Here is a 71,854-nt window from a genome sequence, read left to right as displayed (position 1 = left end):
GCTAAGGCTTCATACCAATCTGTATCGTATCTTGCGGATCGAATCTGGTTTTTGAACCCAGATTTGCTAGGGCTTTCTTCCACGTGATGCTCCAAATTGAAGCCCTAGCGCCTAGGTGGCACGCCCCTCAGCGGTAACCAGCGAATAGTGGCAGAGTTTGGGCCAGAGACGGCGATGACTTCGGTGACGACAGAAAGGGATGACGAAGAAGGGCCCGAGCCGAGGACGGCCTGGACTTCTGCTACTGGTGTTGATTGTGGAGGAGTCGTCAGGGCTTCGAATCTTGCGCGGCACCTCTCGGTGGAGAGAGGGGGACGACGGCAGTGCAGTGCTTTTCATTGGGGTCGTCGAGGAGAGCAACAACCTTCATCTGGATGGTGTTGTAGATGTGTTGTAAGAGGTAGGGAGGTGGGTTCGGGTATCCAATCGAGCGGCGAAGGGGCGGAGTTCGATGAGCGAGCCGACGACGAGAACTCTACCATCGAAGGGCAGAGCTAAGCCCAAGGAACAGGAGCGATCGAAGGGCGTAGATATTGGAGATCAGCACTTCAGATGGGCACGACGGTTGCAGATGGATGAACCGGGATTTGAGTAATTCTTTTTCTGATTTTTTTTTGCTTTTTTTGTTTTTGTCTCTCTCTTTGTTTTTGCCTTTTTTTTCGACCTTAGGAGCGATTCTTCCGAAGGTGAGCCTTGAGACCTGTGGTCAGTCGAGATTGGAGAGTACGAATCTCAAGCTGAAGTTGTGGATGGACTGGACTGTAGTGGAGAGTCAAGGTTTGTTCTGTTCCCAACTGAGGTGGGGTAGAGGAAGTAGAAGGAGAGGGAAGAAGATGAGAGAAGAAAAATATATTAAAAAAAAGAAAAAAAATGTTGCATTTTCATAAATTTTAGGAATAAGCTTATGTTAGCAAATGTTGCATGATTTGGCTAAATGGCATCTTTCATGAATACTATATTGTGTATACATGAATTATGATGATGTAGAAAAATTGAATAAAATGAAGTTTGTAGCGTGATTATGGATTTTGCACAAAATGATGTCATTATTCATCTTTCAATCTAATGCGAAGTATGGTTTACGAAAATTATGAAATGATTTATAAACTCTCAGATTGCTAGGTACGACTCTCGCTAGCGAGTAATAATAGCTCGGCATATGATCCTGCCAACAGGTAATAGTAGTTGGCATATGATCCTGCCAGCAGGTAATAGTAGTTGGCATATGACCCTGCCAGCAGGTAATAATAGCTGGCATATGATCTTGCCAACGGATAATAGTAGTTGGTAAAGATTATAGCTTTGTCACGGGATAATAATGGCCATAGCTACACTTTATTTGAGAGCATGATTTTCATAGCATGAAATAATGACAGAATTTTATAATGCATATCCATATTTATAAACTTACTTAATTAGGCATGCATTGCTTTATGCCTGATTTGGATATATAGGTATATGAAATGCTTTACTTTGTATAATTGTAATCTTCTTTAAATAATGCATTGGCATGAAGAATTGTATGCTTGATCCAGTAAGATAGTGCATGGTAACTTACTGAAGCCGCATAGCTTACATAACTTTTTTTATTTTCTTTCAGGTAAATAAGAATGCTAGGAGTAGAAAGCTTGATGTTCTTTAGGGTTTGGGGAAAAAAAAAATTTGAAATGTTCAAATGTTTAGAGCTCTGTATCGTTCCTTGTTGATAAACATTTTATGATTAAAAAGTCATTTTTGATATGAAATGTAAATGTAGCTTCGTGTTATTATGGCAATGGCTTGTAGCAGCCACGGCCATGTCACGGGCCGGATTTGGGGTGCGATAGTTATTGTAAATTATAATGATGCTATGGTGAAAAAGTTAGGACAAAGCAATCATATTAAGCAAAATAGTGAAAATCTGATGCAACATTTCGTTGATAAATGAAATGAAGTACATTCCAAAATCATGAGAGGAAGTAATGTTGTTATTGATTTGAATCATATTATATGACGAAATATCGTATTAAACTAATATATGGATCCGCTCTATATTAAGAAAAAAAAAATTGGTTGGATACTGGTAATTTTATATAATAACTATGATAACAGATGATATCTAATAGTGGCTGTAAATTTAAATATACATTGCATCAATGCATGTATAATTAAAGGAGCGGAGCGCCTCTGATGTCACTACAACAGCCATCGTTGCAAATAGTATTCAAGGTGGCATGGGTACGTAGAACCTCAGGGCACGTAGAATATGAATGCCGGGTGGCATGGGGGCATCAAGACTCATATTAATCGACTGTTCTAGGTCTTTTTTTTTCCTCCATGTTTCTTTACTCTTGAGATTCCAGACTAGCTCCTGACACCGGGGTGCTTTTCATCGAACCCAAAGCGGATCCCCGGCGTCCTGTCGAGGATGCGCTCTTCGATTTCTATCCTCACATCTGCAGCTGTTACAGATGCTTCCTTTGTTTTCTTCCCTGTTTCTTATAAAGCTGGTATTCTCATGCTAGATATGCGGACGATATTAAATAAAAAAACTGTGATTCGCTGTAAAAGAACTAAAGAAGTTTCTTTTTTCTTTTTCAGAAATACAGTATGAAGTAGTTAAAATCAAAATATTGGAATAGATCCTTTGCATATCTGGATATTAAAGATTTGTCCCTTGTAGAAATCTCTTTTCTTTTCTTTTTTGTTGAAAAATTCTTTTGTGAAAACTCGGTGTCTAAGGATGTGCATTCGATTTAAGGCACCAAAGATGTCAGTAAGCCAAACCATGGCCCTATTTATTATTACAATGGCCTTTCAAAGATCTTAAGTCATCGAACATTTGTTCTCATCATAGAACAAGAATGTCATGATGTAAATCCTGGATCGAATTATCTCAAGATGCTAGTGTTCCATGCGCCATACCCTAGTGCTCGAAGCACATTAATTCCAAGGAACTGGGAGCTGTGTGACGTACAAGTGCAGGTCGTACATCAATACTATTTTATTATGAAGGATTTGTAACTGGGCCACGCTAAGCTAGCTCGGTCTTTAAGCTGCCGGCCGTTGCCTAAGCATGCCTTGGGATAAGAATAAAAAGGGATATAATCTCTTCTAATCTCTTTTATGCGATGGGCAATATGGGGCACGGCTCCTATTTATGAAGCTTACATATGCTTATTTCTATCTTCATGTTTGTTGATTTGCGGAGTATGCTATTTATTCCCTATACGGTTCTCAATCATGGATTTGGATGAAGATTCCTGAACCTCCTACAAGGAAAAGCTCTTAATATAAGAGTGCCAACCAGCTTAGTTAAAAAGTTATTGTCAACATATATATGCAAATAGATTACGAATTAAGTCTGTATGTGTATGGTGGTCAATCGCCGTCATTGATAGATGCTGGGCTCTAAAATTAGACTCTCCAATGCTAAGGAGAAATTATAGAAAGTATAACAGTAAGTAATATTTGAGTAATTTCACTGAATTTGTTAATCTATGCCAGGTTGAGGAGCAGATCAGAACTAAAGACTGTTTTCTCTAGACCTACATGATTTGGTGTATTTTTAAGGTTTGGTGACTGCGCCGTACATAGCGATAGTGGCACCTTAAGCCAAGCATGAGTCGCACCATGCAAAACAATACACAACGTAGACAAAATAGTTGCAAAGATTTGTGCAACGAGAAGTCCCTAAGGTGCAAGAGGATCACATAACAATGTGCTTTTATAGCTTAATAATTTCTGCGGTAAAGATACAACATATCAAGCTGGTAAAACCCTTAACGACCAGATAATCTAGGAATAAATATTTAGGATAAGGCTACCTATTCCGTAGCTAATTACCTATAGAGCCTTTTAGAAGAAAAAAATAATTCATCATTAGTCTTTCCAAACTAATAAATTATTTCAAATTAATAGACCGTCACGCTTTTCCTACCTTTGGGTCGAGAAATGTTGACATGGTGCACATGATCTAACTCCATTTAACTCTCACTAACTCTTCTATATTGCTAGTGGCAATGCCCAATTCTCGCATCGAGCAGATACGTAAATAAGAAAATTGGTTAGTGCAAACTCACTATAATCTTAGTTGTAAATAATTCTTATCTATATATATATATATATATATATATATATTTATATATATATATATATATATATATATATATATATATATATAAAGGTTGGGGGAGACCAGTTGGCGTGAATAAGGAAAAGACTGATAGGACACGACATAACAATTTCCAACGTCTCCAGCATAAAGTTGATCCTGGGCTGGGCTTAGACACTAAAAATATTCAATTTTACACCCCGGCCCATGATCGGCTCAACTCTAAAACACCTCCAACCCCAAACCCGGCAGGTTCGACACATGTCCAAGACCCATCGCCACGTGTCCCACTAACACCACCATCAAACGCCAAGTGTCCCGCTAACACCACGCTAGAGACCTCCAGAACAGGAGGAAGGAAGGAGAAACCCTCAAACCTCTCCCAAAAAATTCTCATCAAAGACTTCTCTTTGCGTTACCAAGAAAGAGAAGGCAAAGTAAGCTGAGAATGGCACAAGATACGTTGAAGCTTGTTTCCCCATGCATCGACCACGAGGGCCGGCTCCCCCGGAAGTACACCCGCGACGGCCAGGGCGCCCGGAAGGACATCTCGCCGCCGGTGGAGTGGTACGGGGTTCCGGAGGGGACCAAATCTCTGGCCCTCGTGGTCGAGGACGTGGACGCCCCCGACCCCTCGGGCCCCATCGTCCCTTGGACCCACTGGGTGGTGGTCAACATCCCTCCCTCCGTGAAGGGCCTTCCTGAGGGCTTCTCCGGCAAGGAGGAGGAAGTCGGCGGCGACTACGCCGGCATCAAGGAAGGCACCAACGACTTCAAGCTCCCCGGGTGGCGTGGTTCCAAGCCACCCTCGGCCGGCCACCATTTCCGGTTCAAGCTCTATGCCCTCGACGACCTGGTCCATCTCGGCAACAAGGTTTATCTCTATTTCTAAATCCAAAGACCTTCCCATTTATTTAAGTCCTCTTAGGACGGCGGGGCGTTGAACCATCTCAAGTATTGTTACTTAATTGGGACGTTGCTTTTTTTTTTTTATCTACCATTTATTTCCGTTCCACCATCTGTTATAGATTGTGCTTATTAATTATTTCCCATCATGGATAAGTTGCAAATAGTTTTTACAATACTTGTCATTATGATGATATATCCATCGGGCAACCCTTGCATGCGCTGTTAGATTTTCCTTTTCTTCTTTTTAATGAATCTTTTGTGATGGAGTTGCATTTTGAAGACATTTTAGTCCGTTGATGTGCATCAAAATCTGTGCCTATGAAGTGAAATCTTTGTAGCGTAATTTTTTTTACTGTGCGAGGTATGGGTACGTGCACAGATCTGGAAGCATGAAACTCGAGCAATTTTATAATAAAGAGGTGTTAATTATTTTGTCGAAGATCTGACTGGAACTGTATACTATGACTTGAGCATTGTGATTAAAAAGAAGAAAAAAAAATCGTTTCAACTCCTCGTCTGACAGTATGCCTTATTAGGTCCGAAGAGAGAGAAGAATTAATGAGGAAGAAGAAATCATAACATAATTAAAAAGATCTTTGTCCCAGCTATTCTAGATCTTGAGTTTATGAATCGTTCGCGGCCAAGATGAAGAAGAATCCATACGAGAGAAAAGACAAAAAGAGTTTATTGGTTATAGTTGGGAAATCCTTAAGACTATATGGGTAGAATATTGGTATTTAGAGAATTGTCACAAAACAATTCCATGGTGTGCGTTCCAGTCTTTGGAGAATTATCCTGAGACAATTTAATGAACAACCTAATTCAAACAACACTTTTTTAGCATAAAATTACAATTTTTGGCTAGTTGTTTGCATAATTCAAACCCCCCTTTTTGACTTGTTGCTTATGCTCGTGGCAGGTAACGAAGGATAAGCTGTTGGATTCAATTGAAGGACGTGTGTTAGGAGAGGCAGAACTGGTGGCCATCTATTAAATCCGCTGAAAGAAACCTTCTGGTCTTTTCCTTATTTAAAGCTTGATGTGTTCTTTTCTCTCTCTTTTTTTGGTGTCTACCATCCCCCTCTTCTGTTATGCTGAACATGTGCTAATTTAATAAGGCATGCTTTGATCGCAATGTGTTATATATTGATCCATTTGCAGTTATTCCAGACTTTTAGACTCATCAAACTTTTAGAAATAATACAAGGTGGAAGTATGACAACAAGGGATCGGGACTTGCAGCATGTTTTCCATGACCGAGGAGGGTTGTACAGTTCTGAATAGTTGCTACAGAGGAGGCTGTACAGGATAGTTGCTCCATTATTTATCTGTCTCGGAGATGGATGGTTGTGGTTCATCCAAGGAATTCGATCATGGTTGTGTTCGGTGCCAAACATAGGGAATTGCACGATGAGGAATAATGGTCTGCCTTTGAGATGGATGACATGGCGGCTATCTAGAGTTGTACAGCATTTTGACTTGCGATAATACAAATCCATAGATAATTAAATACTATTTGTTGATTGTTTAGATAGTCAGTGCTCCATAAATCTTGATCAAATAGCTTAGTTCACTAGTTTGGCATCATTGTTGTGGTGGTTTGATGATGTACAATAAGAGGCTGAAACTAAGATGCCGGAAGAGATTTAAAAAAAGAGTTCAGGAGAAAAATATTTTTATTGCACTTCATTGTATGGTTGTACCTAGTAGATTTGGTGAACCAAATCTATTTTGTGCCTGACCTTTAGGTCTGAGGCAGTGTGATGGACTGAGTGCAGCCCGGTAAAATGGAATAGCCCATTAGACTTATATTCTCTTGAGAAAATTAGAAAAAGCAAACAAAAAGGAAGACCTGCGGATTAGATGCCACAATGGCGGGTCGTGAGTTCGTGAGTTACGCACCGACGGTTTAGCCTTTGGACTACTCATCGTAGAGGAGCTACGTTGCTATATATTGCAGTGCGTGGCCGATAACCATCGGACAGACTGGCGACAAGGATTTAAAGTCGAATTGGACAAAGATTGCGGTGTGATTTCCGTGACTTCTATATCGTCATTTGTGATGATCTAAATCGATTTCTCAATTTTGGATAAAGATATTACAATGATATTACCTTGTTGTACTGCAATTTATGTGTGCCCACTATCATAAAACTCCCAAGGCGATGACTAGGTCACAAAAGCTCAAGCTGTCCCAATGTATTTGTAATGCTAATAGTTTCAAGTAGATTTGTGATTCTTGCATAAAGGTAACGTGCTGCTTAGTATTATTATTATCAAGATGGATAATTTATACTGTTCTAGTATCAATATATCCAAAAAAATTAAAGAGTAATATAACTTGGAATGCCCTTGTGGCAAGCAGGCAAGTCGTTTCAAGGAGGCCATTCAGTTTGCAGCTCCATTGGCTTCTCAATAAATGTGCCTCACAATAGAGAAGGTGCTCCTTTTCATTAGGCTTCAGATGTTCTGTAGTAAGGGATGTGTACCCACATCCCTAGGTTGCCTTTGGATCCAAGCAATCATAGTATTAGAGTCGCCCTCGATAAGAATGGAGCTGGCTCTCAGGGTGCATCGAGCGTAGCTGATGCCTGTCTAAGCGGCTCTTAATTTCGCTCCTAGGAACCACGGTGTTGAAGGTCAGACTTTCATCTGCATCTATGAGTCTAGAATTTGGGTCTCTAATCATAAATTCTGCTCCGTCTCTAGTGCTATCATCCAACACACAATGTTTGAAGTTTACCTTGAGAAAGCTCGGAAATGAGGGCTCTCAAGAGATGAACACTATCCCAGTCACTGCAAGAGTTGAGGAGGAGTCCCGCATATCCAAAGTTGACAGAGATGCTCAAACAATATACAAGTGGGAGATCTCAGTGGCATGTACAAGAGCCCTTATTAATGTGAATATTGGCGGTTGGTTGCTCTCCCCATATATCCACGTATTTCAGGCCGGCCAAATATGGTAGGAGATATAAGTAGCAACAATGATAGCAGATCTAGATGGCTTCCTGGTAGAGCTCCTCTGAAAGTAGTCCAAGAAGATGTCAATAGGGGTTGCCGATTGAAGCACCTCTAGGGGGGTGCTAGCTAGCCTCCACACTCGAGCTGCTCTCTCATACTGGAAAAGAGTGTGGTCAACAGATTCCTCCACCTCACAGTCGGGGTAGGTCAGTGGAATGCTCAAACCTCTTCTAATCAGAACACCCCCAGTAGGAATGCGACCTCAGGATAGCTTTTAGATAAATAGAGCAATCCTTGGATAAACTCGGAGTTTCCAGATTCATCCATTGCCATGCCTCTGTGTAGGTTCTCTTCTAAAGAGGGAGGTGATAGAGGTCTCTGACCCTCACACTCGTGCTGCAGGTAGATCTCCAAACCCTCATGTCGAGCGCATTATGCCTAGGGACTATGAGGGACCACATTTTCTCAGCTAGATGCCCTCTAAACAGCTATGTAACCAAGCTTATGTTCTGCCTCCTCTTCTCGACAAGGAATAGGTCGCAGACTCGCATACTATCTGCCATCTCAATGTTGATTATGGTCAGCCATTGTCTTAGGAAAAGAGAGAGCACCCATGCAAGTGTCCCTCATAACTGACACACTCTGATCATTCACGATCAACCATCTTATGTGGGCCATCACCATTGGGGTATGTGCACAAATCGCCATCTAGATAAAAGAGTTGCTCGCCACAAATTGAATCTTGTCTACTGAGGTCCATGGCCCATACTTAGCCCTCATCACACAACTCTAGAGAGTATCAGGCTCGAGCAAAAATCTTGCAGCATATCTAGCATTCAAGGCCTCTATTCTGATCAACAAGAACCGAATGCAAAGTCTATCATCTTATAACAGCTCTTAGATCCAATCTCAAGCAACCAGGTGCACTCCGTGCCCACCTCCGTGCGTGCCCCTTAGAAAGTTGTGGAGCAGCTGCTCAAGCTTCATAAGAGAGGCTCTTGGCATGATGTTGTTAGACATCAGATAGACCGGCATGGAACAAAGAACAAATCTCACCAGAGTCAGCCTGCCCATCATAGAGTTATAGGCAACATGAACTCTTGATAGCTATAAGATTCCGATCTCTGAAGATCTTACATGAACTCTTTAGCTAAAAGGGTGTTATCTGTGATACTCCAACCCCCCTCAAAGGTCTCCTGCTTTGAGCTGATAAGTTTGGGGAGGATGGGCTTCATCTTGCACACCAAGATCCGGGCAATTGCCTTGCACAAGGTAGTATACAGATTGATTGGCTTGTTTCTGGTATAAGTATTGGGATGCTAATTTGGAGATGACTTTTAGGCAACATTTGGCCAGTTTTAGACAAGTATAAGATTTTAAATAAGTTTTTTGCCATCTAAATAGCTTTTTGAGATTGATTAAAAGAAATACTTTACAATTTTTAAAGACAAAATTAGTGTTTGACGGAAGTGTTTTCACAAGATAAAAGAAAGGAAGGTCAACAAGTATTTCAAAACATGTTACGAAGTCTGGTTTCTAGCTGCCTCTTTTGTGAGAATTTTTTCTTCAAAAATAAAGAAGCAACACATGAAATGGAATATATAAAAAGGATCAGATAGCTACTTTAGTCAAGCAGCTTATACTGAGAAATATTTTCAAGAGTAGGCTGACCTTAAGTTCTCGCTTAATGCCCATCCTTAATTTCCTTTATTCGACAAAAAGGCTGTGAGCTGAGAGTTATAAAAGAAATTCTAGAAGTGAAAAATGGCATAGTCATTCTGAAAGCTATAACTATTCCTATTTCATCCTTTCTTATTCCTAAATAAATGCAACTTTATTCATCGAAAACGAAATGCCATGCGAAATCTTAGGTCTTTAGAAGTTGGTCTGGTGGTCCTACGTTCATCCATCAATGCTCATCAGGTTTTACTGATGAAGCATCTCTGCCAATCATTCCCGTCCCACCAGTCCCTCCTACAATATTTATTCGGTTAACAAGCCAAATGTGTGCGTATTCATTTCAGTGACAAGCTCAATAGTCAAAAGGCCAGAATGGAGCCAAGAATCCATAGTTTCTAGCCATGATTTAAGCCTGTTGCCACGTATGATGATTTAAGCTATGTTCGGAGGAACATATTCATCATCATTGCAGAGAACAATCACTGTTATAATAGTCCACAAATTTTGATTTTCTTCTGCACTGGGCCAACCCCACAACGCTGCAAATGATGGCCAGCATTTCTCCTTACGCCGACGATGCTATTAAGCTTGCAAGATCGCATTGGAAACTAACCATCCTTACAGGGTATATCTATAATCAACGTAGCAATTGGTCGTGCATTCCTTCATTTGTGCTGCGCCTGCATTAGTTCTTAGGGTTTGTCAGTAGTACATGACCATTTTTTTGCTCAACGATTACTGCTGTTTATTTACTTATCTTTATTCTTCTTCCTACTTAGACCTACTTCTCTTTTGTTTTATTTAATTGATTATTTTCATGGTTGAAACATCATGACTTTGCAGCAGTATTTGAAGATCTAATCACACGTATAGTCATTAGATCTTCGATTACTCCAACTCTAGTGATGGTTTTTCGTCAGCCCACTTGCCTCCAGCATCATCATCGCTCACCGACGCTCCTGGTGATCGATTGTTATGTGACACTTAACTGATGATATCATACCTAATGAGAAGGACATGCATGGTGGTTGACATAGTGGCCTCCTTGCCGAGAGGTGAATACATGGACCCATCTCAGTGTTTGCCTGGCCGCATGAGGCGATTGAGATGGCAACTTCTCACCTGTAAACTGCGACTACTTGAGAAATACAAGAATAGTTTGCAGAAGCTGTTAAGAGATGTCCGACTTTGGTGGTTGAAGGATGAAGTACATCTACCTTTTTTTTTCTTTGGGTAAATAAGTAACTACATTTCAAAGCTGTAGTGAGAGCATGCAGCGCGGCTAATGCCACCTTATTGGGTGTGTGTAACGGATGCCTTCCTTCTAAGTTTAGATCTCATGACAAGATTCATTACTAACTTCAGCCATGAAGGTCCACAAAAGACAGCTATGTTGGACTAAATCGAGTTCGGATGGAAAAAGGCAATACTTTTTTTGAGAGAGAGATAGTAAACGGGAAAAGGCAATGCTTTATGCTCTACAAGCTCACTAAGTAACAGGAGAATGCCTTACGAAGTCCAATGGACCTCCCTGGAGTAATGCTTGGTGATTCTATCTTTCTACACCTCTCTGGGGTCCACGAAAAGGGTCTCCGGCGGCGGTGCTTTAGTCCAGACATATAGGTCTGCTCCTTTCTTGCTGTTGAGTGCTTTGATGCACCAAAGATCTTCTGAATATGATAACAGTTTCCAGTGAGGGATGTAAGGCCTAATGCATCTCGGCGTCCAACCTCTGTGACGATAACTTTACAGTCCTTGCACTTCGTTGCCATGTTATGGACATGGTGACACCAAAGATCGCATGAGAGACTCGGATTCTGGTCCCTGAGCATGCAAGCCATACATGAAATAGAACCCGAACCAAGAGAAAATATTAGGCAGGACTGGAATTCCAAGTGAAGGAAGTAGTTGATCCATCCACCTCGAGGCTTTGACATTAAAACACAAGCCTGATGAGCTCTTCCGACCTTCAACTTGAATAGTGCAGCAGAATTCCACACACTTAGCATTGCCCAGCTCGTCGGTGCTGATGTGTCGCCATCCAATAATCCCTCCCATGTTTCCCCCAGGGGATATGCGACGAAAGTACCCAAGCTTAGCTTGTTTGCCAGTATGCTATCTATGTCTTGCGGGAAGAACTCGCAGAAGCTCATGACTTTGCGGTAAAGGACCTCTGCTTGTTCTATATCGAGCTTCTTTATCTCCACACTCGAAGAGATGTGAATCATTCGATTGCCGACTGGATTCACTAGTATTGTAGGTGTTCGGAATTTAATGAAGCCAAGCTTATCTGTGAAGAGCTTGACCGAGGCCTCGTTGTCTTTCTCCGTGGCCATGTATGCATAATCTACAAGGTTGGCTACAAACCACCGTTCCATTCCGAACACCAGGCTTGAGCCAATCCCTCTCCGCCGGTGTAGAGGTGGAACTCTGAGACCAAGTATATATCCGACCTTAGCTAGGCCCTCCGGTGAGCCACCGACTCTGACGACCTTTATAGAGCCACAAACAACTCCGACCAACTCATTTCCGAGTTCAGCCACCTAACATATAGCCATGAGTTAGAGATGATGTCATAAGAGTACTATGACCTACGAACTAGAGAAACCTCAGCTAGAGGGAGAATTACCAACATCTCATATGTCGGGCTATTGCGGATCCTGCAGAGAGGATCACTCAACACGTCGATCTTGAAGAATGGGCTCTCCTCCGGCCCTACGTCCCAGTTTCTCTCAAGCTCTTCAAATCTCTCTCGATCTCTCTCCCTGTCATAGCTTCGAATAACAACCTCGTCACTCCCAACTCTTACTGAAGACATTCAGCACTGCTAAAGAAACCTTGCAGCCTCTGGATCTTCTTTGTTACCGCCGGGACATCCATTCGAATCAGAGTTATGCGTCCTTTTATACACCTCAAGGAGTAGAACAATCATCAAACTCTATCACGATGCTCATAAGGACCTAGTGTGAGAGGGTGATAAAAGGCCACGAACTAAATATTTGGCCAATGCCTCTGTTGATGCCAAGTGCACCGCTGCCGCAGCCATAAGATTGGATTGACCCGGACATGTGGGGTCAGGACACATATATCAGTTGGTTGAAACAGTTGAAGTAGAGGAGGAAGGAACGGGTACTTTCTCTGAGAGTGAGATCTCATAGGAAGCCATGGAGTGGCCATCCATAAATTATTTGAGCTTTGCGGGGATGCAGCCATTCTCTCAGCCCCCATGCTATATTATGGCTTTGCTTTCTCTTTTGTACTGTCCAGGATTCCCCTTTGTATTGCATGTGGCCAGGGTGGTCCTCCACACGAACTAGAGCTCCCAAAGTGTAGTGCCCACTACCATGACACTTAGCTTTCAAGCCACTATAAATAAAACAAATAGAACATGAAAGGATCCATTACAAGCACTTCCTTAATTTACTTCCTTCTAAGTGCTTGTCCCCTTTCATTCAAAAAAAAAAAGAAGTGCTTGTCCCCCCCAATTCATCCATATCCCCCCCAAAAACTGTCCTTTTCACCATAATAACTTCCATATATCTCCCATGCTGCCTTGTTGGTTTATCTGTCCTGTTCAAACACTTTCATGAAAATACAAAAACGGCACACGAGTCGGTGTTCGGCTACCAATCCATGCATGTGGAAGACATCATTTCACACTTAATTATGCATTAATATTGTCGAGCAAAACATGGGATCCAAAAACGCCGAGCAGGATAATATATAGAATTGAGAAAGAAAAAGAAAAAAAAATTAAACACGGAGATTTTACGTAGTACGATAATATACCAACATCCACTGGAGCGAAACGGCTGTAACTTTCACACTCTCACAAAATAACAAGGATTACAAGATATTTATAGTTAAACCCTAATCCCAGAGTCCCAACCCCTATCAGCATCCCTGGTAGAATAAAACACTACATAATTATCTCAAAGATAAATATATTCTGTCGCTTCGCTCCGCTCCATTAGAATACCAGTGTGCCACTCAAATAAGAATATCACTTAATATAAGCCACTTACTTAACAAATATAACTAAATATAAGCCAGCAGTTGATTAATCATTCATTTTCCCTTATGCTATTTTCATATTATGATTGCAAGAGGCCATAACAACAATGAAGTAACGTTCTTCTTTTTGGAAAATAAGGTTCCATTGCATTAATTCATAGCTAAGTGATACTTTCTTCTTCTCTTTTTTGTTTTGTTTTGTTTTGTAATTTGTTTGTATATGTGTGTGGAGAAGATGGTAGTTATTAGCCACCCCTTGGATTTGAGTCTAAACCTCTCTCATTTTTGGAGCAAACACTTAAGAGAAAGAATTGGTTGGCATATTAAATGTTATAACACTTAAGAGAAAGAATTGCTTAGCATATTAAATGTCATAACTTATACTTTAAATATGTGCCGTAATTATCATTTCATCAACACACATGTGAGTACATACGTGTGCACGCACACTTGTGCATGAGTTTCATGATGGTGTGGACAAGACGATGCACCTAACTTAGTGGAGCGGGCATCAATTTCTTTGTTCATCATGATTGTCATTAATAACCATGTTGTGCAAACTTGGCTTTGCACTCCTTTGTTCTCATCATTCAATCGCAAAGCCTCTCTATCCATTCTTTGTAACTATCATCTTTAGTTATGTATGCTATATACTCTTGGGCTGAGAAGAGGCAGGTCCCTCCCAACTAATTAAGAAATCATTAGTTAGCTAATACACGACGAAGAGACAAGCATGTTGTATTGCAGTGGTTTAGAATAATCACACCCAATTGCTGAGATGGTTTATTTTAACAGATCTCTGCTAGGTGCACAAAGCCCTTTTCTATTCTTTGGGAAAATTTATTGATAGAATTATTCCTCATCAGTACATTGTGGAGCAGAAAGAAGGTTACCTTAGCAAATCATTTGCAATGATATGATTGCCCACAAACAGCCTACAAAACGGAGATGCATATCATTGAATCAGATATGATTTCATGACCATTAGGTGTCATCCATTGGGAATGGAGACGTAATGCACTAGGCTAGTAATCCATTTGGATAGCCAAATTAATATTTCAGGAGTAGTAGAAGAATGCGATAGCAGGCTTTTCATGTCATAACATGTTAGGTTTATTAACAAGCATAAACTTATTTCTGTCCAATATAATTATATTAATCTGATGTTAGAGGGCTTAAACTTTCCTGTTGAAATGATGGCCATGGCTACTAGGAGTTGTCTTTGAAGGGCCATCTTTGTGGGATAAAAAACAACCCTAGTCTTTTATGGAGTTTCTTGGACGAGTGCATGTCACCCGGGATCAGATTAGGTTATGCAGGCCGAAATATTATCTCAAATATTAGGCCTGGTTTAATCCTTGATCTAATTAAACAAATCCCAGCCTTCTCGGCCACGAATCCAAAAATGGACTTGTAGTTATGTGCTGATTCAGTCATTCGGTTCATAGGTCTAATGGAATTGGATGTCGGTGGGCTGGGTCAGGTCGCGTCTGAACGAGGTTGATGAGTCTGAAAGATGCCTTCGGCGGTCAGGTTAACTCGAGCTAATTTTTGGATAGACCGACGTAGGGCTTGGCCAGACCTTAATATTTATTTAAGATCCTATATCAGGTCTATTAGAGTTATTATGGACCCAAATTGCAACTCATCCACTTAGATACCAATCACCATGAAGAGGTCATGAGAATGGTAACTAATTATATGAACTAGGGTAGGGCACATGCAACACAAGCTAGGGGTCCCATATCTACTAGATATGTGATGAGTGCACAGAATATATGAACTATATTTATTTGACTTGTTTGTGGCGTGCTGTGCATTATCTCCAACTTATAATCTAGATTCTATGCAGGTCTCACTGTGTTAGCTACATCGCCCATGATCGTCGCATAACCAACTTGAAAAGAGTTATTACTTAACTAGAAATCTTGATGAAGCATTTAGTAAAATAAAAGATTTACTCGCAAAGACAAATGATATAATTAAGAGGCAAGGCATCTAATAAGTAATTGGCATTCCAAGGATATTTTATTATATGAGATTTATTTAGGGAATTTTGTATATATCCCTGCAAAGTACGCCTAAAAAATAGAATAAACCAGTGCTTAATAGCAAATAATCTGCCAAAATGAGCTCTCTCTTTTTTGATTTTTTTAAAAAAAATTAAATCACTTTAGGCTGTTTAACCTTGTATATAGTGGTAGATGTACAAGCCATGTGGAAGGGTGCAGTATGTATTGCAGATGGTGCTGTTGAGATTCAAGATTTAAAAGAGAAGGAATTCTGCTAGTCTTCCATCAACAGTGCTTGATGTGATAACGTGATTCAGATCTGGAAATAAAGCAGCTGAGATTTTTTTTAGAAAAAATGAGGGGACAAAGGAGTGCGTAGGGTTCTTGGAGTTGCACAGAAGATGGGAACAGTAGTGCGTTTGCCTCCCAACTTGTCTTTCTATTTCATGTGGTGTTGGATGTTTGGGTGGGTGACCACAAGAACAGGTGCAGTTGAGACTTGAGATTCCAAAGCAGGCAATAAAAAATTTAGATTTACGTCTCACACATGCTAAGTAAAAAACATTGGAGCAGGAAATGGGCCTGGCTCAGCTCAAAGCTTGTTAGGTTGGGCCAGCTTTTGGTCAAGTTTTGGACCAGGCTCGAAATTATTTACTAAATTTTGAGCCTGAAAATAAAGCCCAAATATATCTCGAGCTGCGCTAGAGTTGATGTTAGGCCCGACCTGGGTCTGGCCCACGGTCCAGCTAGGAAAGAGTTCTTCGAGTCGGCGCCAATATTTTGGACAAATTGGGTTAAGCATTTTGGGTCAATTGGACCAATTTTGGTTGGGCTCAGCTTCTAGGCCCGAATGAGCTTAGTTCGGGTCAAGCTTGATTGGGCTAAATTGATTCGCTTCCTGAACGAGAGCTTTTGAATGTATAAACCCTGCAGCAAATTTGTATACGAATGAAAAAGTGAGAGACCTAACCACCATATGAATGTCTGACAATATTATTATTAAACCACGTATGAATGTCCACGATATAATATATAAAAGGTCGACAATATGAATTCAGTGATAGGGATAATTAATGAAAAGTGAGAGACCTAACCACTTATCTTGAATGTTGACGATATTACCACAAACTAGGTACGATATTCTTCATCTCTCTTTCCTATCCTCTCCTCAAATATTTTAGTGCTACATGCTATATGGTGATTTACATGGCAACATGCTTAAGCCCATCCTGATACGAGCATAAGAATTTCCCAACAGCCCCATTTTTATTAAGACAATGAAAGGAGATCTTTTCAGCTTATTAACGCAAGAATTATGCAACCAAGCCCCAATCTCTTAAATCATTAATTGCAATCCATTTCCTCTGCACAACCACCCTAAGGGGTTGTGCAGTCCACATCCCACTGCATCCACTTCACCACCTTCTTATTCCAACCAACAATATAAAGTCTATCACATGTCAACTTATCAACCTTCTACTCCCACCCTTACATGTTGAATAAGTAAACCTCTCTCTCTACGACTAGGAGTGTACCGGCGAGTAGAGGGGTGAGAGTCTTCCCAGCCTGTGAGGCTTGCCTGAAGGTGGAGGAGTCCAGTTGTCATTCCTCTTTTGTTGTCCGCAGCAGCCCAGATTGTGGTGGTATGCGGGGATCTCTCCTGGCTTCGGGCGAAGCATGTCCCTGATGGAGACTTTTCTGGCTCGCTTGAGGGCATTTGCGAGGAGGCCGGGCATGGTGAAGTGGGGCGGTTAGATGTGCCTACATGGTTTATCTTACTTGGTTGGGATAGGAACTTTCGGATCTTCGGAGGACAGGTGGTCCATCCAAGAGTTTGACGGATAGAGCTCTACTTCATGCGTCCGAAGTCATCAGCATTGCACCATCCTGTTTTTCCTGAGAAACCAGGGACATCTAGCTCTCCCACTTAGCTGAGTCAGCGATCAGATTAGTCTTTGTTTCTTGAAAGTCCCCACCCCTTAGTTTTCTTAAGGTGAATTTCGATGGTAGTGTGTTGAGAAAGAAGAGTGGAAGGGGGGAGGGCTTTGTTATCAGAGACCACCCGCTTCAGACTTGTGGGTGGTTAGTGGACGGCGGATCTATGGCACCTCCATGAGGGCAATCTCCTATGCAAGGCACGCTTTTGGGTGCGACTGCATCCACCTCGAAAGGGGACTCGGCTACTTATGATGCGAGGGGGATTCATTGTCGGCGCATTGCGACGGACAGGCAGTTTCTGCTTTACGATATTCAGAGATCAAGAGGAGGAGGTGTGGCTCCTTCCGGGTCATCCATGTTTATCGAGACGAATAGTGCAGTGGATTGGGTGGCCTCCTTCGCAACACATCACTTGGATAGATTTCTCTAGATGAATCAAGCGGATGCTCCTTATTTCTTTATCAATTTTCGTTTCTGATTTTATTGATTGTACTCATATACATATTATGTAGGGACACCGTGTACCAAAAATAAAAAAAAATAAAAATAAATCTCTCATAAAAACACCTCCAAATCCCTCCCGGTTATGTCTCAAAGGCTCAAGCCCCTTGCCCTCCCGCACGAAGTCCCAGCAAAGGCATGTTACTGGCTCTCGAGTGCACGCCAAACAAACACCAAACCCATCGAAGTGCAAACACTTCATCCTCTCTGCCCCCACTTTCCTACCCATCTCAGCCTCGATTCATCTCTATAAACATCTCTCCTTTTTCTGGGTACTTTGAAGCTGGCACAGTATCGTTGTCAACTATTCTCTCTCTTCTTTTCTCTTTGCTTGCCAAGCCCTCCTTTCTCTGGGAGGGAAGGATACACGGGAAAAGAGAGCCTTTTTCGCATTGCTCATCCACCATCTCTTTCGCTTTATCTTGGCTCTCTTTTCTTCCTTTTAGTCCTCTGGGCTTGGCCGGAGATGCGGAGATGGAGCTCGAAGCCGGCGGTTTCGGAGAGCAATAACGGGTGCAAAGAGAAGATAGAGTGGGAGCTGAGACCCGGAGGGATGCTGGTCCAGAAGAGGGAAGACGGGGTCGGAGCCGCTGGGCCTACGATCAAGATTAAGGTCTCCCATGGCTCCTATCAGCACGAGATCACTGTGCCCGCCCAGTCCACCTTTGGTAATCCCTCTTCTTTTCTTTTCTTTTTTCCTCTAATTTTTTGCTGGATTTTGCTTATATTCGTGAATTTCGCCCGAATTACGCTGCAAGAGATGATTTTTGGTTGTCACTGCTCCTCGTTTGATTGATTGCTCGTTCGATTTCTGTTAAAAATTTCATCTTCTCTGGAAAAAAACAAGAGGAAGGATTGTGATGAACGAGTTTGCATTTCCATTTTATTTTCTAGTTTTGATGGATTTCTTCCATAAGAGAGTGCTCGTTTTAGTGATTTTGTTTCTTAAATTAGACTTCAGGATTTGTTTTTCGTTCCTTTGATGCTTGAACTAAAGCTGATTTCGGCGAATTACATTTGCATTTTGCTCCTTTTTTTTTCATGGTATGAAGGGGAACTGAAGAGGGTTTTAGCCCAGGAGACTGGTTTGGAGCCTCAGGAACAGAGGCTATTGTTCAGAGGGAAGGAGAAGGAAAATGACGAGTGTTTTACACATGGCGGGGCTCAAGGACATGTCGAAGGTGGTTCTTTTGGAGGACCCAGCCAGCAAGGAGCGCAAGCTGGAGCAGATGGAGAGGGGACCAGGGGATCTCAAAGTCGTGTGAAGCTGTTGCCCGTGTTAAGGCCGAGGTCGATAAGCTCGCTGAGAAGGTGGGTGGCACTTTTTCGAGACCGTGAGAGATTAATACGGGGCTCCAAGGTGTAAATGATCTTTATTTGGTGATCATATGCTTGACTATGTGTAGGTTTCTCGTTTGGAGTCTGCTGCGATCAGGGGATCAAAAGTTGCGGAGAAAGAGTTTGTTGAATTGACTGAGTTGCTCATGATGCAGTTGCTGAAATTGGACAGCATCCAGGCAGAGGGCGAAGCAAAAGTGAAAAGGAGGATTGAGGTAACTTGGCATCCATTTACTTAATTCTCGTGCCTTATGAATTTGTTGTCAGATCTTCTGGGGGATTTTGTTATTAGTCTGAGCCAAGTGAGTGGTTGATAAACCTAGTTATACTTACATTGCTCGTAGTATATCTCGAATTTCATTGTCTTAGCTTTATTAATATATGTCTATCCTTTACTTATATTTATTTGCTTATCCAAATTTTTGATATCACATGCCTAAAAGAATAAATGATGCAGCCTACCTAACCTGTTGCTTTTCTTCATCCTAAGAAGTAAGAAGTTTGCTTAAAAGAAAATTTATATAAAATCTGAGGTCACCAATAGAGCCAAATCTAGTTTCGGATATCATGGGATAGTTTATGAAACAGTCAGCTCATTGAAGGACTGAGTTGTTTTTAGTTGAAACGGTGGTCATACGTCAAATAACACAAGAGGAAACATAGATATAAGAACAATATCAAAAGGCTGGTTTGAGTCTTTATTAGGCAACAACGTGAACTATGTAAATAACTACTCCCATTGCTGTTGTTTTCATATATATAAAATCTGCTGTAGAGTAGCCACTTTTGTGGTAGGTTAGACCTTAACTGGAGCTCTTGATTTCACATCTTCATTGCTTCTACCTCCTAAATTTTTTGAAAACAGACATCCTTTCTTTGTCATCTGAATGCTTTTCCTTACTTGGTCTTGATTCAAGCTTCTTATTTTTGAGAACTTTATCGGGGTTACTTGGATCTTTATCATCTTGACCAGTTCTCTACGCATCTTTGTTGGAAGTTAGAATATGTGCAGCTAAGCGCTGCCTAAGTTGCTTCATCTTCCTTCCTCTGGTAGGTAGAATTGTTTGTTTAGATTACCTGTCTCGAAGTTCCTTTCGCCTATCACCTAGAAATATGCCACGGTCATCATCCAACACTTTTCTGTCTTTATTTTTTGGCTCCTGTTCTGCAAGTTATTTTTTCTTTGCAATTAACTCCTCTTGGCCACAACTGCCATGTCTCTTTTTGGCCCATTAAGACCTCTTAGAAGCCCTATCAGGGGAAAGTTCATGAGAAGCATTTTACCATAAACTTGTTGTGGTATGGTCTTGATGGTTATTGAGTGCATTGATGAGCTGGATGGTTGTTTTAGCTGCTATGAGATCTTCTTTCTTATTTTACTTCTCATCTCTCTTTGCTTTAGTCATGTGTACTTCTTCCATTTCTCACTTCCCACAATTTTATACCACATGACATCCTATAAATTTCTGTGGCTTGACCCTGTCATTTACTTATGATTCTTGTGTGTCATTCAGCTCTAACAATGTTTCATATGAACACTCTTACCCCCATATTATGGCAATCTTAAACTATACTTACATTTGCCAAATTTCTAAGTTTATACATCATTGCTGCACTCTCTTGTTCTTTTTTTCTCCACTCTAAGGCCAACTGACAAAACCTTAATATATTAGCTGTCCTGTAAACACATACATTCAAAGAAATCTGCAGAACTTCAGGGCGTTTCAATTTCTCAAGGCTATCTTCATATATGTTAACATTCATGTATTGCAGATATGATATTGTCATAATGTCTGTCCATGTGTTAAGACCTTGTCCTGACCCTCCATTTCAGCCTTTCCGTTCTTTTAAGAAGAGATATCCCTGCTTTAGTTAAACAAAAAGGACTAAAGGATTTTGACAAGATAAAGGAAAATAGTTGCCGAATTGCTAATTTTCATCTAATCAAACTTCTGGTACCTAAATCCTGTCCTTGTAATGCTGCAAATGTTCTCTTTTTTATCATATTATATGCCTTCACTAAATCCTCTTCAATTAGAACTTTGAACTGCCTTATGTCCATGCTAGCTCCTCCATTATGACTTTTTAGATTGTTGAATTAACTAATCTACTTATGCTCCTTTTTAAACATGTATCCTTTTGTTTCATAATCACATAGCAAAGAGTGGCGGTCAATGTTCTCAAGGAAACCATTATGGCAGGATTTGATTAGGTTTTCATCAGATAGCATGCCAGAATTGTAGTAAAGTAAAAAACCACATACTTCTTTGATCCTTCTCTGTCGCTGGTAGTACTTGCCTTACCACTAGAATTTCAAATTTTCTTGTGCAGCTGTATTTCTATTCATTATTTATCATCTCTACATATCTATCAATGCATATCTTATCCATGTGGTGTTTAGTTGTTCCGTCACTCTGTTTGTATTCTAGAGTGCTATAAAACAATCTTTTTTCATCAATTCAGACACATATTCTTTCTCGTATTTGCTTAAGGTGGAAACTACCTCCATATAATGTGTCTTCATACTCAGTTATTTGCTCTAGTCTACTAGTTGTATTTTTGCTTTTCTATACCATTATAATTGCTATAGAAGTATCTCTTAATTTTCACTTAATCTGTGGTAGAACTTATCATTCTATAGCAGGGCATTGCGCAAACATTCTCAATTCCACATTAGAGTTGGATGGCGTTACTCTTTGTGGCCTAACTTGATTAGTGTAATAATAAGTGCGTCGTAAGGCAATCAATGCAGAAGCCAATACATGTAGATCTGGTGACCATGCACAAACTATATAGACCCTAGATGGTGGAACCAGTATCGATAGGTGTGTCGGTCGGCGACCAGTACGGCATGGTACCAATCCATGTTGTACCGAACCATGGCATACCGAAACCATGGAGAGGGAGAGGGAGAGGGCGAAGGAGAGAGAGAGGGAGAGAGGGGAGAGAAAGAATGAAGGAGAGGGGGAGGGAGGGACTCACCTAGTCGGTCCCCCAAGTTTGGTGGCCGTAGTCGAGGAAGGATGGAGAGCAGGAGAAAGGTCGGAAGGAGGAGAGCATCTGTGGCATGCGTGGAGGCGGGAGAGAGGCAAGGGTTTCAAAGGGCTGCTTCGCAGGGCGGGGGGCAGGGGGGGTGTGCGGAGGAGGAGGCGAAGGGCTTGGGGATCTGCGATGGTGCAGCCATGACGGATGGGTAGGGTTTCGACATGGGGGTGGGGGAGGGTGCTTCTCTTGTGCGAGCCAGGGGGAAGGGGGGGGGGTGATCGCGAACAGCAGGTGGGGCATGCCTATTTAATCAACGAACAAACCAGAGGGGATTGGGTTCCACTAATTTGATGAAACAGGCTAACCAAGGGCCCTTTTTAATTTAGTTCAGCGTATTTACCAAGCTGATAGGATGAACCATCCTGGTTCCTTATCGGTTTAGTTCAGTACACCATGAACTGAATGGTTTGGGATGGTATGGCTAACCAAGATATAGACAGTGCCATCAAATGTGCCTTGATGTCATCATTCTTTTTGTTCTTGTGAAGTTTTTAGCGGCATCGTTACTGGATGATGTTTGGGTAAACATTAAATTTGATTACATCTTATAATCCCAATAATCTAGGATAAGTGAAAAATAACCTTTTGAGCTCTTTTTTTCCTCAAGTGTAAAATGAAATTTATTAAAAGAAAAAAAAAACTTTGTGGATAATTATTTCTCACAGATTCAATAGAGATATTCTGTTGGAAAGGCAGAATATGGTTACTTTATTTTTTACCTCATTTCTTCACAAGTTACTCCGCAAAGCCACCGTAACCTGGAGAAAACTATTCCCCAACCAAAACAAGGCCTGAATCTTGTGCTCTGGTATTCCTCTTCCATAGTCCTAAATCAAATAGTTGATTTATTGCCCCCTATCCATATTATCCTCTACCACATTAGCTTTGTAAATATTCTTTATTCTTCATTCTGTAAGATAATAGTACCTTTTAACATTTACAGAAATAACTTCTAATGATATGTTAATTATTTTGAATTCTTTCTTTAAATTTCTTTAGTTTCTTATATCATGCATCAAGTCTAGAATCCATCTGATGCGATAGTGTATCATTAATGGACTGAAAAAGAAACTGCTTCTAGATTCTTCAATAAGTGACATATATTAAAATAAACAACCATGTGATCTCTGATGGTTTAAAATGTGATAAATGAATGAAATTCTTCAATGCATGATTTCTCCATTCCTTAGTTTTAATATGAGATACTTTCGTCATTTTAATCATGTTCTACAATCATTCTTTATGCTAAATATATTTTGATGGATCTTCTGTTTTCTGAATTAGGGATCATATAGTCAAAAGTCAAAAGTTGAATATTGAGTTTTGAACAATATATCACTAGATAAGATCTGGACATTCAAAGATGCAAATTAGTTCTTCGACAGATTTTGTGGAGCCATATCATAGTTTGCATACAGTGAGTCAGCATATGCAAATGCCATCTTAAAATTTAACAGGTACAAGTAAATGTGCAAAGAAACTTTTGATATCTCTGTCACTGTAACTTACAAGAATGTCCAGTGGCATAATCCTGTTATCCTCACAATTTTGCAGGCTTTGATGTTGGACAAATAAATGCACAATTGCTCATGCATGAGTTATGGATAATCGTGGAATCTTTGTAGTAACTTATCTGTTGCATGATGTAAATTCTGATGTGAGATCAGAACCAGAAAGATAAAACTGAAAGTAAATAATATACAAGAAAGATTAGGAGTTCATTCAATGTGGAGATTTAATTTAAGTGGCAGAACATAGGAGGCTCCGGTGAGCATGAGGCTCATACTTGTATGGATGGTGAAGAAATAGATTTCAAAATTCTCATGTTTAAAGAGGATGTTTTCCTCTTAAAAATGACAAGTGAAGCATGATTGTCAGCTGCAATACCAAATGAAATGTTATTAGTGATGGGTATAGTATTGTCAGCAATGTGATCAGTAATATGATCGTGAATATCCTTGTTAGAGTAATGCCTGTTCCTGTTTGTACACCAAGAAAAGTTTATATCACTTTCTAGGGGTTCTTTAGCAAAAATGCTATAGCTGAAAAGAGTTCAGCGGAAGATTTATATAGATCGTCTTTACTATATGTTTTTACGGATATGTCATTATCCCACAATGCTGTTTCAGAATTTAATCTTGAGCTCACCATGTACAACGCGGAGCACCGCAATCACTTCTTATTTTGAAGCAGGTGGAAGCAATCCTTCATAATAGATACGATGTGATATGTTAATATGGATTTTCAGATATATTGATTATGTCATTAACTAAGTGAAATCACTATAAAAATGCAGTGCTTTTACAATGCTGTTTCAAAATATATTTGCAGGTGCGCCGGGTGCAGAACTTTGTGGAGACGCTCGACTTACTGAAGGCAAGAAACTCTAATGGATTCGGCAAAAGCAGCAATGCCATTTCGGTGACAACCCAATGGGAGACATTCGGGTCTGGATTTGGCGGTGTGAAGGCACCTCGTCCGTTGACATCCTCCACAAAAATAACCAATGACTGGGAACTCTTTGACTAGCTGCATAGCAGGAGACGGTTATCCTTGGTTGAAATTTCTTCTTTCCGGAGCCTTTTTTCCACCCTCCCTTGGAGCTTAAACTCTTCCGTTAAGACAGCGATCTATATATACGGGCTCCCCAAATTCTTGTATCAAACTGCTGCAATACTCGTGCATATTACTGTAACTTTATACGGAATTCCTTTATATATATATATTCATCAGCTTATACAATTTTGTCACACAGTTTGGTTCTCAACATCATCTCGGTTTAAACCATTTTGTCCAATGCTGGGATTGTCTCCCATGGTGTATGCTGCTTCTCCATGAACTGCATCGTCCCCCAATCTTGAGTTCGTCCTCAGACATCCTTAATGGTATGAAAACTCTAATGGCAAGCAGTATGATGGATGTAACCACAACATTCCAACCTATGACGAAGCATGCACCCACCAGCTGCTTCAGGAACTGGATGCCGCCTGAGCCTCCATAGAAGGCGCCTCGGGAGTTGGTGACCGGGAGGAACATGTTACAGAGGTCGGGATGGGCGAAGAGGCCTGTTAAAGCCCCACCAAGAATTCCAGCAATAGCATGGGTGTGCAGTACACCGAGCGTGTCGTCCACCTTCCGCAGCAGCCTTGATCTCTTGTTTAGACGCATCATGGTGTACCAGGGAATGCTCCCAGATAGTATGCCCATTATCAGCGCCGCCCATCCCTGAACCAGGCCTGAAAGGATTCGAAACTAGCTATTAAACCATCCCTGAACCAGGCCTGAAAGGATTCGAAATTTGGCTGTGGATGTGATCCTGCTCTCACCTGCAGCAGGAGTAATGCAAACAAGCCCAGTGATCATTCCCTGGACGCCTCCCACAATAGAGGGCTTGCCTTGGCTTGCAACATCCCAGCAAGTCCACGTCAAGACGCTTGTTGCCGCGCATATGTGGGTGTTGAGAACTGCAACCGATGAGTCCACATTTGCGGCGAAGGGGTCTCCACCATTGAAGCCGGTCCAGCCGAGCCACAAGATCCCGGCTCCGGCGAGCGCGAACAAGAGATTGTTGGGAGGGAACTCATCCCTGTCCTCCTTCAACCTCGGCCCAACCTGGTAAAGTGGGAAATGCTCTTAGTTGAGATGGGGACCCTGTGTCTCACTTCGTTGTTTCCGCACTCCATATTAACTTATAGGCCCGTGTCTCATCGGCTATTATTGTAGCTTAACGGGCCGTGGCCCTCATTTTAACCTCACTTGGTGTATAATGAGTTTGATATTTGGATTACAGCACCCAATATTAACTATTGGACCGCATGTAAGAAATATGCAAATACTGGTGATCAATTTATTGGACTCTCTAGTGGATCAGAAGTAGCGGTAAAAGTGGATAAGATTATATCCATCCAAATCAATCTTATATTATATAAATTTAAATCTTCAACTAATACCAATATTCGTATCTATATCTATCAAAAAAAAAAAAAGAAGCAATATCTAATTCTATTAAATTTTATATAGCACTTGTAAACTCTTATAAAAGAATGATAATATTAATTTAGTACCGACTTGCTTAGTGAGTGATATTTTTGATTTGGCGGTCATAAAGTTTAACTATTTAATTTATATCCATAGGTTCAATATTCGATTCATCGTATCCGTGCCTATATTTAAATAAATATAAATATGACTTTTGTATTCGATTAACATCTCTATCAATTCATCTTTGTTAAACACAAATGAATATGAATATGGATAATATCACTCATATCCGTAATTCATTTGAGCCCCAGGTTCCGACTACTGATTTCCGATGGTAAGGAGGAGCAAGATAATTAAGATAGAGAGAAAGGATCATGATTAGAATAGCACCTACCCAGTAAGCGGCAGTGTAACCAGCTGCCCCGGATGCGAGGTGAACAACATATCCACCAGAATAGTCCATCACCCCCCATTGGAACAAGAACCCCCCACCCCATATGCTAAACGCCCCCACGGTGTAACACAAGGTAATCCACAGCGGCACAAAAACCATCCACGCCCTCACGCTCATCCTCCCCAGCACCGCCCCGGCCAGCAGCATCACCGTCACCGCCGCGAAGGCAAACTGAAAGAACACCATCGACGCCGTCGGGTACCACGGCTGCACCGCCGACGTCTCCACCTCCCCACTCGAGTACTTGTGTAAGGTGGCCGGAAGCAAGGCCTGGTGGACCAAGAAGTCCTCGTCGGCGGCGAGGCCGGGGCGGCCCCAGAAGGGGAGGATGCGGTGGCCGAAGGCGAGCTTGTAGCCCCAGAGGATCCAGCAAGGCATGACGGCGGCGAACGCGTAGAGCGCCATGAATGCCGAGTTCAAAGCATACTTCTTTTTGACGATTCCGGCGTAGAGGAGGACCAGGCCTGGCATGCCTTGCATGCCCACCAGCGTGGCTGAGACCATCTGCCATGTGTTGTCACCTTTGTTGAGCCAGTCCGGTACCACCGCCGAGGTGTTACTCCCCTGGTACGCCATTGGAGGGGCTTTAGGAGTTTATTTGAGTTCTCCCCTTAGCGATCAGAGGAACCTTAAGCTAGATAAATGGGTGGTGGAGTGAAGAAAAACAAAGCAAACATATATCTATAGGGAGATTTTTATTTATTTTAAATATATATTCATATATTTTATTCTAGGAAAACATATATTTATTCTAGATTGGCTTCATAATTTTTATTTATTTTAAAAATATATTCAGATATTTTTTAACATAATATATGGCGCATGACGTTGGTCGCTAAGATGAATACTGCATCGCAGAGATGAAGGAGGCCAAAACGATGGCACCGCATTCTTTGCACCGCAGAATTTTTCCACGGATCCTGGGTTGCGAGGTGGAGTCAAGGTCAATGGTTCAAAGGAGACAAAGGGATCTTTAATGTGTGGCGTGACAGGTGGGGTTAAGCATGCGCTGATAACTGTACGAAGTTTGGTATGAGACGAATTAAGGATCGTCCATGTATTAAGAAACAATTGATGATTGAGGGGATGTCCATGCACATCCCCATCACTTGATCTTTTGAATCATGGTCTTTCGATGTTGCATACAGTGGTGGGTTGAGATCTTAATCTGGGTGCTGGACGGCTGATCTGAGGTGTCGCAGAGTAAATCTATGGGGAAGTTTTCGTATGAGCTGGCATCCGTTTTGGGAGGAGTTTCTTAGGTCCAGCGGACAAGAGTAGAAACAGGCGAATCTTAGACTAGTCTTAAAATTTGTGTCCTGTATCCGAGGGAGATCTTGTTCGCTCAACCTGGAATCTGCGATCCAGTAGCTTCCTTGTTAGTTCTACGGACAGGATGATGACACGTTAGAGTAATTTCCCACAATAGACTACTGGTCAATCATCATGTCAGATTGCATTAACGACCAAAAAAAATCATCATGGCATTATATGGCATGTGATTCTTTTTTCCTCCAGCAAACCGTGAGGTCAGAATGATGCGTACGATGACACATAAGGAATTGTGAGGCCCAGCCTCACTGGGCCGGCCTTTTGGCCCACCCAAGCCATTTGATAGACTTTTATTCAGGGTGAAAGCTACCAAGAAAGTTCTCTGGATCACAAATCTAACCTACCCATTTGTGAAGACTGAAATATTGACAAGTCTTTCAAAAGACAAATGCTTTTTTGTACCAAACAAAAAAAAAAAAGAGCAAGAAGAAGAAGAAGAACAGAATACCAAGGGGTGCTAAGGGATGGTATTCTTGTGCTGCAGGGCCACTTTTATTGATTCAACGCTCAGTTCTATGTTACACTACTTCAGTTCAATACAGGCTTACACTTCGGCTTCTTGCTTTGTAGTTTTGTTGTTACAGAGAACTATACTTTTATTTTCATGTAATTGACTTACTTAGTCTCCACAGTGTATCAAAAAAATATATAAAAAAGGAGGGTAACGTTAAGGGGTATGCAAACAGTAATCTTCTTCAAAATAATGGACGTCTTTCCAGGGTAAGGTATGACCCGCAAAGTCATCCTGGTTGGTGCTGGCCGCGGCGGCTCTGAAGGAATGTGAAACAGAATTGAAAGGCCAGCCTCGGTTTTAGTGGGCACGGCTTTTAAAAATGAAATCATGCTCCCTTTTTGAAATCTTCTTTTAGCTGCACATGTGAAAGGAAAAGTACTTCTAGATAAACAAAATTTATCATATCCACGATTGCTGGTTTGGTAATTTTTCATAATCGGTCAATCCATAGCATCTAGCCATAAATCCGCCAGCTGCACCAATTCTTTTTACCATATTGCAAGATTTGTTCATGAAGCATTGCACTCCAGCAATCTATATATGGCCGTTCTTTTGGAGTATCTCAAGGAGGAGATGCGGAACCATTAGGAGTCACGCAGAGTAATCACTTCTTCCTATATTATCTACCTTATCTGGTTATCTAAGATGCTTGTATCTTTGAGGATGTAGATCGGGGTTTCCTCGTAACTCTGGTGAAAGCACAGGTTTAAGCAGCTAAGTACACCCCGAGCAAACGTAGCTTAATTGATCGAGACAACTGGGGGAAAATGAGTTGCTCATGCTACCCCTTCTGCATCTTCTAGGGTGATATATTTCATTTAGAAAATTCCTACGTTTTATTTTTCTTAAGATCAATTTTGACTGCAGCGTATTGGACGGTGGCGCCGAAGGAAGAGAGAGTTTTGTTATTCGTGATCAAGAATCATGTCTAATGAGGATTAGAGGGTGTCACATTTATGATATCACTGTTCCATATTAAATAAATCTATATTTATATGAATTTGATATTAAGTAAATTCATATTTATTTTAGAAAGATGTTGATACAACTTTAAACATTGGTTATGGACTTTATAATAAAAACTAATAAAAATAATATAATTATAAAAAATGGGAACGAAATCTATTATTAAGATTGTGTCCGATGCACAACTAGGTAATGGCCTGAGACATAATTATTAAATTTATATAAAGGGCACCTTCCGCAAACACGCGTCTTAGCTTGCATATGGACATATCTTCTTCCCGAAGGCACGCATCCGCGTTTCCACGGTGACGGTGATGTTGGTGTGGTCCCTCCAAGGAACAACGTGGCATTTTTTTTCTTTCACAAAATTGCTTTGGCTTGTTGGGGTGCGGTAACAGAGAGTGAGAATACGGAAGAATGGGAGGCCGACGGTGAAATATTGAAAAATTATTAAAAAAAAGTACTATTTCATCTCATGAGATAATTAAATAATTAATTTTATTTCAATTTTGATAAAATTTTAGTATGTTATTTTCAGTATTAAAAGCTACAAATTAAATGATTTGTATTTTTGAAAGATTTTCACCATAAAATGATTCAAGCGTCCACGCATGGTGATGATGAATATTTTTGATGTAGAAGTTAAAATTTAATTTTGATGATGTTCGTATAGCCTCTAATTGATCTAAACTGGTCATATTGTAATCTCATTACTTTAAATAGTGGAAGATTTTGGTTGGGCTAGATTTCGTAGTTTTTTCTTCACATCAAAAAAAAATTCATCTTAAAAATTGTCTTTCATTTATGGGTTGCTTAATTATTTTGCTAGTTAATTGCTTATGTAAATTATGAATATTATCATTGTTGCCTTGTTGGGTGAATTATAGTAATATCTTCTTTAATTGTACAAAGAGGAAAAGAAGATTACGGTATTATTGTTTCTTGATTACATTTTTCCAAGTAAGATGGATGCGGACGGCCACCAACACCCTAGAAGACTTGAAAACCAAGCGTGCAGCAACAACCTAACTTAGATCTCTCTTCTAGTCTTAAACCGATGTTGATGGATATGCACCTCTCACACTTGCTGTCCTAGAGCAAGATTCTGGAGTGCCATCATGGTCCATTGCTCTGGGGCTATGAGGGCATCGGAATATATTTAGAGCGGAATTACGACCAAATCACTCAGAGCAAGATCGAAGAATCCTGGATCTGCGATATCAAGTTTGGCTAGGTCGTGGAACCTAGTAGTTTACTCCTATATATGACCACATCCATCTTCAAAAGCTGAAAAATATGAGCACATAAGATAGGTATTTTACCCCATTGAACATAGCACTTTCATGGACTCTCTCGCTCTAAAAAAAGTTTAAGAGAGAGAACCCCTGTTATAGTCTGCTATTTAAGCATTAGTGTATATAGCCTCAATGAAAAGAATATTTTATAAATTCGCGGTATATAAAAGGGTTATTACCCGGATGTAGCTTTCATTTTTATTTCTCTAAGTAAATCATTGAAATATATTATCAGTCATTCTGATGAAACAATGAGAGAACTAGCACGTCAAGGAGACAGAGAACATCTCGTTAGATTTAAATACAAAAATTTCCTCCAAATAAAGAAGTGGTTCATCCTAGTTGAGGAAAATTTCTATGATCAAAGCATATGGGGGCAAAGGTTTATCGAGTGTGAAACTTGGGCCAACATCCAAGTGCAACGGCACGCTGGTTATGGAAGAAAGAACATGAATCTTATCAAAGTTTTTGCCTGATCTATCAAAGTCTGACACGAATCCAAATTGTAAAAATTTTCTGCAACCTGGATAGCAGAGGATCCACTGCCATTTTGTAAGCTTTCTAGTTATCCAATTCGATCCTAATCTATATGGTTTGAGTCTCTCGTGGATCAAAGGACCTATTATACTTGGAAGCCCAATATGAACAGAGGAGGAGCAGCCCTCTGGCTGGCATCCCTCTTACTTGTCGACATCAAACACATGCTGCGACTAAATCTAGCTACAGAACAACTTTTTTGAGATTTTGTCTTCTCCAATTCACATCACTGTGCCTATCGTCATACAAAAAGCTTGCAAAACGAAGCAAATAAAGGAAGGTCATCCATCCCCTATTCCCATTACGCTACAACTGAATCGTGACACCCCTGGCTCCGCTGGCTGACTGCGTCGCTTGCAGTGCATCGTCGGCGAGGAACACCGGTGCATGCCTCGTGGCATCATACCTCTCGCCGTCACCCCACAGCGCATACGCCTCCTCCCCGTGCGCTGCGTCGTCGCCTATCATGAGCTGCTCGTCGGGCATTCGCAGCGGTATGAACCTCCCGATGGCGAGCAGGATGGCGGTGGTGGCGACGAGGTTCCACCCGATGACGAAGAGTGCGCCGACCAGCTGCTTGCCGAGCTGGACGGCGCCGCCGCCGTAGGCAGTGCCCCTCGTGTCGGGGACGGGGAGGACAAGGCGGCAGAGGGCGGGCTCGGCGAGTAGGCCGGTGAGGAGGCCGCCGAGGAGGCCGGCGACGGCGTGGGTGTGGAAGACGGCGAGGGTGTCGTCCACTTTCTGGAGTAATGCCGACTTCTTGTGAAGGATCATCATGGTGAACCAGGGGATGCTGCCGGATAGCACGCCCATCACTATAGCGGCCCACGTTTGCACCAGTCCTGCCAATAAAAAAGCCAAGAACAAGATTAATACACATGCAAACATTAATTCATGGCGGCCTTCAAGGACATAATCTGGCTGTTTGCTAAAAAAAATAAGAAACAAAAAAATAAAATGAAAAAATTGAGGGCATGGAGAAGAGCTATTCTAAGTCACAAGCTTGTTTAAATTCCCTAATTTACTAGATTTTTTTTTCAGTTTACCATATCTTAATACTAATACGTTACAACGCGTGACTGAACTTGGCCCTGACCAAGTAGAGGCCATCCCACCCTGGTTTGACGCATTTCATATACAGACCTGAACAAGAATTTAAGACATGCTGCAAATTCACAAGCAGATGAAAAATCAGGAAGGGATAGGATGTGCAAGCGAGCAAACATGCATATGAGAGAACGCATACTACCTTGTTGCTTTCTCTGGGTCCTTTTATTTTTTAATAGAAGGAATTGCATTAGGCTATAAAGTGCAATGACAAAATATGGATGTGCATCTCGCTTATCCACTAAGATGTCACTTCATTGAGGACCTAAATTGCACCAAGTGGAAATTAAGAACATAGGCCAAACAATGGGACCACAATCTATGCACGAGGATGCAAATTTTTGCCCAGTGCAGCAGCTAATTCTGACCTCTAAAAGTTAATTAAGTCCGATCGTGGAATGTGGATTCCTTTCAGAATCATCTACAGGAGCCGATTGCGAGATCCAAATGGAAAAAAATTGCCTAAACTTTGTTGACGGGAATTGCGTGCAAACCTGCGCCAGGAGTGATGCAGACGAGGCCCGTCATCATCCCCTGCACCGCCCCGATCACCGACGGCCTCCCGAAGAAGGCCACGTCCAAGCAAGTCCACATCAGGAGGCTGGTGGCCGCACATACGTTGGTGTTCAGCACCGCCACCGACGCGGTCTTGTTCGCGGCGTACGCCGCCCCGCCGTTGAACCCCGACCACCCCATCCACAGCAGCCCCGCCCCCGCCAGCATCAATAGTATATTGTTCGGCGAGAACCGCTCCCTGTCGCTCTTCAACCTCGGCCCTACCTATAGAAATCACCACGATAGTAATTACGATCCAAGTCTCTTCTCATCAAACATACGGTTGGTTATCAAGCATTAGTTCAAGGTGAGAAGATTTGTCAAAAACAAAAAAAAAAAAAAAGAGGAGGAAAAATGAGCATTTATTGATGGTTGTTACTCTTTCAATAAGAGAGGAACATGTCATGATGAAATCTATCTAGCAGTTTTATAATGAGATATTTAGCTAGATATTTGTTGTTCTCACCCAATAGGCAGCGGTGAACCCGGCGATGCCGGAGGAGAGGTGGATGACATAGCCGCCGGAGTAGTCTATCACTCCCCAGTGATAGAGAAATCCTCCTCCCCAAAGACTAAACGCTCCAACCGTATATGAGAAGAGCAGCCACAAGGGAACAAAAGCCATCCAGGCCTTAATGTTCATCCGGCCCAGGACGGAGCCGGCCAACAGCACAATTGTTATGGCAGCAAACATGAATTCGAAGTAGACAAGTGTGGCCATGGGATAGAAGGGCTCCGTCATGGGCGTCTCCTCGGTGCCGTTGCTGTAAAAATGGACGGTCTCGGGGATCTTGGCCCGGCGCACCAGGTACTTCTGGCCGAGCGCCGGCGCTCCCTTGCCCCAGAAGGGGAGGAGCTTGTCGCCGAACGCCATGCGGTAGCCGACGAGGACCCAGAAGATGAGCGTCGCCGCGAAGGCGTAGAGGGCCATGAAGGCCGAGTTGACCGCCCATTTCTTCTTGACGATGCTGCCGTAGAGGATGACGAGGCCCGGCACGCTCTGGAGGCCGACGAGCGTCGCAGCGGTCAATTGCCACGCGTTGTCGCCCTTGTTCAGCCACTCCGGTGCCGCCGGGCTCGTCTGATAGGCCAGAGGCATCGCCATGGATATGGATAGAAGGAGACCGGCGTCCGGGCTTCAGGGTGGGAGGATACAAAAGGGTTAGAGGGGAAAAGTGGAGGACGTTTGTGCGAAAGGCTCCATTTGAAAAACGAGAGGGGGTCGTCACCTCGTTTCTCGTCAACTTGGGCTGCCATGCGGTTTAATTTTAATACCTATATTCTATATATTTTGGCCTTGTCATCATGGTGGTTCGGTGTCACAATTAATAAATAGATAACACGTGGGCTAACGTTCTAATTCTACTGTTTTCCGTATGATTACATGGAAGGTTCCAGTTAAAGGGTTTTCCACTGGTGCACCGGTCAAAATGGAGGAGCTGGCTGCCTGTCTCGGAGTTGAAGGTTCACATTACACGGACGGCACACAGATAGTTGGTGTACCATCTTTGTCACGGGCAGTGCCGGGGTCGGAAAGAACCCCCCCTCCCCTCTCTCTCTCTCTCTTCAATTCATATAATTCTGAACATTAGCTCAACTTATAGAATTTTTTCGAAGTGCTAATCGACATAAGAGGTAATCCAGTCAATCTTCTGATGGACATAAACTATCAAAAAGAAGGTCAACTCCCTCACCACTGACAGAGAAGCTTTGTTTGGGGTACCTCAAAATTAAGGGGATTGCCTCACTGGAGGGATGGACTCACATGGCAGCCACATGGACACATGTGATGCGAAGATTTAATAAAATACATGAGGGCAATAAGATAATAGTCTTTGCAATAAACAAAATGACAAAAGGTTTCAAAATGTCACTCTATTAGAGATGGGCAGGCTAGACTTAGATATCAATTCTCCGTTAGACGTGGATATCAATGCAAGAGAGCTTGCCATCGATGTCCAGTGTCTTCCAGGGTGTTTTGTATGTCAGGTTCGATCCAATTTAGAATTGGATTTTACTCATTGCTGAAATCTATGGAGCGTGGCGGCAACAAAAACATTAACTGCATCAAATAAGATAAGGTCAGTTCCAAATTCCAGGTCCATGCGTGGATGACCCCACAGCAACGCAATCAAAGCCCGATAATATAATTGTTTTCTGACATTTCTCCGCCTAAGGATTTGAATCCGGTAGGCTGGGCCGAGGTGAGTTGCAGACATGTCCCCAGTCAATCCCAGGAGATCCCTCGGACAACTTGGCAAACAGTAGATGTAACATTTTTAACTTTTAAATCAGAATCGCTTCTTTCAATGATGCAAGATTACATCCCAATGGATGTCATGAAATCAACTTCCAAACAAAGCAGCTCACATCTTTATCTAAATGTTGGTGACACGGGGAAACAAAAATTGCACCACCAAACTTCGGCCGCCACTTGTATCACTGCCACTGCATACAAGTCGCATCTGAAAGATTCAACCCTTCCCTATAACAGACTTCAAATCACAAGGGCTCCGAAGACACACAAGGTGGGAGACGAGAGGTGAAATCACATCTTGGATCATGGATGGACCCTACGAGGATTCGACATCTGAAAGATCCAATCCTTCTCTATAGACTTCAAAATCATCGGGGTTCCAACGGCAGACAAGGTGGAGGCGGAAGGTGGCCATCTTGATTCCAAGCAAGCGCTGCAAAAAAGGGGGAAAAAGATCAAATCGTTAGATTAAGAAGAAATCAGATGTCATGACCAACATATGGTTTGGTTGAACTGAGAATTTGACCAGAAGTTTTAGTTGTTCAGATGTTCCAATACTACCAGACAATCTGTTTGAAGCAAATAAACTACTACATTTATCAGGAAATGAGGAAAGATTATAGCCTACGGAAACAACAGAAAACCATCAACCTAGAGCTACCAAGTCATGATGTTTAATCATCCTCTTAACAAACACAATTTTTATTTCCAAGGAAGAAAATGTGGACGAATCCATGTAATGTCTGTTACCTAAGCACTGACATATTCTTTATCCTCAACATTTGCTGCTAACAATGAAATCAAGTCCAGACTTTCCATGGGACCCACTTGCCGGGGACCAAGCAATAGCAGTGCAGAGGCTGTCGACAAGGTGAATTTCTACACTGCTGTACAATTAATATGAATAAACTTGTAAAAATGAGTTGACTCCCCCATACCAAGGTGGTGAGTGGTTTCATCTCCCCAAGTAACAGCTTTGAAGGAAAATTTTAGGAGCTAAATTAAGCAACTTCATGCATGCTAATTTCTGCCCTCATAATTTGGAAGGCAAGCAAGAATCCCCTATAGAAGATGCCTAAGAAATTCAGACAACTCAGAATCACACAAATCAAGATTGTACGAGAACAATAGAATTCCAAAATGATCAGGATATCTGGGGCATGTTTTGTGATTGCTTAAAAGAAACACCTTTGTGATACGGGACCCGTATTCCAGGGTGGTGGCAGCAGGTGGCTGCCAGTTGTTCGGCCCATCGGTTTCCAGGGCAGAGCTGCGAGCTGCCTGGGCGAGTTTTCGACATGCGAGGTAGGTGTTGCAGGCCGGCTCGATTGTCCTGGAAGGCGATTCGGCCACAGTTATCGGATGGATCCAGGAGAGGCTGAGGGATGAGAGCACAGACCACCGATATAGGGATGATAAGGAGGGATGGGGTGGCCGTCCAGGCCAAACATGTATTTAGAGGAGCCAATGGGGCAGCCGACTGGGTGACTGCCTTTGCAGCTCATCATTCAGGATACATCCTCTGGGCGGAGGAGGGGGAGTTGCCATTGGCACTCCGCGAGTTAGTGTTTTTTGACTTTATTGTGTGTATTCGTACACGTATTGTATGAAAACCCATTTTCAGCAAAAAAAAAAGAAAAAAAGAAACATCTTTGTAATTTTTAAAGCAAAAAAACACTTCTTAAAAAAATGAGTCTTCCTTATCTAAAAAGTGCTTGTCCAATAAGAAAAATTCCAAAAAATGCTTTTAGGATAGGCTAGAAAACTCTCTTCCAGCTTCTCCTTTTGTGAGAAGAACTTCATAAAAAGCAGAGACAACGCCAAGCACACCCTTACATGAGTTAAAGATAACAATATTTTTTACTCACAAAGGCTATGTTGAACTTTCACATTCATACTAACAGGATATCTTGGTGCCTCAAAATAGCAACTGAAGAAAAATACAGAATTGAAAAGATATTTTTACTTCACCCTGCATTGCTCAATGATAGCAAGTATTGCAACTTTTCTCCATAATTTTTGATAACAAATTATTAGCACCTTAGTGAAAATAAATATTTGATGCAATACAAGAAGGGATTACCGTTAATAATTTTCTTTGATTAGTTTTTCTACATGCTATTGACCTTTTTTCATTTTTTCAGTACTTTCTGGTAGAAGTTTAATGGCAGCGTGTCTTTGGGATTCAAGTCAACTGCCTTTTCAGGTATACTCAATGCACAAAACATGACTAAAAGCACCTTTACTTGTTTAGGAGCTTAATTCAGGCCCCTGATTTTCCAGTTCATAAGTTAGTTGATATTATTTTTTAACTTTCTGGACCTTTCAGGTTGAAAGCATCTAGAACGGAGGTAACCCGCCAAGAGGTCCCAGATTTTCCAGTTCCATAAGTTAGTTGATATTATTTTTAATTTTCTGGCCCTTTCAGGTTGAAAGCATCTAGAATGGAGGTAACCTCGCAAGAGGTGTCAGCCTTGAGTCAAGTGTATTGATACTCCAAAACAAATTTCAAAAACTTAAATGTGATCACCAAACCAGCAAATAAGTAAACATTCATGCATAAAGCCAGCAAAGTCGCTTCATGATATATCTGGGCATGGAATAACTATAAAATGTGCATGAAAGTCTTGCACTAGCACGCAAATCTAATTATGAATGTTAGCTTTACGAGTTAAACGCTGTCCCAAAATGTGGTGATATTGTAGTTATTTTTTCCTACCAAAAGTTGACGTAACATTGGTGAAGAAATTAACCTAAAAAGATTGTCGCAATTAGACCCCACCAAATCAAAAATAGGCGTGCCTTGGAGAATGATTTTCCTAGTAAAGCCTTTTAAAATATTCTACCTCTCACAAAGAAGGATAACCAAATTCATTTTCCAGACACGATACAAGCAACTTTGAGCAGGCTCATACTGTGCAAGCTACAAGAGCCTAAAAGAAAATTCAACACAAGGAACAATGCAATTATCTTAATGTAAATAAAATAAAATGACTTTAGTAAACAAAAACAATCATCAGCACAATTAACCATGCTTCTCAATAAATTTGTCAGAACAATCATTATCATTTATGTTAATAAAATCATACTAAAAATGAATTAGTCTGGTATGAAAGAAATCATGTAACAAACTTTAAAATACAATCACAAAATAGACAACTTTTATCATCAATCCGAAGAGAAATTCCTTCTGTAATTCCTTGATTTGCACAACATATTTCACATGATCTTGATTCTGGATTTTTATTTAATTGTGATAAAATTTGTATGGTTTAGTTTCTTCTTCCAGAAGACTATACAAAATTGAAAACTCAATAGATGACCGTACAAATCACATACCAATGTTCGAGCTGATTCAGGGGATAGGGGCTGCCCTTCTTCACACACAACAAAGTCGGAGACTAGCTCTATGGCTCCTGCTAGGAGAAAAGGTCAAAAATTCTTTCTTTTTCTTCATTCTTTTTCTTTTGCATGTATATGATGGCAGATGCAAGGCACAGATTATCATTCAATAGAAACTACAAACCTTTGTTCAAGCGAACTGGCAATCCCTGTTTGCGGATAAAAGGCTCCATTTCATGCGAGAATTGTTCCAATGGGCCTTCTTTTAGTTCCACCTGAAACAGATATACATTTAGTTGGTGCAGGTACTACTACAGGTCATGATAAGCAAGCACAAAAAAAATGAAGACCATTTCCAAATTCACTAGAAGACATAGAATTAACATCAGGATTTCTCACAAGACACAACCTTACAAGTCATTAACTACCAACATGCATCAATCTAAAGAAATCATTCAACTTCATAGTTGTTTGGCATGTGATATAAACGAATACTTCTAGAAGGATGCCTTTTACACGCCAATATAAATGAATATAAACAACTTCATAGTTGTTTGGACATATTCATCCCTTTTACACGCCAATGTAACTACCCCTCCTAAATTAATGATGCCTTATCCCCCCTCCCCCCAATGACCTGGCCTTACAAAATTGACAAGCACAGATTCCAAGTCACCAAAATATTGGCCCAAATTTCCTTCTGTGAGAAACCTCGTATATATAAGCTTTTAATTTCCTTCAATTCAAGCACCAACACACCTTGAAATTGAATTTTCAATCTTAGTATAATATATCATTAGCATACCATGTTGATACATGCACGGGACTCAATGCAGCCAATCCACTAATGTCCTCAATTATTTGTCCCATATCTAACTAAATAAAGGTTAGGGCAAAAATCTATAGCCTGTCCCATCCAGGTTAGTTAACCATTGTGCAATATATCAATGCATTTTTTATATTAGCAACTACATTGTTTCCAAGGTCAAATTAAAGAAGATAAATTGACTGTATGAAGAATTGGATGACCAAATGAAATTGCAACATTTAGAACTAGTTCCAACACCAGTTGCAAATCTGACGGAGCAATTTAATACTCAAGTATAACAAGGCAGTGTGAAAATACCAGCAGTAGTACCTCACATGACTTCAGGTTTTGAATGAAAGATTAAATTCTTAGACAAATATCAGGAGGAATCATATATATTTTCAAAAATTAAAGACTTTCAATAATCTTCTTAAAATGACAGTCCAACTGATGCAGCACCAGGAGAGATTCTTCATAATCACACTCACAAAGTCACTTTCAATTCAAAGGGATGTGAAGTCAAGAAGCTCATGTCACGAAAAAATGAGAGACCTGAGGAAAACCATGAGGGCTCTGATTTGTAATATCGGATGAATTCATTCAATTCGCATGCCAAATGACTGGTGAAGTTGAAAGATTTCTAAGATCGATGTGTTCAGATGTTGAATGACTTGTAGTGTTATAAAAGAACCAAAATTCAAGGACTACTTCAGTACTACTTCAGTAGCTCTATGGATGGTGCAAAAGGGTTTGCAACCCATCCACCATTCCCCCTCCCCTCAATGACCTGGCCTTACAAAACTGACAAGCACAGGCACCAAGTCACTAAAACATTCGCCCAAATTACTTTCTATGAGACACCTTGTAAATATAGCTTTTAATTTCCTTCAATTCAAGCACCATCCCACCTCCATAAAATCATGGAGCTAGAACAATTTAAATACACAAAAAAAAGGTCTGCAGAAATGCATATTTGATTCCCACCAATTGCCAGATATATTGCAGCCAAATCAGCCAAATATATTCCATGCTCCAAGGACTTGTTATTCATTTAAATCATATTCCTACTTAATATAAAAAGAAAAAACATATTAGGACAAGATACCAAGCAGTCTAGCTCCCTAATCTCTCTCTCTCTCTTTGCTCTCTTACCAGCGTAGCGAGTCCAATGATCCAATCTGTTTCTTCCATCTTTCCTAGTTTTGTGTATGGTTATTTACAATTCCATACAATATGCTATTTGATCCAAACTATTAAATCTTTAATTGTGAGATAAAAAATCTTTCTGGATAAGTCTGCATTAAGATTAATAGCCTTTAGATTGACTAAGTGTTTGATGACCATTACTCATTCCTACCAGTCTACCACCTTAAAGGGATCAATCTTGATTTACATACATAGCTAAAAATCGATCAAACCCAATAGAAAAGGTTCAATGAGAAGTGTGCAATCCAACTCATAAATTGACTGCATTCACATATGCACTTTTAAGCTTTACGATTATTGGTATTGAACAAAGACCAAGTTGACCCCCGGCAACCTACCTCAGCTCATGGTACTTAGGGCTGAGCACAAGTCTCTGGGTGGTGGTTGAACTAAGCCTAGGCCAAGGCTTTGACAATACAGGCTGAATCCATGTTTACGTTCAACCTAGCCCAACCACTCATGCAGATTCTCTAAATAATGGGTAGACATTAATAAAAAATAACAATAGCTTTTTACCAAGAATATTAATGTCAAACCTTTTCGGTTGCAATGCATCCTGTCCTTGCAAAATCATGTTCTTCAAATTTTTCAAATAACCTGCAAAAGACATTGAAACATAAACTCCACTCTCTACATTATGTAGAGTATTCAGGCCATAGTTTATGAATCAAATATATGCTTTCACCTTTCATTAAAGGAAAATATCCTTAAAAAATTAATAAAGTTCAATCACATCAAAAATATGCAGGCATGCAAAATTGTAAGAAAGTATGACTGCCAGAATGTTCACATGTAAATAACATATTATGCAATAAGAACAAATTAGCAAACTGTTCATTTAGTGGTAATGCCAACCTACGTTTACCAATCTAAACAGAAAAAAGTCTCCTTTGGCTTATCAAAAATCTCATTTAAGAATGTTTTCAACCCCATCAATTGAATTTAATTTACTTTCAGCAAGACCAAAGTTAGTTACATCAAAGCAATACTACTTTTAGTTATGATTCTCAATATAGTTCACCATGCTTTTAATAATCGCTTAAAAAAAAACTTAAGCAATAGAACATGCACATTCTAATTGCAATATCTATAACATTAAATTAAAACAAAAAATGGCTCCAAATTTGGAATTTGAAGTTTCCTATTCCTGCAAGGAATTACACCCTGTTTAAGCTATCATGAATTAAAGAATCTTCACAACCAAGTAATATTAACTATATGAAATGCTTACTACAGATAGATTTAGGTTAACTTACAATTCATTATATCAAAATGATGGTTGAAGAAAGATTAAACAATGATTGCATAAAGTTATAAGCAGAGATTACCAAAAAGAAAAAACCCTGCCAGTCCTAGTTTAAACATGATGAATCTAGAAGAATTAGCCTTATAGAAATGATAAAACATGCATGGTTAGCCTAAAAAACAAAATAAAAGCAATTCATGTACACTATATCTTGTAAGCATTGAAATAGAATAAAAAATCAGGATGATATTTTTCAAATTACAAAAAAAAGGCAACATGAATTTGTCTGGAAAAGTGAGGTTGAGCATCATTATCATGTGCAAACAAATGATAAAAGCAAATACCTTTGAACTTCCTCTTTTTCCAAATTAGTGAAGAAGAGTCCAGCATCCCCACGAAGACACTGAAAATAATATAAAAATTTTCATTAGCACAGTTAAGAATAGTAAAATTTCTTGATTGATGCAAGCAAATTTTTTTTTTAAAAAAAAACCTTAGAAAGTTTATGAATGCCCGGCTTGGCTTCATCAGCTACAGATCTGCCCAGGGAAACCTGCATGACTTTATTCGACCCAAGAAAAAATCTGCAGACAAGAGTTTAACAATGCATATTAATGACTCACATGTAGCAGAATGAGAGAATACACTAGTCAAGAACATCTTGATGAAACTACAGAATGTTTGTGGCCCTCCAGTTGAGAGGCAAATAAGTGGTAGTTTCGGTTAGGAACCAGCTAAAGTGGTTCTGAGCTTCCACAGAACTGAATAGGGGCTTACAGTGAGATTTAACTCAACTATAACATATATTTAATTCCTATTGAGTACAGAACAAGGAAAAGGTGTATGTCTATATCAAGTAATTAGGTTTGTAGTTGTTTTTACACATGAAGGGTCGAACTGCAGAAGCATGAAGCATGATATATTTTGAAGAAAAGAAAAGAAAAATCAAGTACCTGCTGCTAGATTTCAGCTGCTCCCTGAACTCCTTAAATTTCAGATTTCTCATGTTCTCAAAAGTGAAAACATAGGCAGAACTGTAATCCTCTAGTGCCTGCTTTATAGCATTCACTATCACTTCCTTATGCTCTCTGCCCTTTTTTCTTGCCTTGGACAATGTCACTGCATATCAAACATTGGAAAAACAATTATAACTTCCATGCAATAGAGGGGAAAGTGGGAAAACGAATTTAATAAGAACTCAATCTTTGCATATTCCATTTTCATGGCTGACCATGGACGACAGAAAGGTTGATGAGAGAGATGACTTATTTCTTTTGCCTCTGATGCAAGAACTCAGCTCCCCAAGGGATTAAAACAACAAGAAAAAGTAAAAGAAGCATCAAAGACACGAACAACATTGAAAAAAGGGAACAGTTAATTGAATTATGGCTAGTAGAATATTGTTGACTATTTATTATAGTCGGTCGATAATTGATTAATTTTTGATATAAACACCCAAAGAAGAAATTAATAATTATCCTTTTGCATACATTTATCTACAAGAATAGAGCCTTAGATATGGGGCACGTGCAAAACCAAAGGGAATTGAATCAGTTATAACTGAAAAGATCAGCCTTAACCGGAGCCAGTGTAAAGATTGAAAAAACTACATCTAAGTGTGCATGGTCTCTTACAAGCCATAGAACATTTGAATCCTTATTGTCCTCACAGGGCACACTTAACCACAGAATCCCTTGTAAGTACACAGGAGCGCCAGTGTCATACTTTTGAACCAAATTTCCCCAAATAGTGATCAAATTAACTCCCATATGACTTTTTTTCTTAGACCTTACATCTCTTATCTCCTCATCCCAAAAGTCGGAGGTGAGAATCATGAAAAACAAAAGGCCAACCCCCCCCCAAAAAAAATCCGTTCCTAAGGACGACCCTTCTAGTTTACTCATTTCTTCTTTTTTTTTTCCTTATAACACCAACTTAGAACAGATTTTGCCCTGTTCATTATCACAATTTGTTGAAATCGAACCCAGGTTTCCAACAAGGTCGTGAAACAACAAGGAGTTCCAAGTTCCAAAATTTCCGACAAGATGCTACGTCAAACAACATACACAGATTCTGCATGAACGATTTCAGATGGATCTTCAGAAGAAGTTACTCCAGTACCATATATTCAAACAACAATAATTCTAGGACTACAAAAATACTTGGATGTTAATGATCAGATCCAAAAGGAACCACAAATCAAGCCACAGGCCTTCAAATCTCCACATAAAAGAGCACAAAAAATGAAAAAGACAAGGTTCGACGATCCCAAATATCTCACCAGGTCGGTTGCGTTTGGATTTCGGCATCCTCTTCTTGTTAGATTGACCGTCTGCCGCGCTTGCTGCTGCTGCTGCTGCTGCTTCGAAATAACGGCGGCCTTCTGCTACCTCTCCTTGGAAGGGGTTTAGTCTAGGGTTTTTCGACGCGCTTATAATTAGGGCACAACGCAATGCGTGCCGAATCCGGATATGGAACCGTGGCTCAATTGGGCTGGGCCGAGTCGGCGGGCCCACTTATACGGGCTGAAATAAACTTTGGATAAAAAGGCCGGGATGCTGGGCAATCGGCCAACCTGATATGCCTCCGTAATTGTTCGGGCCAATACGTAACCATTCCCAATAATGCAAATAAAACAGCGCATTTGAATTGCCTCTGTCCAAATGCCCCAAAAAATACTTCCAATTGTTTTTGTTGGAACCACAAATGCTGCCTTTCTTTTTTATTTTTTTTGCACGGATATCCATCTATAAATTTAAATTTACGTAAATATTTTTTTAAAATTTATATTTAGTTTTGTACCTTCATAAAATACTATTTTTACACAAATGCTCTTAATATAACGGTTCTTCTAACATCGTTAATAAAAACCATATTTTTTAATTAAAAAGTAAAATAAAATTTTGAAATTACTTTTTTGTCATCCATCGCGATAGTCTTACAATGTTTTTTTAACACATATACTCATTAAGAGTATTTTAGTTATTTTAATTTGAAACCGTCAATTTTTTAACGGCATTAAATGGCGTAGGTATATATATGCAAAAATAAAAAAAAATAAAAAAGAAAGATAAAATAGTACAAAAGTGTTCTACAAATGTATACATATAAATATCAATTTTGAAAGGATATGCATGCAAAATTCGATAGCTAAGAAAATATTCATAAATAAAAAAAAAAACTTCTTCCAATTATATCAGTAACATTTCTCGTTCATGTCCAAGGAGCCGGTTGCCTGCGGACTCATCTACCTTCACAATGCCAGAGGATAACAGTTCTATCAGTGTTCCCTTCTAAACTCTTCGCTTTTGTCCCTTGTGTATCTCAAGATGTGCCTACAGACTTCTCTACCTTGATGATGCCAGAAAATGATGGTTTGGTTGGGGAATCAGGAGAAGCTGCTGCGGATAATGGCTCTTTCTGCAGGGAAGCTGGCATTCCTGGAAGTTCCTGACTGGGATATTTTGGATCAATCGGTATTTAGTGCAGGTGAGGGGAGAAAAGGACAAGGGTACGCAAACCAAGTATAAATTGTGGTAGGATGCAAGATAATGTTTCATTCAAATTTCAAACATAGTTCAGCATGACAAAAAACTTATTCATCAGATACAATCATTTGGGGTTTGGCTCCCAAATGAGTTGAAAACCTCGCTTAGTAGATCCTCAAAGAAGCAACAGAACTCCTGAGAAATTGGCTGCTATGAAAGCCAAGCTTCTTCACAAGAATCAGTTTCGAGGAAGATGAACGAAGTGACTCTATAGAATCAAAAAATGATGTGATTATTGCTGACTCTAGACGTTCCCAAGTTTTCAGAGTCATGTTGCTGGATTTAAAGAAGCAACGCTCAATGCCTAATTAAGTTGTTCTAAATCAAAACCTATAGTTTCTTTTTTTTCTGCAAGAATTAGTTTAAAGGATGCCAAACCCCGCAACTCTATAGAACAGAAAGTGAAAATTGCTCCTATTATTGCTGACCGCTGGAACAGCATCCTCCCCAGTTTCTGCAGTCATTATGGGAAAACAGGCAAACATACTCAAAGAAACATGCTTAGCAAAGTTCAAAGCAGATTTGTATAGTGAATAATCTCTCCCTCAAAGAAGTTCTATTAATTTAGAGATCAATCCATTTGAGGCAGCAAAACCCAATGAAAGCACCAAGAAAAGAAAAATATACCAAGTCTGCATCTTTATTATGCTTAGGTCAAACCTTTTAATATCTTTTCTCGCAACTTCCATATGTATTATCTTTGGTCCTCCCCTCCACTTTATACATTCTTCAACAAAGATCAAAAAACATTTCCTTACTTGAGTCCCCTCAGATCTGTTACAGAAGAATTACAATATTTAAAGCTCATATTTATCCTTCTTGGCAATTCGAGATCTACAAGTTATCATAAAATCTGCTTGCTTTATTTTTAGAAGCTTGTTTCGAGGGCCAATGATTCTTTATTTATGATCCCTGCCAATTTATTTTTAGCAATACTAGATTTTTCCCAGGAGCGTTTGCCACTAGAAATCTCAATAGTAGTTACAGATCTCTAAGTGCAATTATGCACTAAATTAAAGATAATGCTAGTAGAGGCTAAAACAGGTTTCATGTCTTGGTAAGGGTTAATATATTGGCCATAAGAGTTCATGTTACAATTAGCCGCAACATAAACCCTAATAAATAACCTTTAAACTATGATTTTTCTTGGAAGAGCTAGCGAAGGTCATGTTCGAGCAACATCTAATCTTGTTGTTAAGGGTTAATATATTGTTCCTTAAATTGTCCTAGAACATTGCTCGTAAGTTCTAGCCCTGAGATAGCAACGATCAACCCAGGGCATATATAATTCTTTGTTCCCCAGTCAATGCAAAAAGAAGGCAGGAAAAGAGAGAAAAAAGTGAGCAACAATTATTGAATTAATGAACAATTACAGCAAGCCGGTGCTAGAAATAATGACGATTCGGTTAATTGTGGGGAGTATTAGCAATGTTGAATACTCAAAGTTGGTTGTATTTTACCTTTCATATACCCTACATGATCTGAATGTTGATACATTGTAAATTTAAATATATATATATATATATATAATATTACAAATAAATAATAAAATTTATAATATTATAGGTATTACAAAATATTCATAATAGGCTTGTGTAATTTTGTGAAGGTTGCTTCCAGCCCAACACTTGATGGGCCCACACTCACATCCACTAGTCCAACCCAAGATAAACTTATTGGGTCGAGCTAGGCGGGGCGATTTGACGATCAATAATTCTCAGGCTCAGAAACTGTCCCCCTGAGTGATTCCACCCATCTCCACCACGTGACTGGCGACCGACAAAAGTACTCAATTGCCAACCCTAAATTTGTTCTGGTCCGACCCTTTGACTAAGCTAGTCTTTTCTTCTCCCACAAAACTTGGTCTCGCCTCCCTAACTAGAAACTATACAGATTGGTGGTATATACCTTCCAAGATTCAATGGACATGAAAACTATACATACAAACATACAAACGTACAAATATAATATATATATATATATATATATATTATGTATATGTATACACTGAACACACATACACGCCCTACAAGAGTGGGACACATTTCAATAAAGCTATCTATAAGGTAACAGTTTCTCATCTATACATCCAACTTCTGAAATCATGAATTGGAATGATTGCCCTTGCCACTTCCCCTCGATGAAAGCAAACCTCCAATGGATGAGCTCGTAGCGCTACATAGTACATCGTCCGCTGGTTTATCTCCTACAATGACTGACACGAGGCGTAGCAGTTCTGAAGGTCTTTTGTTTTTTTTTTAGGTGGGGCACAATAGCGGACGCAGATTTGAGCCATGGCTGCAAACTTGACAGCTAACAAGTTGGCCTCGTACTGAAAACATATATGCTGTCCTTCTCTGCATTATTGCAGCCCGTCTTTTCCTTTTCTCCTCGATTCATGAGCTTGGATTCCATCCAAGATGGTGGACCCCACTTCTCACCCTCTCTTGTTACCCCTTCCTCCACATGATGCAAGTGGAAGGAAGGGGAAACAGAAGCCATCCGAACTCACAGAGACCCGGTCGGCTCCCACCGAGGATTGCTAAGAGAAAGCCTGACTTCTCATGGCTATAAGCTCCGTTTCATCAGCTGCTATGGCTTCCGCTCAAATGGACAAGCCGGAGGTGACGAACGATAAGAGCTACATGTTGCATGGAGAGATCATGCTGCTGGTTCTGGTCATGCTTTTTGTTCTCTTCTTCTCCTGCTTACTATTCTGCCTTTACCTGAGACGCCGACGAAGGATTCAACGAGACGAGGCGGACGCGGTGGAGCAAGGGGAGGTGGTCTCCAAAGGACAGGGCCGTGCGGGCTTGGCGATGTACAACGGTCCTTGAAGTGCGGAGGCTAGCTTATCAGGAGTCTCAAAACGTACGTTGAAACGCTCATTTGGGTTGGGATTCAAACTGATGCCTTTCGAGTGAATACGAGGTGAAGTGTGTAGCAATTTGTCGTGCTGTGAGGGCTCCATTGTAACATAAGAGTCTCCTCTTCGAAGAATTTGTCCTGGCTCTTGTAGCTCCGAGATTGAACGCTCGTAGATAGATTACTGTTTAGAAAACTATGCCGAGTCGGATCCTTCTAGTTAAATCACCCACAGTCCGTTTAGCTCCCCTATTAAAAGGTGGATGATTACACTTTTTTTGTCTTTTTTTTTGGAGGGAAGATGATTCCACTTCTAACGGGGGCTATGAAGTCTGCATGAGATGGGGGATGTGGATAATTTAGGACACCAACCACAGGAACTACCATCTTTGCTGAGAGAAAATCTAGCCTTTCCGAGTTGGAAGTCCACATATTTCTTTGGCCCGGCATTGCGTGCCATGCACAGTGCATTTTGTATGCCTTGCACTGCCCATTTTAATAGCATCCATTTTTATGATTAGATGATACGACGATCGATTATTCTGAACTATACAGCTCTCTACAGTGTAAAACACGCATCGTATCGTAGAAAATTTTGAATCATTTCTACAAGCTGTCAAGCTAGCATAGGCACCATCCACTTGTCATGTTACGTCATCCTGTATATCTCAATCATGACTGAGTTCTTGCCCATGATGTCTTTTTTGCGCCAATTATCCCATGCTGCAACAAGAAGTGGCTTCTCATAGATATGCTCGCCTGTCGGAGAGCTTGTGTTCTCTATCCAATGGAGGCATCTTCCTCTTATCCTTGAATGCTTGCTTGTAGGTCTGCCTTTCTGAAGAATTCCTCTATGCTTTCAGTTAGTCGGTATCTATGCTTCCTATACATCAGTTTATTCGATCAGTGAGGGTGGCATGCTTATGGAAGCACCAACTCAACAAATTGGTACAATATCTTGGTGGCTCTACAGATTTTATGTTCAAATTCCGCCTTCGTTGCATAGCCTATTACCATACCGATTTTTTCTAAAGAAACGATTGTTTGACAACCAGAGTAAGAAAAGGGGTATCGTTGCTTATTTGGGTGGGCTTCGCCTTCCATTAAAAGAAAAAAAAAGACGGTGCTTCCTCCTTTTAAAAAAATCATACTCCTAACAGTATTGAATCTCGCTGATGCCTTGATCCTAAATGATAATACTATGGCAGAATCACAAATTGATATTTAGATTTGTTACCAAGGAGAATTTAGAGGAGGCATCTAAATTTTATTAAAATTTATTTTTTTATATTAATTAACCTATTATCTCAGTTGATTAGATTGTCATTCTAGCTAATTCAAAAATCATTTTTCCCCAAAATCTCTACAAATCCATATTTTTAAAAAATAAAATAATAATAATAAAATCAATATTGAAAAATACAAAAACTGAAATATTTGCTATTTGGGCCATAATCTCAATTTTCCTTTTCTTCAAATCTCTGTAAAACGAAAAATAAAAAATAAAAAATTATTGATTTTATTGTTTTCTCTAATTGATGTATTTTATTGACTAAAAAAGATTTTTCTGATATGAGATTGAGTAAAGAAACTATGATCAGAAAAAGACCCTTTCTTTAGATTGGGTAAAAGTAGACAAGATAATATTCATCCGGATGTGTTTTTTAATCCAAATCTATAAAAATTTGAATATCCGATTAATATCTGCATCCAAATCTATCTGCTAAAAAAATCTCCCAAAGCATGGATGCTAGCTTAAGCAAAATATTGTTTGCAAGGTTTCTAAATTACCAATAAACAGATAAGAACTTGATAAACTTGGGTAGAATACTGAAAACTTAGAAAGCTGTAGCTGTTGAACTTGACGTGCAGTGATTTGAGTTTAAAGGGGTATGTGATACAATTTGCTGTTCCTTCCACCCCTTCCAGTGTTTAGTCCAATGGTGTTACACAAAATCTCACAGATCAATTTTTACACGGAAACAAAATCACTGTTTCAGTGTATTGAATTTGATAGATGTGGATCTAATGGCATAGTCAGAAGCTGAGATTAGAGAACTGGTAAACCTGCAATTTCTCAAACAATCTCCATTCACCACAAAGTTATGCCCATGTAGGTGCCACGTTTTTGTGTAGCGTACAACATTAGATCCAACCTTCTCATGCAACTAAAAAACAAGGACACCAACCAATATTGAAGTAAAAGGAACTGTTAAATTGTCATCCAGCTTGGAACTGATGGGAAGCGACTCTACAAATGCCGCAGCTAGAGACACAAAAGAGAAGCGTATGGCCATATCCCAGCTTTCTTCAACAAATCCAAACAAGTGGTAGTAATGCATGTACCTGGATAGCATCAGCATAAACCATGAAAGAACTGTAGACTCCATAGATGCAACTGCAGTGAGATAAATGACACATAAACTACACTTACCCAACTGATGCTATCAAACCTGCAAATAACATTGCAAAGGTACCAGCAAAGGACTTGTTAGGGTTGTAAGGAAGCTTTCGGCTCCCAAATCGCCTTCCTACTATGTCAGCCACACCTGTCAGAAAATACATAATTGCAAATGCTGCCTAATGTAGCTGTGTTGAGGTTTTCAAAGAGCTTTCTTATATCCCAGAGAAAAAACGAATCTATTTCTTCGACAAGCTATGCAAACAATGGATTTCCCAAGTGTCTTATCCCTATTCTAATTGATTCAAACCATGCAGTCAACATATTCAACTATTACTCTCAAAGTATTATAGCCAACAACTCAATCGCACATAAAAATGCATAGTAATATATTTACCATCTCCAGCACACAAGTTGCAGATTGCAGCTATCGCAATAGGAGACGTTCGCCAAAATATTGAAGCCAGAGTTAGAGCGCAAGCATAGTATAATGGCCCTTTCAGAAGCTCCCTATGGTGACAGAAATCAAAGGTTATAAAAATGAAATGACCCTAACATAGTGGCCTCATTAATAAGAAGATCATCATCAACAAATACACAACTAAGCAGGCAAAGACCTTTGGATATAATTAGGGTGAGCCACGAAAGTTGTGTAGCATGGGATAAGATGTCTAATAAGAACTGTAACCTGTAGTCTCCATGTCTGCTCATTGACTTGACAATAGCATCATTTCTCCATATTCCCAGTCCCATGAGCAGCATCCTAATAATATTGATCCCTGGTACTACAGCTGCAAGAAATGGTGCATGGCTTCCTGAACTGCAATAAGCAAGGACTAAGTTACAATAAAACAATGAATATACATAAAAATTTCTTTAATACATGGTTACCTGAACAAAGGCCAAAAGAGCATGAATGTCAGCCCAACGCTTACATGCACAAGCTTTCGACTCAATTTCTAAAGAGCGGAAACAAAGAACATAATCCCTCAGGCAGTGAAATAGATAAATCATATGCATCAAAATAGGGAAACATTTACCCACGCTTATATTTCCTTTTCTAATGCATCAGCATTTGAATTGATTTTTTACAAAAAAAATGGAGTTTAGACATCTAGCATGATTTTTTGACACTTCTCTACATAGAAAAGAACATCTGTGCTTATTTACATATTCGTCTGGCTAGGTTGTACAGCACCAAGACAGTAGAATAAGTATATCAGGGCAAGCAAGATTAACATAGCTGGAATGACAAAGGATGGTTCAAAAGTTGCAGTAATGCAACTATAATGTTTAGAGAGGCTTTACAATCTACGTACCCCCCTGGAAATGCCAGTCCTATATTTAGATCTCACTGTTATCTTAGGTGATGAAATATACATGATACGTCAAGGGTATTTTGATGATTATGCAATCACTTTTTGTGTTGAACTGATGTTTACCTCAAGCTCTCTTCTATGTTTTATAGGTTCGGTCCTGTCTTAACATTATAAGCATAAAAAAAATCAATAGGTATGGTGATCAATGAGGGGAAATTTGTCAACTTTCTTAACTGTAAATCTCCAGGGTTACAATTAAAGATCTGGAAAACATGAGATAACAATCCCAAAAGCTTTAGATTAATGTTACTGTAATCCTATAAAAGCTCAGTTTATGTCCCTACTGAAATTACCTTGGCAGTAAACTTCTTTTCTTTTAAGGAAACTTGAGGGGCGGTGCCAAGCTTCCTACATGATGCAGTGCCAGGCTTCCTACATTATGCGGTGCCATTTAGGCATTTTCAGGAAAAAATGTGATGGTTCTTTATATAATATCCATTTAATTTTAAAATTCTATGATTTATAATGTAAATAAAAGGCAAAAGAAAAATAAAAGGTTGTGAAGAAGAATATATCTAGAAAAACCCATTGAAGACCTAAGCATTATCCATCTCCAGAGTTAATATCAGAACTCTCTACCTCTACAACCATACGATATCCCTTGTAAAAGTTAATCATAAGAAAGGAACATTCAATGATTAAACTAGAAGACTATGAGAAGTAGGAATTTTCAACATAAATAAGGCAAACAAGCAGGCTTCGGTAATCAAATCTAAATATCTCATAGTCCTCGGCAGCTATGCTGCTCTCGGTAACACACTGCATATTAGTTGCAACATTACATAACCTTCAATAATTTGCTTGTATCTTTTTATCTAGATTCTGACCTAGATATTGCTTGATGTCTTTGAAAGACTATTCAGTTTCAATAGTCTAAGCTTATTAAAATAAGATTAACCTCTCTTTGTGAACAATCTTCCAGCTATTGCTGTTTATGGACAGGTGCAAGCTTGCTCTGATGAGTTGTTTTCGAGTCACTAATGCCACTTTTTGTGCCTTCATCTCTCTCCAGACAAATTTTGCATTTTTCAAAGAAACACACTTAATGTCCTTTAAATTTCAGTATCTAGTGACTGAACTTTCATTCACCATACTTCAAAATTCAGTACATAAAATAATTATATTGCTTCTTAAACAATTATTTGAAATATGAAAACCTATAATCCATGCATGCAAACATTTTGAATCAAACTATTTGGTTGACAAATGAACATTTTTGGATCACCGGACCCATTGCAGACCAATTTGGCCACTTTAGGTAGGTTTAGATGCGATTTGGGAGCAAGATCTACCCCAGGACTCAATCATGAATCCTGACTTTCGGAGGTCATAATGTTTCAACATGATGTCCATTATTAGCATGCCGAGCACCAAAACAAAACTCTTGATGAGTACAACAACAATGAGGTGATCTCCAAATGGTTCATTGCACTCCATTGACATCGGCATTTGACAACCTTTGGGCCTCAAAATGGGCCAGTCAAAGTAAAATTTTCCTTTTCAGAATACCTTGATTGTACATATCTTCCAATTTGGGAGATATTAGGCAACGTGGTAGGAGACAAAATTGATGTAAGAGTTGAGAACTAGCTCCAAGATAAATTTCATTCTAATTTAAATCTCTTATTATTTTAGAAAATTTTTCACTTATTTTAACTACAAGAGAAATCCAGTCTGCATTTCGAGAGGTCAAATCTGCCTCGTACAAATAGTACAAATAGAAGCCTTGTGTATTAACTTATAATCAATCAATGAAAGTAAAAAAGGTTTACAGTTCTACTTTCATAATTTTATTATTTTATGACTATTTTTTATGACAAGTGCAAGTTTAGTGGATTTAAAAGAATTACTTCCTTCTCTTTGTGATCGAATCACATTTGGTTTAAAAGCTTCTGGTTCATTAATTTGCACATCCAAGAGCTTAAGTATTTTGGATCATACTTATTTTGATTGGCTCCAACTTAGATAGAGGAAGATGAAAAGCATACAGTGATTGCTGCAAGCCCATAAAAAACAAAGAAGATAATTTATCAGATGAAGCTGACGCTCAAATAATGGTACATAGTTCAAGGTGCTGAATCAAAAGGAAGCTCAAGAATTACAAAAATATGGTATAAAGCACTGGACAAGACACAAGACCTTAGTGTACATGAACAAAATTAGAAAGGAGGATATGGAATACCTGTGAGTGAATAAATAATGCTGCCTTGATTGCAATGGAAAATAATATTCATTGACTTGAATCCAAATAAAAAAAGAAAGAGGGACCAACTGAGAAACTTACTGTTTTGGAATTATCCAACAGTTTAGGTATTATCAGTCTGTCAATTCATCCCTAAGCTACTTAACCCAAAGGACCTATATAAGCATGAAAAATAACAAGATTTTACTTACAAATATGGATTTAACATTACCGTAAGTTCCTACCTAAGATCTTTTCTATCAAAGTAGGAGGCCATGTTAATTTACTTTTCACAAACACCATCCGAGTCTACTTTGCAGTCCGCTCATTATCTCAAATTCTCTTAAAATTGAGACCCCTGTCTTCGATAGGATTGTCTCTAGCACATGTTATTTGTCTAAATGCCTTCTCGAAAATTTCAACACATCCTCCATTAGTTCCAAGCCTAACCTTACTTTGATATACTCACCTAACTCTGCTCTCCTAAATATGCAAAAAGACCTCCTAAATATGATCATTTTCTCTATGCTCATTTTGCAATAATCAGTCCTCCCCCTACATTCAGATACATTTAAATAACCAAATCTTACTTGTTATTTAACATTTTCCTTTAAGTCTCAATGATATATATGGCACATAAATGATAGTTGATAGGTGTCTTGACACTTAATCTACCTCGTTTAGGTCCATAATTGCGTATCTTAGATCAACGGGGTCGACCCTATGGTGTTTGGAACTTATTTTGTCCCTGAAATTTAAGCATACCTAGGGCCTGGCCCGAGGATATTAAAATTTTCAAGAAACAAGCATGAAACCTGACTCAAGCAATAAAAAATCCAGCATGTGGGACGGCCTATTTAAACCCCTAAATAAATCCTTGATACCTCTTGTGAAAATGCACTCCATGTACTCTTTTTCAGGCTTACTACCTTTTCAACATGTATCTTGATTTTTTCAAGCCTTAAACTTCTAAAGGGTTATTCTAGTTTCAATTTGATGTTTGTTCATTCTCTAGTTCTTAAGAACAAAAGATTGGACCCAAATTTGAACCCTAGTGAAGATTTATTTCCAATGGAGGTTATAAGTATCTAATAAGTGCTTAGTGCACTTCTCATTGCTCTGAGTTACATGTTTTTAACATATTCAAAATTTTTACCAAATACACCTTTCATTCGTACAGCATATAAGACTTGCAACTACTCCATCATGAGTTTATTCGAAGTAAATAAAATCCATTTGTAGTTTCTTCAAGTTTGCTCTCAACTTTCTCTTCTTCATCAATTTCCTCAGCAAGTTAGAGTTATAGTGGTTGTTTCCTTCTTATGTCATAATCTTTAGTCAATTGCCCTCTTGCATCATTTCCATAGCAAAATTGGTAAATTTTAATATAGGAAAATTTGTGTAACTTTGAACACCTAGTTTATTTCCATAAAGGTTGCAAGGGCTTAAGTACAAGTACTGAACAATGTAACAGGTTGTGGCCGCTGGTAGATATTGACAAATTAATAATGAGAATATATGGTCAATACACTGTGAACCAATTTTGGGTGTAAATCTAATTGAAAAGAGAAGGAAAATTTTAATTAAAAAGGAGGAGAAACAGAAAAAAATAATTGCAAACTTATAAAACCTTGCCTAAGATTTGAGATAACAAATCTCCAAATCCTAGCCCACCATGTCTGCTTTATTTCTCTTCCTTTAACACCCATCCTTTCATATAAATATTTCCTCTTCCATCATTTAGGAAAAGTATGTCCATCTCATCCCCGAGGGTGTCCATTTTCAACTTTTCACCCTATCCTGACTATGGTGCTTTATGCCCTTCAAACATCAATGATCATTTTGCTAATACTCAGCTAATAATTCATAGCTAGTTATTACTGCATTTATTTATAATTTGCAAATGACCTAAAAGTTATCTGTGAGAACTTTTGAGTAATATCTTTTATATATAATGTCTGATTCAAAAACTTAGAGGTGAAGATCGCTGAGATTCTTTATTATTTCATCTTACAAAGTTCTACCAAAACAAAATCTCATACTTGTGGTCATAGTGGATTCCGAATGAGGAATCTCCAATAACATTTCTCCGTGAAATGAAGTGTTTCCTGTACGCTAACCTCAATACTTCTTGCTCTGTTTTCAATCACGTACTGATGATTAGATGCTTTGGGAACCCAACAAATACTACATCCAGTCAGAAACATTCCTCCTTCTCTTATATATAAGCTATTTTTCTTACAAGAATCATAGACAAATTTCTTTCTTCTTCACTTGCTGTAACAGAGTTCTGCAACTCATAAACTCTACAACACAGATCCACATCTTTCTTCTACAAACAAATTTTTATACTTTCTGATTTACCCCAAGATAGGTACATGGTGGTTTCAAATTGTAATTCGAGAGCGAACGAGTGCCGCATTTTTGTGCACCTCAAGGGACTCAATCTAAACCCCATCTGTTACTTACTTTATTTTTCTGATTAAATTGATACCACATAAACCCTATAAACCCTTTAAACAATAATACCTCCAATATTATATCAAACAAGCTCCTTGATTTAAGATCCATAAATAAAGCAGTGCCACATGCTCCATCGCTACCAATATTTAACCAGCACTCACATTTTTATCATTACAATCAACATGGAGAATACTCATCAAACATTGCTGCGCTTCAACTCCAGCAGCCAAGTACTGAAACCGCCGCCCCAAATTCTAGGAGAAATAAAAACCTAGAAATTTTCCCAAAACCGAAGATTAAAGAAGTTTTTATGACTAAATAGCCAACTAAAATCGCATCTAAGAATAGAGAGAAAGAAGAAAAAGCGCAGACCTGCTCGAAAAGTCCTAGCTTGGCCAACTCCCCCCAAAAGTGGAGCAGCCCCAGGATGATCCCCGAAACCACCACCGACGTGCATACGTCGTGCACCAGCGTGCTCTCCGGCATCATCGACGCCAGGCTGCGGGAAGATCCGGCAGGAGCGCGGCGGCGGGCCGGCCGAAGGTGGAGGCGTAGAAAAGAGGAGAAGAGCGTCAGTCAGCGGCGGGGGCGGCGGCGGAGGAGGAAGCGACGGAGGACCGGTCCAAGAAAACCACCGAAAGGATGGGGAAGAACGGAGTAGAAGTCGACCTCTGCGACCCTTTACGGTTTACCCCGTTTTCTCCCCGTTAAACATGACGGCGTCGGACCCTGGCCCAATAGAGCCCGCAAGTTTCGTAGTCTGGAATAAGGTGGGTAGTAAAACCTAGAAGGCCTTCAGATTTGTTTGTCCAAGGAGGGAAGAGTCGTTATATTGGGCTCGATGGGGTTGGATTTGTTTCAGCCAGATGGGCCGGAGAAGGTGTCGGAAGGCAATAAAGCGGTTTTTTTTTTCTTTTTCTGGAAGCCGGTAACGTGTATAAAAGAAGGAAAATTGGAAAAGAGTTTCCACGTTGCCTTCGCTTATTTTCGTTAAAACCTGGTTAAAGCATGGTTATCAACTTAACCAGTCAACCAGACTCAAATTTTGTACGGTCAATTTTATCTGGTCAAAGCATTTTAAATATTTAACCATGGTTAAAAAGACCCCAAACCCTCTATTTTCATTTCCAAAATGCCCCTAGAGATAGTCCAAATTCTTTCTTTTCGCTTTTTTCTTCTCTCTCCACACGGACGGGCCGGTTTGGGAGTCCCAACCTCATTCCAATCCCATTTTCTCATAGAAATAGTACGGGATGGCCAAAACGGCGCCCCTCGTCCCATTGGAGCATAAAATCTTGCTTTAGATATTGGTCCGAGCTTTCATATTTGAGATCTACTGTTTTAGTGAATATCTTTGGAACGAAGGAGATGATAGAGGAGAGAATAGATAAGAGAGATGGGAAGGTGAGGCGATGGAAAGGAAGAAGCAGGAGAGAGAGAGAGAGAGAGACGTCGAACGAAGCTTCAGGTGTTTGTGGGAGGGAAGAAGGGAGTGGCAAAGGCTAACGGGTAGTGAAAGAGGAGGAGAATAGGGATAGGGGCGGCACTGGTTGGAAACGAGGGAGGAGGAGGCATGTGTGAGAGAACGAGAGAGAATGAGAGGTGACAAGATGCGTGCATGGAGAAGAAAGAAAATAGATAGAGTAGAAGTTGAGGCGGTGGAGGGAGGCTTGCAAAGGAATAAAAGCGCAAGAGGTGTTGGGCCCTTTGTAGCCAAGCCCACTAAGATCTTGGGCGGGGTTATCATAGCATGCTTGTCCCTACTAAGATATAGCACCACTGGCATCACCACGTCAACGTCAACCAGCGCTGAGTGTCGCCCTCGCCGCTTCCGCTATCCTCCTTCCTCATGGCCCACGACCAACGCATCGAGTCCGTCCTTGAGTTCCCCCCTGTCATCTTTGACTCTACCAAAGGCTTCGGCGGGCAATGTGAATCATATGCTTTCTATGTTTCTGATAGCATGTTCTCATTTTAGTCATTATGATATCCTTGTTGAGAAATTTAGGGGTGGCAATTTATGACCTGATTTGTCAATGCAACCTACAAACGATCTATTTTAAACTAGTTCGGATTTGACATAGATTTAGGTCATAAACAGATCAACCTATTTAAACCCATTTATTAAACAGATTATATTTGAGTTTAGACCTTTAACCCGTTTAACCTCTTTTAATCTATTTAATAATTTGGCCGGATTATGATTTGACCCATTTAACCCATTTAATACCTATTTAATTCATTTAAAACTTACTGAACCCATTTCTACCCTATATATCTAACCCGCTCAACTTACCTGATATGTTTATATCCATTTAGTCCATTAAAAATCCACTTAACTTGTTTAACATACTTAATCTGACTTGACCTATCTAGTAAATGAGTTATACAGATCGGGTCGAGTTACCTGCTTAATAAATGGGTCGGTTCAAATATAAATTTTTGACTTGTTTAATAAATAGGTGAGGTTTAGATTGACAAATATTATTTAATCTGATCTATGTCCAACTTGACCCAACCTAATTGCCACCCTTATTTAAAATGGCCCTAAATTTTTGTGCTGCATGGATTTCAATGATAACTTTCTTTTTTTTAGTAAACAATTAATGATGGCCTTCACTATTGAACCACCATTACAATTATTGGACATTTCCATGTGTTAGCCTATCCATATACCATGTCTAGCTAGTATGTCATATATAATATCTTTGCAGCAAAAAAAAAGGAAGGCCAATCAACAAATGCTACCCAATACATATTGTAACATGGTGAATTGTTGAGAAGGGAGGACATAATGCTCACAATAGGAAAATAATAAGTGGTGTTGAGAGAGCAGTACTTATAAGAGGAGATGCATTCATGTCCTTTTTTTTACAATCATGTGTACGTTATAGAAATTATTTTGATAATTTTTGGTTGATAAAATAATATAGCATGGATATATATATATATACTAGGTGAACAATGTATAGTTCATGTTAAGTAAAGTACTCTTTAGCACAAAAATAGCCTAAACCATGCATTTTGCAACCAAACATCATTTTTACCATCTCAGTCAAACAACACTTTATCAGCCTTGTAATTAATTGGTTAAGTAATGGTTACCGATGCATAACTTTAGCCACCTCAGTTAGCCATCCAGGAACCAAACGTAGCTTCAATCAATAAAATTTGATATAATAACACTTTTGTATTAAGGTGGTACATGTTGTAGCATCAAGTGTTTCATATGATGTGGAACACATACAACTACTCTTCTTTCTCTTTCTTTCCTATGTGGAATCTAAGAACTATTTAGCTGCTGATTAAATCCTCTACATTATCAACCATAAATTAAAATAAACAAGCGATCCTTCTTTTCTCTTTTAATGTTGGTTTTCCATTCTCAACTTGAGGGCTTTAGGATTTGAATGTAAGCTCCTTGTTAGAATCTTCATGCAAACTTGATTGAAGTTGCTTGATCTTTTGTTAAACTTCAACTAAAAAGTTCTGGTTTTGTACTACGGGCTCCCATATAACCTCACACAAAGGAAAAAAAAAAGAATAATTAAAATGTGTCATCCTTTTAAGTGCTAGCAAGAAGAAGATTAATGTATATGCGTGGTTCATTCCTATGTTTTGAAGACACCAGCTCTTTTTTAGGCACACATTCATCTTAAATTAATACACAATGAAAGCTAAATTAAGAGTTGGCCAACAAGAAAGTTATAATGGGTTACTCAAGAAAGGAAAAAATATAAATGTACAAAATTTTTATTTTAAAAAGATAGGTCCAGCATACAAGACTTCCACCCCATGGGTAAAGTTAAATGTATGCAGCTTTAATTGATGAACAAACTATTTTCATTTTTTTAAACCCAAGTAATAATGGGGCAACCTTATCGACTCATCCCGAAGAGAACCTTCCATTTTAATCAAACTAGACATTAAAACAATGGTCTTATCTGGTGCAACAGCCAAACTATCGAACGCAGCTTCTCAATAAGCACTAAAAGCACTGCCACGGACTTCATAAATTCATCCTAATCATTTGCGAAAGAACTTGTTACAAACGGTTGTTTCTCGATTTCCTCAATTAATTTGCATGCCAGTAAACCGTACCGCCGTACGTACGTTACGAAATATAGATTTCCTTACCATTTATCATTTATCTCAATAAAAGCAATTAATATAGGACAGCCATATAATCCCACCTAAAATAATTGCTTCAAGTGTCACCACAACCTGGCCCCAAAATTCCGCATATAAGACTATGCGAATGACAAATAAACCCATAAACCCAAGCCATTGGCCATGGAAACCCTTCCATTTCCCTCACTATAAAAGAAAGCCACCTTTTGCTTTTATCCTAACGCTGCCGTTTGCTTCCTTAAACTCCACTTGTTAGGAGCAGTACTAATCTATTGCTGTTCATAGATTTGGAGCCAAGTATGGTGAGGTTGCATAGGCAGCAGGCAGAGAACATCCCAAGCTTAAACTTGTGCAAGGAAAAGGGCAAAGAGGTGGTGGTGGAGAAGGTGAACTACCATCAGCAGCTTGAGGCGAACTTATACATGAGCCCTGAAGCATCTGAGCTGAAGAGAAAAAACCTGCTTCACCGAATGGAGATGCTGGACAGGGAGAAGCAGCAGCTTGGCAAAGGGCCAAGCTGTAAGCCTTCTGATGGAAAGCAGAAAGACTCGGCGGGGCCGGACGAGGACAACAGGACAAAGGACACTCAGGAACTGCACCGTCTCGACCCCAAGAGATTGAAGAGGTGAGCTCTATTTGATCTTAGATCTTTTGCTATCCCATAAGTTATACTTCTATTTCTTCGAGAAAAAAAGGGTTTAGATTGAGATAGTATATTCGTGGACTTCTGGTTTTGTAGGTTGCGAAACAAGAGGATTTACAGCCGGCGCTACCGGTTGAAGCAGGAACTGAAGAAGCTGGACCTCGAAGACATGTACAAACGCCTGGTGGTGAGAGCAGTCACTTAGATAGCTAGACATGCAAAGCCGAATAACGAAGTTATGATTAGATCATAATTCATAAAAAATCAGATGGAAAAACAAGTTAAATGATGCTTTCAGTACTTCCAGTAGACATTGTATTTATAGTATATATGTGTGTGTGTGTGTGTGTTTGAAGCAAGGATCGAGAAGATTAAAGTTTGAAAACGAATGTATTCCCTAAATTAACCGTACCTAAAAATATTGGTTATCGTCAATCGTAAAGTTTATATGTATCATGCACAATAGATAAATTTAACCTGAATCTTTTTGTTCAAAAATGTTTTGCACATTTACAACTGTTCATAAGAATCTTATATTATGCTTATATGCATGACTCTCATTAGTGGTGCATCATCAAGCGCACTGTCACCATTAAATCTTTCCAAATGCTATATATAGCTAACAATGCGTTCAATAGTTTGCCTGGATGAAAAGATATAACCTTTTTTAGCTGTATACCCCATGGCTGGATTGTAACTTTTCCAAGATACCTTTACGAGAAAACTTTGTCGCGAGTTGCAGGAGAATAAGAAAGCACTTCCTGACATGATCTTGAACTATGATGATCGGAAGGCACGACTGAATAACGAGAATGATGCACTCAGGAGGAAAATAGCCGATCTCACCGAGATCTACTACGAAAAAGCTGGTAAACATGATGAATCAAATAAGAAGGCCCTGCAAGCACTCTCAGCTTATGTCTAACCACGGTGTTGATGTTTTTTCTGGTAGCTCAAGTGGAGATGAAGAGGCAAGAACTGAGGGAGCTGAGAGAGCTATTCAATGTGCAGCAGGCAAGTCTCGTGCAGCAAGCGCAGCAATTTCACCAGACTCAGCTGATGCCCCAACAGCCGTTCCAACCTTGTCCAAACGATTACTTTTGTCTTTCCAACATCTTCTTCTAGCTAGAACCCGACTCGGAGGCTTTAGGATTACTTCTAGATCTCTATGGCTATATATATATAAATATATATATAATAATGAAGTATTTTGGACTTATTCCTTATGAATGTTGTTTCTTTCTTTTTTTGTTTTAATGCGCTGTAAAGCCTTAAATGTGAATAATAGCTTTTTTACTCTGAGAAATTTTGATTTTAGTAGAAAACAGGGCTACGACCTCTAGTTGACTAAACTAGTTCGGATTTAAATGAAATATCATGGAGATAAATGATGAAGTTCGTTAATTTGATTATGCTATGTAGGTCTGCAAATGGGTCGGATCAGGTTGGATCCTGAGTAACCCCAATCCGATCCGATTTCTTGTTCGGATCCTAATTTTGGATCCAGATCCGATCCGGTTGAAATTCGGATCGGGTCGGGTCTATGCCGACCCCGACGGATCATTCGGATCGGATAGAGTCGGATTTTTTTTTTTAAGAAATAGTAATAGGCATTTTAAATCCACCGGATGGTTTGAACCCAGGCTTTTTCTCCTTTGTACTTTGCAGCACTTTTCGGCCGTTCGTGGTTCTCATTAAATTCCAGATCAAACACGGAAAGAATGCTTAATAAAAGGCTAAAAGCCAATGAAGGGCATCCAGAGTAACACAGAAGGATGGCAGAAGGTAATAAACCTCAGCTTAGCCATCCAGCATTTGTAATGAAACCTCCATGTACTGACACTGTTCAAACATTAACCGTCTCTGGCATAAAATTTCTGAAAAACCGGTTGCCTGCAAGTGATTTGCAAATAAAACAAGGGTAGTTTTAACAAAGTCAAGGCTCCTCCACAACCATTTAAATTTTCATTAGCTCCCAACCATTCTACCCACCTGAGCCAATATATATTCATAACACAGTCTGCTTCAACATCATATAAAAATAGTACTTTGGAAACAGCTAAGAATCATGAAACCCATTGTAAAAGTTTACTGTTAGTGGTGTCAATATAGCTAAGAAACAGCGAAGATTTATATAGTACCGGGCCTACCGCTGCGGCTCGTGGGCCTACCGGCCTGTATGTCTTAAAAAAAAACTGACCCAAAAAAATGGGTCGGATCAGATCTCGGATCGAGATTGGGTGGATCCGACCCGATCCGAAAAATAAAACGGATCTAAATTTAGGATCCGACCTAGCCCCGCGGGTTCTAGAATTTGAGTCAGTTCGACATACATAGCATTAGGGCTCCCAATTACGACATACATATACATTATCCCCATGCTATACATAGCATTAGGGCTGCAAATGGGTCGGGTTGACCCGTGACCCGACCCGACCTGCTTTAGATCCGACCCGATTTGAATTTTAGGATCCGCGGGGCCGGGTCGGGTCCTAAATTTAGATCCGTTTTATTTTTCAGGGCGGGTTGGGTCCATCCACTCTCGACCCGAGACCTAAGACATGCAGGCCGGCAGGCCCATGAGCCGCAGCGGCAGGCCCGGTGCTATATATGTGCTCGCTGTTTCTTAGCTATATTGACACCACTAACGGTAAACTTTTATAATGGGTTTCATGATTCTTAGCTGTTTCCAAAGTACTATTTTTATATGATGTTGAAGCAGACCGTGTTATGAATATATATTGGCTCAGGTGGGTAGAATGGTTGGGAGCTAATGAAAATTTAAATGGTTGTGGAGGAGCCTTGACTTTGTTAAAACTACCCTTGTTTTATTTGCAAATCACTTGCAGGCAACCGGTTTTTCAGAAATTTTATGCCAGAGACGGTTAATGTTTGAACAGTGTCAGTACATGGAGGTTTCATTACAAATGCTGGATGGCTAAGCTGAGGTTTATTACCTTCTGCCATCCTTCTGTGTTACTCTGGATGCCCTTCATTGGCTTTTAGCCTTTTATTAAGCATTCTTTCCGTGTTTGATCTGGAATTTAATGAGAACCACGAACGGCCGAAAAGTACTGCAAAGTACAAAGGAGAAAAAGCCTGGGTTCAAACCATCCGGTGGATTTAAAATGCATATTACTATTTCTTAAAAAAAAAATAATCCGATCCGACCAGACCCGATCCGAATGATCCGTCGGGGTTGGCATAGACCCGACCCGACCCGACCCGACCCGACCCGAATTTCAACCGGGTCGGATCTGGATTCAAAATTAGAATCCCAACAAAAAACCGGATCGGATCGGGGTCACTTAGGACCCGACCCGAGCCGACCCATTTGCAGCCCTAGTTATATTGGGGAATCAAAGTGCTTATTTTTGGAATAACTTTTGCTATCTAATCAATTCTTCTCTTCTTATCTTGTTTTCTTTTCCAAAAGTAGTTAATTTCATATTCTATATTCAATCTCAATTTTTCGCACTCCTCAAGCTTAATTATAGCAATACAATTCTTTGTAAAAATTATTGCACTACAAACTTCAAATGCTAATCTGTTGACTGTTGATAATTGTAGATTTTTTTAATTGATCAGTGGTAAATTCTCTTCAGAGTATTATTAGTTTGTTACAGAGCACTATTATTCTTGAAATAGTTCCTACGTACTACCCTTACTATTATTATCTTATGCATTAGACAAAAATTTAGTATCATCATAATACATTCATCTTAAACACATAGCTATAATCTATACATACATTCGTAAGTACTGCATATACATGCATATATCTATCTACATGCATACCTACCTACAAACATTCATATACACGTACATACATGAAAACATTCACACACATATACATACATAAGTATGTACTTACACACACGCGTACATACGTACATACATACATATGCACATACATAAATACATACATACATACATACATACATACATTTATGCATGTATATATACATATATCTATGTATGTTTGTATATATCAATGTTTGTATGTATATATGTACGTACGTACGTAATTATGCATGTATATATGGATATGTGTGTGTATTGGACATGTGGCGCTGCCTTCCATTTTTCCTTCCACACTGCCGGTCCTTTATCCATTTTTCTTTAACAGTTTGAACCAGTTTCTCTTCATCAAGTTTTGATTATATCCCAATGCAACCATGGAGGATTTAGAATAATCGATAGAAAGCCCAAACATAGATTTGAAGCAATATAAGATAAGCTTTATAGCAGTAACATATCCCATAAGAGCTTTCACAAAGATAACTGTAGTAATCGACACGTCATGATTAGTACCACCTCGAACGGAACAGTTTTCCCATGGAGGTTAGAGATTGCATTACTATTGATCAGGTGAGCTCTTAATTCAAATTATGGATGAATCACCCAGGGACGCCTAGCTAAAATCATGAAATTAAAACTAAAGGTGATAAGCAACTGAGATAATATCAAAATTAATTCACAGGAAGGTTGGAGTGAATGATTCAAAGAACCAATTAATACACAGATTATCTTGAAATGAATGTGCATCACATCAAACTGTGCAAGAAAGTAATCATTGCAAATGGTTTTGATTCTTTATCTTATCATTAACTTTTAATTACCCGATTTATTCATGATAATTATTTTGAGAAGTTGTTAGAGATGGTTATATCTCGGCTTTGCAATTAATTTATTGCCCCCTTCAAATATATCCATAAACGAAACGATCCATAGCTCGCTAAATTTGCCAATCCATTAAAGCGTGCGTTACCTCATCATTTCTCTCCATAATAATTCTCTCCTGATAACCACGAAAGAGTAATTGCGTCAGCTGTCCGTCGGCCCATACCACAACGGGGACGACATTATCTTCCAAAAACCGCACGACGGTCTCTATGCGGGTGACCGATCGGCCATCTTCTGGAAAGCCATCCAAGGATGCTGAAAGCTGATTTAATTTCTGCATGCGATCGAGAGTCCAACGAATAGCAATCTCCATGCAATCACGTTCTACACACACTGTTTTGAACCTAAACAAATGACGCATTAATCGACAGATTCAACATTAATTTTACGAAGCTTTTTTTTTTTCCGAAAGCAAATCTTTTCTTTTGCCTTATATAAACTCCCCATGGGGGACAGAAGGGAGACGAGACACTAGCCGGCAAGAGAGAAGGAAGTCTAGTATCCAAGTTACTAGCCATGTAATCTCGTTCCCTTATTCTTTGTACATGTTATGTCTTCTGCTTCGTTTCTTAATCTCCTGTTTCCATCGTTTTCTGACTGTCCAATTATTTGGTAACCTATAGCTATTTTTTTTTTATAACCTCCATGTTTATAGGGCCGGAATGATGGAACAACTAGAGCAGTCCTTCCGACCTGAACAGAGCTCAGTTGATCCAAGGAGGAAAAGGTTGCTGATGCAACTGGAAGAACTGAACAAGAAGCTCCGGCGGCCCGGCGAAGGGCCAAACCGGAGCAGGACATGGTGGAAGGGAAAGAGAACACAAAGGACAGAGGAAAGCAACGCGGCGGGTGATCATGAAAGTCAGGCTTCCAGTTCCCGTTCATCGGAACAGCCTCTCGACCCCAGGAAGCTGAAAAAGTGAGCTTAAGAAAGAATACTTGGAGCTATTCTTTTCTTTAATCTATTAGCGCTTCATTTTCCTTTCTACGTTGTTTTCTACGAGAAAAAAGAAAGCTTTTGCATTGAGATCGTAGACTCATCCGTGTTTGGTTCCATAGGCTTAAAAACAACAGGGACTCCTGCAAGCGATCCTGGCTTAGGAGGGAACTGAAGAAGTTTGACCTCGAGGACCAGCTTCAAGGGCTGAAGGTGAGAGCAGTCATGCAAAACGTACACTAGATGAGTTCGTTATACCTATACATGCAAACTTATGTAATAAATTATAATTTATTTAATTGGATTTAATTATTTAAGTGGAAAGAGATCTTGTGGCAAATAATATATTATTTTGTTTTTATTTGCCACTAATTCGTAGCTTTGTTACTCGTAGCAATGACGCATAATTCAGTTGGATGGTGTGTTGTCATTAGATCATAACTGGTACTAAATGCAATGCCTTAATATTAAGGTGTTCTTAGTATTTTTTATTAGACAACGGAAACTTTTTTTTTCATTTCCTCCAATGCAAGTGGTTGTAATATTCAATAAATGTTTTTTTAATTAGCAATACTTAAAAAAATATTGATTATCATGGAGAAGTTTGTACAAAATGGATCATGGCATTCATTGGCAATATAATCTTAACTCATGCAAATATTGTACTTGTGCATGTTTCATACATTTAACCCGAACCCGATTAGTTTGAAAATGTATTCCTCATTTTGCTGTTCACGAGAAGATTAACAGACTAGATAACATCACCAATTAAATGGTGCACTGCATACAGTATTATCATGAAATCTTTCAGATTTCTATATTATGTGTAATAAAATGTTCTCAACAACATGCACATGTGAAAAGACCAATTATAATCCATGGCTAGGGATCTAACTTTACAAACAAATATTGTTTGGATTTGCAGAGGAATGTTGAGCTAGTTGGTGGTATGGTTGCCTACTATGCTCATCGACGGACAGAACTAGAGACGGATAACAACGAACTTCAAAGGAAATTGACCAATCTTGTCTGTGACAGCCATAACAAAGAAGGTAAATATGATGAATCATATGAAACTCGCATGCATACATTCTAACTTAGATCTAACCACAAGAAATGGATGGTTTCGTAGCTAAACGGGAGACATTGACACAAGAAGTGGAGCAATTGAAAGAGCTCTACAGAATACAACAGGAGATTCTGATGCGGCAGTTACAGCAAGCCTCTCTAAGCCTTCCAACTGGGTCCACAAGACAGCTTTATCACTACTAACATTTTCTTCAAGCTTCTGCAAAATTTGGAGCTTGTGGCTATTCTGGATTCTGGTACTTTTTTTTAAAAAATCTTTGTAAATTTTTTTAGAACTTTCAGGCAATGAATGCTTCTATTTGTTGATCTAGATAAGGTTCTTTCCTCCACTGCTTCTTCTTACGAGCATTAACATTCCTTATCCTGATTATCAGACACTTAGTTTGGAATCATTTAGCTTCTTTTTCACGCATTTGTTCCTCTCTTCTCTTGACAATATAACTCATCTCTGCTCCTCATTTCTGTTGTAAATACGATTAATCTTCAATAAAAGCCGGGTAGTTCCTTTTGCCTCCCTTTTACATCAAAAAAAATATTTTCATCAAGAAACTTTGAGGCTCTACTTAGAGTTGCATTCGCTCCTTTGGACCTATATGGCCACCTTTATGTTTGTTGTAAAATGTTGCATATTATTTATTTTTTTCCTTGAGGAAATGTGGGTAAAATGTTGCATATTCGAAACTTTAAGTGATCAATTGAATTGTTTATGGTTGTACGATATGGGTGCTTCTACTACTGTTGGTTTGTTTGTGTCAATTTATTATAATTCTAAAATAAAATTGTTTATTATCAATTTAGATTATATGGAATCAAATGGCAGGTATCCACCTACAAAGTTATCGTTTGGCACTTATTCTGCATGCCATTTAATGATTACAGAATGTTAACCATATTTTGATGGTCATTTATCTTTCCTGACCCGTAATACAAAGTATTAAATGAGCGCAATTATGTATGACGTATAATTAAATTTAGGCATAAATGCATGTAAAATAATATATAAGCACATGTAATTATTCAACAAGAATAAACATGACAACATACAATTCATAAAATTATAATCAAATCAAGACGGAAAAAATTTATTTCTATATATTAATCCTTTTCTCTTCATGCATTACACTTAGGGTAAACAATTTTGTTTGAAGTGCAACCCACACTCTCAATATTTTTGGTACGAACCTCCGGTCACAGTTGCAAGCATAGGTAAGTAACTCTACTTGAGACGGTGTTATAGCACACCGCAATATCTCGAGACTAAAAGATATCTTGTTCCAACTAATATTAGAATAGAAAATAAAGATAAACTAGGAAAAAAATTCTAGTACAAGTAGGATAAGCAATGATTCTCAACACATCTGTGACCGAAGTGCGACCACTTCATCATCAATTCTAGCCATCATACCTGCCCAAAAGTGGCAAAAAAGCTAATTCACATGGCCCTAATACCATAATACGCACTCAAGAGCTTAATTAATGAATGGTGCAAGGAGAATAATGTCCCTTCGTCGTTTTGGGATCGAGAGAATTGTAATAGTAATGACTATAGAAATTCATTGGCCACGACACATGCCATCGATCACATCTTAGCTACAAGAGCAGTAACAGAGGCTGCCTGGATGACTGCAGAGTTCTTGGTCTGGAAAACTGGAAACAAGTTCATTGGATATTCAATGGCGCAGCTTGCAAAATATGGTTGCTAGCAAAGACCAGCATAGGTAGGCAACCGGCAGATCATTGCCGAGGCTGGCACAATTCCATTCTTGGTCACCCTACTTAGCTCTCAAGATCTCGGTTCATTGCTCATCCCTGCCATTCATCTAGGACGCCCTATAATTGTCATCATAACCATCGTTCATCAAATGCTCCCAATTATTAGAAAAATATGTACATCGCACCTGCAAAATTCTAGTTCGCAAGTCATGATTTCTTGATTAGTAAGTTGATACCGGGCGCGGCCGGTCAAATGATAGCCCAACAAACCGGGCCCGCATGTAGTTGGGCTGGGACACGACCTTGGTGCAAGAATCCAAAAAAGAAATGTTTAGCATGAAAAAGCCCGTTTGGCCCATCTCAGCTGTCGCGCACCCCTTCTTGTGATTTTCGAGTCCAGCTACAACCTATAATCAGCGCTCACAGCCAAGGGATCCAAGTGTGGCTCCTGGAAAGCTGAAAAATGTAAGGGGAGCCTAAAACAGCCCATTACAGGCCTTATCCATCTGAGAAGTGCGAGGTAATCTACCCAAGGAAGGGGAGCCTAAAACGGCATTCATATAGCTCTTACGTAGGTACAGCATGCTAAGTCAAAAAAATAAAATAATACAAGAAAAAAGGAATCTCAACGGCACTAGTCCAAATAACCTCTTCGGAGTGTCGAGCACGTAGGAGATAACCTAGTCTGCAGCTATGTTCGCATCTCGATACACGTGCTGTCTAGAAGAAAACTATTTTTCTGACTAGTCTGCGAGTCTTCCAAATCAATGGGTGACCGTCTCCATATCGATCCACTTCCCGAATCCAATCGATAACCGTAAAGGAGTCCCCCTCGAGGTATATCTTATCTACATCAAGTATCCTCTTCGCATAGGAGATGCCCTCACACGCTATCCGAAGCTCCGCCTGAATGACAGTCAAGCCGAGGGTATGCCAACCTCCCGCCGCAGGCCCACAACCAGTCTCATAGTAGTTTTTTATCACAAATCCTACTCCTCCGTATTGCTTAAAGCTTCAAAGTGTCATCCAAAGACCAAGAAACTTAAGCAGCGGCAAATTATGGATTGAGTCGGCTACATTAGAAGGATCGCATTTATGATCTGATCAAACTGATTACAAAGAAGTAAAGTCGTACGCAAATATTGGAGATACCTTACAGGATCCAACGTGTCGCACTTTAAACCCGTTCATCTTCTTATTTTATGTGGACCGGCTGTCCCAAACATTGTTCTCTTGCCCATCAGCAACGCAAATTGGAGAGACACACCTCCAACGATTCAAGTTATTCCACCTAGAACATCACGGATATTTTTAAAGCTAGCCCCATGCAACCGCAACGTAGCTCCACAACTCTAAATCGATTCAAACTTCTAGCATTAGAGTCCCACTCCACAGAGTGTGTTCTCTCGTCGGTTACCTCTCCCTACAAATATATACCACCCTAATGCCAAGAAGACGTTAAACAAGAGATTGCACCAGTGCCACCAACAAAAGCTATGGCAAACAGAAAGCTCGCCATCTCCTTCCTCCTCTCTCTCATCCACCCCCGTTGCTGCAATGGAGCCCTCGAAGAATATCTTGGCCGTCTCCGCCTTCGGTGACTCCACGCTGGACGCTGGCAAGAACAACCACCTCTCAGACTCTCGTCCGAGCTCATCATGGATCCTATGGCCATGGCTTCCTGTAACAACCCAGGACCTCACCCAAAATGGCTAGTCGGAAGGTA

At 39.7% G+C, this 71,854-nt stretch overlaps 4 protein-coding genes and 3 pseudogenes across 5 annotated transcripts; 2 read left to right on the top strand and 5 right to left on the bottom strand.

Annotated features, from left to right (window-relative positions):
* The first annotated feature begins 4,459 nt into the window (after positions 1 to 4,459).
* LOC103718152 (UPF0098 protein CPn_0877/CP_0992/CPj0877/CpB0906) lies at positions 4,460 to 6,182 on the top strand. The gene is made up of 2 exons (XM_008806839.3): positions 4,460 to 4,967; positions 5,922 to 6,182. Exons 1-2 carry the CDS (start codon positions 4,542 to 4,544, stop codon positions 5,994 to 5,996), a joined length of 501 nt encoding a protein of 166 aa, XP_008805061.1. The 5' UTR covers positions 4,460 to 4,541; the 3' UTR covers positions 5,997 to 6,182.
* A 4,731-nt stretch (positions 6,183 to 10,913) lies between these two features.
* LOC103718146 lies at positions 10,914 to 12,679 on the bottom strand (annotated as a pseudogene).
* Positions 12,680 to 18,206: 5,527 nt separating this feature from the next.
* LOC103718135 lies at positions 18,207 to 25,241 on the top strand (annotated as a pseudogene).
* LOC103718844 lies at positions 25,217 to 27,576 on the bottom strand (annotated as a pseudogene).
* A 4,174-nt stretch (positions 27,577 to 31,750) lies between these two features.
* On the bottom strand, positions 31,751 to 35,136 carry LOC103718129 (ammonium transporter 2 member 1-like). Its single transcript, XM_008806806.4, has 3 exons — positions 33,699 to 35,136; positions 33,172 to 33,457; positions 31,751 to 32,412 (listed from the first exon to the last, which is right to left on the bottom strand). The coding sequence occupies exons 1-3, from the start codon at positions 34,335 to 34,337 to the stop codon at positions 31,877 to 31,879; spliced, it is 1,461 nt and encodes a 486-aa protein (XP_008805028.1). The 5' UTR covers positions 34,338 to 35,136; the 3' UTR covers positions 31,751 to 31,876.
* Positions 35,137 to 35,497: 361 nt separating this feature from the next.
* Positions 35,498 to 44,518, bottom strand: LOC103718119 (mRNA turnover protein 4 homolog). Of its 2 annotated transcripts, none has more exons than XM_008806796.3 (8): positions 44,373 to 44,518; positions 43,045 to 43,210; positions 42,585 to 42,675; positions 42,436 to 42,494; positions 41,382 to 41,442; positions 39,016 to 39,106; positions 38,829 to 38,905; positions 35,498 to 35,922 (listed from the first exon to the last, which is right to left on the bottom strand). In XM_008806796.3, exons 1-8 carry the CDS (start codon positions 44,398 to 44,400, stop codon positions 35,806 to 35,808), a joined length of 690 nt encoding a protein of 229 aa, XP_008805018.2. In that variant the 5' UTR covers positions 44,401 to 44,518; the 3' UTR covers positions 35,498 to 35,805. The 2 variants fall into 2 exon arrangements, with proteins under 2 accessions (XP_008805018.2, XP_017701198.2); XM_017845709.3 differs by lacking the exon at positions 44,373 to 44,518 and adding an exon at positions 43,323 to 43,896.
* A 6,036-nt stretch (positions 44,519 to 50,554) lies between these two features.
* On the bottom strand, positions 50,555 to 57,592 carry LOC103718108 (probable phytol kinase 2, chloroplastic). The gene is made up of 6 exons (XM_039124959.1): positions 57,302 to 57,592; positions 51,797 to 51,864; positions 51,594 to 51,725; positions 51,303 to 51,415; positions 50,939 to 51,053; positions 50,555 to 50,850 (listed from the first exon to the last, which is right to left on the bottom strand). Exons 1-6 carry the CDS (start codon positions 57,416 to 57,418, stop codon positions 50,673 to 50,675), a joined length of 723 nt encoding a protein of 240 aa, XP_038980887.1. The 5' UTR covers positions 57,419 to 57,592; the 3' UTR covers positions 50,555 to 50,672.
* Positions 57,593 to 71,854: the final 14,262 nt, after the last annotated feature.

Source organism: Phoenix dactylifera, chromosome 3 (assembly GCF_009389715.1).
Source record: "Phoenix dactylifera cultivar Barhee BC4 chromosome 3, palm_55x_up_171113_PBpolish2nd_filt_p, whole genome shotgun sequence".
In the NCBI taxonomy this organism is placed as follows: domain Eukaryota; kingdom Viridiplantae; phylum Streptophyta; class Magnoliopsida; order Arecales; family Arecaceae; genus Phoenix; species Phoenix dactylifera.
Note: the sequence above shows the minus strand (reverse complement) of the source record. Positions and strands in the feature narration are given on the sequence as shown.

Excerpts from the sequence above, each read along its gene's own strand:
- LOC103718129 (XM_008806806.4), bottom strand. The coding sequence starts at position 34,337 with ATGGCGATGCCTCTGGCCTATCAGACGAGCCCGGCGGCACCGGAGTGG. Across the intron at positions 33,458-33,698 it reads GGTTCACCGCTGCCTATTGG|GTAGGGCCGAGGTTGAAGAG; the intron begins GTGAGAACAACA and ends TGATTTCTATAG. Across the intron at positions 32,413-33,171 it reads CTGCATCACTCCTGGCGCAG|GACTGGTGCAAACGTGGGCC; the intron begins GTTTGCACGCAA and ends TTTTATTGGCAG.
- LOC103718108 (XM_039124959.1), bottom strand. The coding sequence starts at position 57,418 with ATGATGCCGGAGAGCACGCTGGTGCACGACGTATGCACGTCGGTGGTG. Across the intron at positions 51,865-57,301 it reads AGCTAGGACTTTTCGAGCAG|AAATTGAGTCGAAAGCTTGT; the intron begins GTCTGCGCTTTT and ends TCCGCTCTTTAG. Across the intron at positions 51,054-51,302 it reads CAACTTGTGTGCTGGAGATG|GTGTGGCTGACATAGTAGGA; the intron begins GTAAATATATTA and ends ATTTTCTGACAG.
- LOC103718152 (XM_008806839.3), top strand. The coding sequence starts at position 4,542 with ATGGCACAAGATACGTTGAAGCTTGTTTCCCCATGCATCGACCACGAG. Across the intron at positions 4,968-5,921 it reads TGGTCCATCTCGGCAACAAG|GTAACGAAGGATAAGCTGTT; the intron begins GTTTATCTCTAT and ends TGCTCGTGGCAG.
- LOC103718119 (XM_008806796.3), bottom strand. The coding sequence starts at position 44,400 with ATGCCGAAATCCAAACGCAACCGACCTG. Across the intron at positions 41,443-42,435 it reads GAAAAAGAGGAAGTTCAAAG|GTTATTTGAAAAATTTGAAG; the intron begins GTATTTGCTTTT and ends TGTCTTTTGCAG. Across the intron at positions 35,923-38,828 it reads CTGAATCAGCTCGAACATTG|CGCTTGCTTGGAATCAAGAT; the intron begins GTATGTGATTTG and ends CCTTTTTTGCAG.